The sequence below is a fragment of the Stenella coeruleoalba genome (genome assembly GCF_951394435.1).
Source record: "Stenella coeruleoalba genome assembly, chromosome: X".
Classification (NCBI taxonomy): Eukaryota; Metazoa; Chordata; class Mammalia; order Artiodactyla; family Delphinidae; genus Stenella; species Stenella coeruleoalba.
In genome coordinates, this window is record NC_137152.1 from 91,618,052 (window position 1) to 91,690,140 (window position 72,089).

The 72,089-nt window shown below is 41.9% G+C and overlaps 1 protein-coding gene across 1 annotated transcript; it reads right to left on the minus strand.

Annotated features, from left to right (window-relative positions):
• Positions 1 to 12,872: 12,872 nt before the first annotated feature.
• LHFPL1 (LHFPL tetraspan subfamily member 1) lies at positions 12,873 to 56,100 on the minus strand (the record flags this gene model as incomplete). The annotated part of the gene is made up of 3 exons (XM_079911759.1): positions 55,652 to 56,100; positions 44,358 to 44,456; positions 12,873 to 13,054 (listed from the first exon to the last, which is right to left on the minus strand). Exons 1-3 carry the CDS (start codon positions 56,031 to 56,033, stop codon positions 12,873 to 12,875), a joined length of 663 nt encoding a protein of 220 aa, XP_079767885.1. The 5' UTR covers positions 56,034 to 56,100.
• Positions 56,101 to 72,089: the final 15,989 nt, after the last annotated feature.

Genomic DNA, 72,089 nt, shown 5'->3' on the forward strand with positions numbered 1-72,089 from the left:
TGCCTACGATTGGCTGAAGAGTCAGGTAGACAACTAGTTCCTGAGCCCTGAAATAACATTGACAACAGAGATAAATCTCCTGCCTGGGTTAGAGGCTCATCAAAGCTGAAGGAAAAGATGTTCAATCATTCTGGCACTTTCTCAGCTGCACTCAGGATTTCTAGTATGGGCTTCAGATTTTGGACCTCCCCAGTTCAGATGGGTGGTGTGTGGATGTGAGTAGTGGAGGTTCGAACAGGGTGGGAGAGGTAATAGGCTTAGTGGCAGGGGAGAACCAGGAGGTCTGTGCCCATGAGCTCAGAGCTGCATTCTTGTACCCAGGTCCCTGGTCTCTGTGAATAGACCTATATTCAGGCTGTCTGAATGACAACTACAGCTAAGACATGCCTGGTTAGTGGGAAGCAAAGGTTGCTAAGGATGGGGGGCACCTCTCTGCCCATGAGAAGTCACACTACTCTATACCACCTCCTTCAGATCTGGGGGTACCTTTTCTAAGAGTGAACATAAAGCAGGAGGTGAAGGCTTTGGTGTTTCCTGAGTCCCACATATTGAACAATCTGACAGCTGAGAGCTCCCAGGGCCCTGACTCACCACTCTCATGGTTCCCCTCAACTTTCACCTCAGAAGAGGTATTTTCCTCTCTCGTAGCAGCTAATGGTGGTACCATAGGATGGATTAAGTACTTGACTCTACCCAGCTAAAAGGAAGCTGTTACTGGTTCTTCTAGGATTAGAAGACTTATCAATAACAAGAAGTAGGGATGTATGGGTAGGGATGTATGGGTAAGACAGCAGACCTTACTGACCTTAAATGACCTGTGATATCAAAACCAGGGATTCTCAATAGGAACAGGGAGCAAAGCAGTAGAGCATGAATATTATGAAAAATATGCCAAGGTTATTATGATGCTCACCTTTAACTTTATATCCATGCATTAGCAAGTTACTCTTATTAATTTCCTAATTCACTAAAGAGACAAAAATGGCCCAGATAAGTAACATGACCTACAAAAGGTCACCTAGCTAAGAGCCGTGCCAGAACCTGCCTGTATTCTCAAGTTCTTACGTACCTATCACTGTTGACCCACTTAAACCTTTGACCATGAGAATAAGTGACTTAGAGCAACCATCATCCAGCACTGAGAACCAGGGCTTGCAAGCAATCTTCCTTGACATGAGTATTAATCAGCTCAGGCTACCATAACAAAATACCACAGACTGGGTGGCTTAAACAATAGAAATTTATTTTCTCACAGTTATGGAGGTTAGAAGTCCAAGATTAAGGTGTCAGCAGGATTGATTTCTCCTGAGGCCCCTTTCCTTAGCTTGCAGATGACTACCTTCTTGCTCTGCTTATGTGGTCTATTCTTTTATGCACATGCCTCCTGGTGTCTCTTCCTTTTTTTTGTAAGGACACTAGTCCTATTGGATTAGGGCCCTACCCCATGATCTCATTTATCCTTAATTACCTCTCTTAAGGCCCTATCTCCAGATAGAGTCACATTGGGAGTTAGGGCTTAAACATATGAATTTTGGGGGGACACAAGGTCAGTCCAAAACAACATGAAAACTCTGTGACAACTGGGTACAAAGAATATTTATCCCCACTCACCCTGCATCTATGCAACTGCATTTCAATCTTCCTTCCTAACCGCATGCCACAAAGAACCTTCCTCCACACCTCTATAACCATCACTGCTGCTTCCACAAGTCACATTCCTTCCACTCTTCTCCAGCCCCAAAACACACTGTCCCCAGTTCTTCTGTCTGGTCCTGGAGCTATGTCTTCTGCATGTATTTTTCATATATGGGTTCTGTGCTCCCCAGAAACCCTATTAGCTCCTTAAGGGCATAGCCCAAATGTCCTGTTTCTTTTGGAGCCCAGGTAGCAAATATCTGGGCACACAGAGGGCACATGTACTAGAACCACGTTATGCCCTGTTTAATGACATTACATGAAATGACAGTAAATGTCACAGCACTCCAGAAATGTTGACTAAGTGACTGCCGAGGGACAGGAACAGGGTCACCTCATCCTCCTTTCTGCTCCCTTTTTTAGTCTTTTCCAAACACCATGGAAAAGGTCTTGCTCTCTGCTTCTGTTAGACAGTTCTATTTTCTGCCCTTACACTCTAGGCAGTGAGAAACTCAAATAAGAATAAAGGGCATTTATCTCACTCTGAGAGGCTGAGGGTTTTTTTTTTTTTTTTTTTTGCTGCTGCTGCTGCAGCTCTGGGGCTCTTACCCTCCCAAACCAAACAGCTAAATAACAAAAAATGAAATTAGGAATAGGAAGCAGGGGAAGGGAAGGAAGAAGGAAGGGAAGGAAGGAGTAAGAAAGGGAAGGAATGGAGGTAGAAGGGAAAGCCAAGCCAACATTACAGCGCCATGCTGCCCTGCCTGCTGAGAACAGGAAGGGAGCTACATTTTACAAAGCACCTGTAAATAGAGCCTTTGTCTGGACGAAGATCCTAATGAGACCTGAAAGAGGAGTGAGCCCTTTTCCATTCTCATGATCATGTTAAAAGTGTAACTTCATCATCTGACTTCTCATCAACCCAAGAATGAGGGCAGCAAGTGCCTAGTGGTTTATTTTTATCTCTGATATCACAGCCCAGATCCCAGAGGGAGCCCAGCCTGGCTTATTTAAGACCACACAATGTTGCTATTAAACTCGTGTGTGCCTGAGGGACCCTTCCTATCTGCTGTAGGGGAAGAGAGAACCAAAGCTGAACCTTGGCTGTCTGGCCCTTGTCTCCCAGCCAGTAGTTTAATAGTAGCACTGAACCAGAGAAGAGGCTCAGTGACACTCCGAGTCTGGTGAGCACATTGAGCAATTGCACCTGGCCCAGTGAGCTGATCTGTCACCAGTTAACAGGTCTGGAGTACTTACTAGACACGAGACTTTGCATTAGGGACAGTGGGTCTTTTCCACGGAGATGACATGATCTATGCCTTCAGGAGCTCCATGATCCTGGGACAAAATTAATTCATTAATATATTAGTTTTTATTGCTGCCTAACAAATTACCATTACTTTGTGGCTTAAAATAATACCCATTTATTAGTTCACAATTCTGCAGGTCAGAAGTGCAGCATGGTGTGACGGGAACCTCTGCTCAGGGTCTTACACGCTGTCAGCTGAGCTGCATTCTCAGCTGGAAGCCCCAGGCTCTCTTGCAGAGTTGAGTTCCTTGCAGTTGCAGGACTGAGGTCCCTGTCTCTGTGCCGACTGTCAGCCAGGGGGCCACTCTCTGCTCCCAGAGGCCCCTTCCATATTCAAACTGGCAACAGCATTTCACATCCTTCTCATGGATGTGAATATCTCTAACTTCCCCTTCTGCCTTTCCTTTCTGCCACCAGCTGAGAAAAGTTTTCTGCCTTTATGGGCTCATGTGAGTAGATGAGGCTCACCGGGCTAATCGCCCTAATTGAAGGTCAGCTGTGCCATATAATAATATAATCACAGGAGTGATATCTCATTATACTAGAAGCTCAAACTGGATGTATTTTTAGAATTCTTCCTACCACAAGTAATAAAAGGACACTTGTATATGTGTGTGCACCCACATACACTCTTTTCCCTTCCCTCTTCACCATTCACAGTCTTGCAGACCTGTGAGTCCATAAGTCAATACATTTCCAGGGTCTAGCAATAGTCAGAATTTTCCCCAACCTCTCCTTTCTTTTTGGTATGATTTTGGAAATAGATCCTACTGTTCCCATCACTTCAGATACTAGTGCAGTCCTTGACTTTAGACCACAAAAGGGTGAGTTTACAGTTATGGTAGAGCACTGCCTTGAGAGCAAATTCTCCCTCATGGTTGGTCAGAAGAATGGAAACTGTTTTGTTGTTGTTGGTTTTACAGAAGTGCTCAATGGTGTGTAGCAGTGGGTGGTGACCATTTACATTTCACAAGTTCCCTGAAACCCCAAATCTCTTTGAGCTGCTGATTTTGAAAGTACTTCCATTTATCTAAATGCTCATGATTTTTCTATTATTTAGAAATAAAATAGGTTTCTGGCTATTGTCACATTTGATAGTCTAAAATACAAATTCAAAGAGAAAACTGTGCACAAGTGAAGACGTGAAAGCAGGATATGTTAAAGTTATGGTGCAGCTGGGAATCAGGTTGAACAGAGGGCTACTGCCCATGCATTGCTGTGATTTCCAGAAGAAAAGGGACGTGCATTATTCTTCAGAACCCAACCCAATAGAAATATGATTATGTTTGAATGGTAGTATGCCAGCCCTGCAAATGATAATAGTCCTTGAAACTTAAGGTGTAAGAAGATTCTAGCCTAAAAGCAACCAGGGAAAGATCAATTACGGAGGATGGCCCTCATATATACCTTCAACCTATATCTGAGTTATTCTTTATACTTATGCATATATACCATGGATATTTACATGGATTCTTTTGAGCTTCCCAACTACCCTGTAAAAGGAATGGCTATGCAAAAAACGGGGGAAAAAAACCTCTTTCTAAATGTGCTAATTGAAAACAACCTTAGTCTGGCAAGAGTTTAGAGTTAGGAAAGGCAATTTTGTTGTTAATGAGTTAATGTTCTACACTACTGCTGACTCAGACCTAAAAGTATGGTGTGGAGATGTGCTCGTCCTGGCTGAGAGAGCAAAACTGTGAAAGAGCTTAGAGATCTGTGGGGAAGTATACTGTCAGAGAAAGGAAAGCTTGCATAACAATGAGATAGGTCCTTTTTCCTAGGTTTGTATTCCAAAGAGTTTAGAGTTTGGTTCAGAATCCTAGAATGCTACTGAGTCAGAATTTTGTATAAATAATGAGAGCGTGTCTGACCTAGAAAAGAGAGATGAAGTGTATAAAGTTCAGCCAAAAATAGCTTTGCATTTGGGCGCAGGGAGCAAGGAAGCTGAGACAAATGTGGCATTAGACTGGGGGAAATAGAGACTTTACTCTTAAATGGCGCACACAAAAACTCACATGTTCCAGGACCCAGGGCAAAAGCAGTAATTGGATAGGAACCTGGGTCAGACCTACCTGCTGGTCTTGGAGGGTCTCCCGGAGAGGTAGAAGGCAACTGCAGCTCACCCTGGGAACGTAGACACTGGCGGCAAACATTTTCGGGAGCTCCTTCTACCACGGGGATACTGGTGCTCCTCCCTCTAGCTTATTAGCCCCAGGACCAAGCCCTACCCTGGCCCAACAGCCTGCAGGCACCAGTTCTGTGATGCCTCAGGCCAACTAACTAGCTGGGCAGGGACACATCCCCAACCAGCAGCAGACAAGCTACCTAGACCTCCTGAGCCCACAGCCGCCAACTCTGGACGTGGCCCTGCCCACCAGAGGGCCCAGGACCCAGCTCCACCCACCAGGCCAGAATCCCCTGGGCCCCGGCCCCGCCCTCCAGGAAGCTTGTTCTAGCCTCTGGACCAGCCTCACCCACTAGGGGGCAGACACCAGACGCAAGAAAACCACAGTCCTACAGCCTGTGGACCCATCCTGCTTATCAGTAAGCCAGACCCTGCCCTTAGACCAGCTGGGCCCGGATACCTTTCATTTTGGACAACTAGCAGGCCAACTAGCAGGCCAATACAAGCTTCGGGACACTCCAGACCCCATACCCAACTGTGTCAAGAAGTTCCCCCTCCCCACCACCAGTGATCTGACACCTACTCTGGTTACCCCAGGCCCTGCAACCAGACTTTAGGACCCAATTCTGCCTGCCAGTAGTCCAGCACTAACCCCAGGACCTGGCTTCACCCACCAGCGGGTGGGCAACAGCCCCAGAGTCTTCTGAACACTGACTCTGCCCACTAGTAAGCCAGCACTAGCCTAGAGTTATTACTTTGGGAGTCATCAATATTTAAGTCAGTGGTTCTCAATCACAGCTGCACATAAAAATCACATAGTGACCTATAAAATTTATATATGTCCAGGCCTTACCCTAAACCAATTAAATTAGAACCTCTGAAAGTGGGCCTAGGCATTAGCAGTTTTAACTCTCCAGCTAATTCCAATTTGCAATCACCGTTCAGAACCACTGGCATAGATCAGTGCTTCTCAAACTTTAATGAATATGAATCACCTGGGGATTTTGCTAAAAGGCAGATTATGATTCAGTACACCTGGGGTAGGGCCCAATATTCTAAATCTCTAATGCACTCCCATGTTTTTGGACTATAGCTCACACTTTGAGTAGCAAGGGTATAGATAATATTTAAAGCCATGGAATTGCATGAACTCATCAAGGGAGTGGGTATAGACAGAGAAAATGCAAGAACAGTTATTGTTTTTCTTTGTCAACAGTTGGGACCAGGCAGATTATTAAATTTAACAAGGATTAATTAAGATTTTGTCAGACAGGGCTTCCCTGGTGTCGCAGTGGTTGAGAGTCCGCCTGCCGATGCAGGGGACGCAGGTTCGTGCCCCGGTCCAGGAAGATCCCACATGCCGCGGAGCAGCTGTGCCCGTGAGCCATGGTCGCTGTGCCTGCGCGTCCGGAGGCTCTGCTCCACAAAGGGAGAGGCCACAACAGTGAGAGGCCCGCGTACCACAAAAAAAAAAAAAAAAAGGTTTTGTCAGACAAATATATTACAGGGTGAGCAGGGGGCAAAAGAGTGGTACATTTATTCCAGAGGTGGTTACATTGATAAACTATGGACTTTGGATTGGGTAAGTAGGATGGGATCGAAGAGTTGATAGAGTGGGGATATTAAAAAACATGAGCTGAAAGAATAAGAAGTGTGGTCAGTAATGGGAGGCTGGAAATCTGGATTTTGGTGATGGTGCACTTATTGCCAATGTCAAAAGTGGGAGCAGCAGAGCTTGAATGGAAGAAAAATATCATCGGAGGTAAGGAAGTCAAAGAACTGAGAGTCCAAGAAGTTGGCAGAGTGGTTCATGTGGATGTTAAAGTTTCCAAAAGGATGACAGAAATAGGAATGAAAAACAAAAAGAAAATGAGCCAGGTGCTGAAGTCTTCAGTGAATGAGAGATGACAAGGGGGTCAGCAGATGATGTCAACAATGAAGATGGGATACTATGGTCTAGCAGCCCCCAGAGTCTGACTCAGTTGGACTGGGGTGGGACATAAGCATCAAACTTTAAAAAAAAATCTTCTCGGAGCAATCTAATGTGAACCAGGATTCAAAATTACTGTGTAAGAATAATCAGTGCGAAATGAAAGGTATTGGGCCACTGGATGGTACATGCCTTCTATAGATCCTGGGGTGTGCAAAGGTCAACAGCAGATAGGAGATGCTGTCTTAGAAAGTTTTGTAAACTCAGAGAAGTAACTTGCCCAAGGACACATAGCTTGGAAATGTCTGGGCTGGGATTCAAACTTTGATCTGACTGACTCCAAAACCAAACCTGAACTGTTTTCACTTTACCATGTTGTCTGGGGTGGGGAAGGGGGGGCAGTATTTTAGCTCGATATACGAAGAGATATCTCGGAAAAAAATTGCCAAGTTTCCCCAAGTGGGATTCTAATAGGCCACAGTGGAGGGAGGCAATGTGTCTCTGGAATGATTACCATGTTTACCTCTTCATCTACCCCTCTTTATTCCCCTGATCTTTCTACCAGCTTTGTTTCCTTTCTGTAGTTGCCACCACCTCTTCAGGAAGTAGAGGCACTACATGAAAAGGAGGCAACATCATGGGCTGCCCTCATGGATGCCAGGTGGCCTTGATGCCCTCCTCTCCCAAGTACTGTTCTCTGGAGCCTCCTTTCTGGAGAGGGAGGAAGAACCAGGATACAGTGCTGCAGTCAAAACCAAGCGTTTTGTCTCCCCCTACTACTGCCTCCTGACATATCGGCAGCCCTGTATAATGAAAATCTAAATCATTTGTGTGTACACATAGCAACTGTTTATTTGCTGTTAGCTTTGAAGACTCAGTGGGGGTTCGATGCCTTTAGAGAAGACATCAGCACTGGGAGAGTCTAATCTCATAAGTAGACGAAATGAAAATTGAAGCTGAAAATACATCTCTCTATGTCTGAAAGAGAGGCCAGTAATAAATATCCTTCAACTGCAGCCCCCCTCCAGATCAGAAAATGCTTTTAAACCAGGGACACAGAGCGGAGATGACTCCTTTTTAGGGTGCTGCCTTCTGTCTGCTAAGAAAGCTTTACTAGGTCTGGGTAGAGATTGATGGTGAGTTCTAGAAATAGCAGAACTTTCCCCTCAAGCCACAAAGTGTGTTGCTTGCCATCTTTTACAAAATGCATTCACTATTAGTTTTCTTGAAACTTCCATTTTTTTCTCACCGACAGACTGCCTTGGGACTAAATACAATCCTGAAGCTTCTCCACATTAGTATTTCTACCAAGAGTGAATGCCAGATTGAAGACAGTGTCCTTAGCACATTATGAAGGGGCCAGACCTCCCTCTTAGTCCAACTTGTTGGACAATTTATAAAGCCTCTGCTTGCCAGCAGCTTCTTCATCCCCTCATCCTCCTAGGGTTTCGCCTCATCCAATCTAAACCGCATATTACCACCGACTCTTGCAGAAGCTCAGAGGCCAGAGCCTGTCCATATTGGTTCAGGGCACACGTCCTTGCAAGGCGGGAACCCACTGCCTGGAAGGCATCAGCATGTGAAAATCAATGGCGGCAGCTACTGCTCTGGGAACAGGGATAATGAGAGGTGACATTAGGGAGAAGGCATCACTCAAGACAGACCTGGATGACTTGACACTTGCAGTATACCAAGGGCCACCCAAGGTGGAGAAATTGTAACCCTACAGACAGAGAGACATGCCAAATGGGTGAGTGCTGTCCATCTGACATTCTTTCCTGAAGGAATATCCTGCTAAATAGACTCTTAAGAAATAATCCGTTGGCTTTGAGCTAGCCTGGGTGAAAAGCCTCCCACCTCTCACCCCTCTACACACAAGATCTAAGTGGTTCCAAGAGTCAGAAAGGACCCATGGTTAAGCACTCGATCTGTGTGCACAGGCGGGGAGCAGACCAGCCAGCCTGGCATGGGACAGACCACCGTCTCTGAGATCCTCACTTTGCTCCTTCAGTCCTCCCCCGACCCATGGGCTCTCCTTCCTCTCTGCTTAACAGCAGCCAGAGGAGGCAGACTTAGCTTCCAAGAGTCTGCTCTAGGCCACAGGGGAAAAAAAATAGGCTAGTCAGACATCTATGCAAAAACATGCTTGGCAGGAAAGAAACCAGACACAGGCAGGGAGGAATTTAAATTCAAATTGAACAAGGGGCTGGATCCCTCTTTGAATATAAACCCCTGCAGGCCTGGTTTCTTCACAGGAAAAAAAAAATCCCTTTTAAATCCTCTCCCCTTTCCCTGGAAGAGGAGAGGAAACATGCCAACTAATACCTTATACAAGGTGACAGTCATTTAAAATGGTTCTTTTGAATTAACCCCTTCCTGCTCAGTCTCCTCTCTAGGGTATAACTACTTTACAGTGTGTTCAGGTATCTGGGCCATGGAGGGCAGCAAAGCATTGACTTCCCGGGAAGCAATGTGTAAGGGAATGGTAGCAACGGGAGCTGAGAAAACTCACTGAGCTGTTATTTTCCATTTGCCGCTCACACCCGCAAGGTCCATTCTCTGCCCTTCTGCTCCATGCTCTGTGACAAAGGAGGCTGACCTCAATGGACTGTAGCAACAGCCTTTTTTGCCAGCTGGCATCTGGCTGGGTCTGGCTAATGGTGAGCATTGGGAGGAGATCAGAGAGCGGGAAGAGAGGGAGATAAAGATTTTGTGCTCCTGTCTGCCTCCTAGCTGTGTGACATTTGGGCAGAGTTCACACTGTGCTACCTAAAGACACAGCTCCTATCAGGCAGCCCTTCTTGCATGGCTACAGTTCTTGTTGGGTTCCAATAACACAGTTACTTCCCCTTGTCCCTTCAGTCTTTGGGGTGATAACAGCTCCCCGCCATGCATCGCCTCTGTATGCCTCACCATCACTGTAGATGCCCTGAATTTTACCCACACCACCATAAATAGCCCCTTCATTAAGCTCAGCTAGGAAAACCCCTTGAGTATACCATCTCTTTCCTGCCAATACCCTGACTTAAACGCTTACATCACTTTCACAATCCTATCCCGCAGAATTCCAGAAGGTTCCCTACCCTGAGAAGAAAGAACACCTGATCCGATTGCCTTTTCGAAAGAGACTGATCTGCATTTCCTCAAACACCTGACATATTCTCCATACATTGAGCTCTCCTAATTTAAGGTTGCATTATTGTGCCTACACAATAAAAATGAAGTTTGAGCCAGTTGCATTTTTGTTTTACCTGTTCTTAGTCATCTGTCTTGGGGAGAGGGGATGCTGCAAACCTAATTACATTGCTTTCCTCCCAGTGAGATATGTTCAACTTGCTTTACCTTAAACACTTAATCCAGTTCCATGGGGAAGATGATACTTGACATGAATCCAATCATCAGTTCCTTACTATCTGTTATTCCTGCGGTATTCCCCATCTCGGTGATAGCCCACATCTCAGAGCGATCATGCCAAAATTTTCACTTGTCCTCACCTACCATATCCATTAGACATCAAGTACCATGGGATCTACTTCCTAGATATCTTTTTGAAATTTTAATATGCTCTATTTAACCCAATATACCCAAAATATTATCATTTCAACATTTACTCAGTATAAAATTATTAATAAGATATTTTAATTCTGGTAGGTAACAAAATATTCTAAATATCTTCTTTCAAATTCATCCATTTGCTCCAGCTCCACAGTCACTATCTTAATTCAGGACTTGATTTTCTTATACCTAGATTATTGAAATATCTATAGTCTCTCCCTATTTTCTTCCATTCTCCTCACATTAGTCAACTGATCTTTGAAAAACACAAATATGTTCACATCACTTCCCTTTCAATGGCCCTCCTTTAGGATAAAATCCAAACTCCTTACCCTAGTGTAGAAGATCCCATTGGTATTTCCCTTTTCAGCTTCAGCTTCTGCCTCCTCCCTTTTCACACCTCTGTTCATCATTCTTGTGATGGGGTCGTGTTTTCTCATGTCTCCATGCCCTGCTTTCCACATTCCCTTGTATGGTACACACTTAGCCTTTGCTGACTAACTCCCCCTATTCATCTCTCAGACTCATCTTAGGCATCATCTTTTCTAGAAATCTTTCCCATGAACCCCTTCACCCCAAGTTGGTTTAATAGCCAACTATGTGATCCTTTAGCCCCCAGCCCTTCACTTGGTAGCATGTAACACACTGTTTGGCAATATTTATCTACATGTCTGTCAATACCCTGTCACTTTTAGGGTGAGAAACTGTATCTTTTTTTCCCCCAGTGCTTAGCACAGAATGTGGCATACAGTAGGATATTCAAAAAGTGTGTCCTGAATGAGTGATTAAATGAATGAATGAGCTCATGAATGGAGTGTATGCTTGAATTCACTTACCTGCATAAGGCCGATATATGGACCCTGACCCTTCTTGGGATGGCATATAACTAATGAGAACATTTTTTGCCATTTCTCTCCTTCCAGGTAGGGCTGTATCGGGCTGTACCGAAACCACTCTGGAGTGATTAAGAATAGAAAGAGATGAGCTGGCCTTTTGTGTCACAGGCCTTCCCTACTCCCTAAAGCTATAGTTATGGAGCAATAGAGCTAGCCTGAATTAATTAGGGAGGAGTGGGGGAGACAAATTCTGTCCCTGAGAGACACCAAGTTCTTCTACACCATCCATCAGCCTTGAGCACAGATGGGATGGAGGCCAAGCCTAAAAATACATCAGCCTTAGGTGACATCAGGACTCTGTTCTTTTATGTCTAATTCACCCCAGATGGAAGGGAAAGCACTTGATGAATAGTCTTTGAAACAAGTAGAGAAATGTGTATCATGCTAGGGGCAAAAGGCCACTGTGGATTTCCTTGTCAATAAAAATGAACTCTAATAGGAATTTCAGTAAGGAACCAGCAGAAACATCCTTGTCATCATCATTCTGAATTTGTGTTTATTGAGCACACAACAAATGCTAGTCTCTGCTCAGAACATTTGATGAACACCATTTCTGTATCTATAAGGGACTAGGGAATACTTGCCACTATTTTGATGCCAGTCACCCAGCCAGAACACAAAATGAACTTTTATGAATATTCTAAAGCATTATGAGGAAGGGGTCTTAGACTATATGCAAGCATCCTTGATTAGTGTTTTCCCCATTGGGAGTCACCCTCCCCATAAGCTTGCTCACAACCGGCAAGGAAGAGAAACAGGAAAAAAGAGGACGAGTCAAGGTGTAGTCCTGAGAAAGTCACAAAAATTGGGGCAGTGGCACTCCGTAGATGTTTGGAGATGGCAATAAGTATCAGGGGATGACCAAAGGAATGGAGTGGTAGGAACCATCCCTGTCCATCTCATGGCCCCTTCATGCACAAGTGTTTTTACCCAAACTTTAAGCTTTGGGGTAAGTGATAGGAGCTGTAGAGCTCTGAAGAGCTGCTTGACTGTGCAGTTACCTCTCAACTGAGGATCTTTCTTATCATTTTGTATGAAGGAGCACTTTGGGAGTTGGGGGCTAGTGGGCACTCACCAGCTAGGTAAACATTAGAGAGAATTATTTTTCTTTTTTTTGGCCACACCGTAGGATCTTAGTTCCCCGACCAGGCATCGAACCCGCGCCCCCTGCATTGGAAGCACGAAGTCTTAACCACTGGACCGCCAGGGAAGTCTGAGAATTATTGTTCTTGATGAATTTTGTAAATAGCCACTGACCCACTGGTTTAAGGGAAACCGAAAATGAATGACTGGGGAGTTAAAAAGCATGCAAACACTGGGTTACACTACTGGCAAGTGGGTAGGAACTGGCCTCGTCTTAGTACCTCTTTTCAAGGCTCCCTTCCCTCCTCTTTCCCACCCTCTCCAATCTTCTGCTAAAGCTCAAGGTTTGAGGCAGTGGTCAAGCTCCATGGCATAAGAATTGGTGTTCCTCATGATGCTCTCCACCAACATGACAGGCTTGGGGTGTCTTCCAGCAAAGCAAGAGAGCCAGGTGCAGATCAACATGGCTGCAGCTGCGCCACCTCCAGCACAGTAGTATGCCCAGCCAAGCCGACAGGTACCTGTGGAAACAGGGACAGAGACATGAGGGTTAGAGTGTCTTCTCATACATTCTCTTTGAGACGTTAGGGTTAAAGTGAGAGTAGGAAACAGTGAATGCGGGTGGGCTTACTCTTTCCTCCCTTGCTGATGGCTGGTATTAGCTTCAGCAAGAGGTTATAAAATTTTATTCTGTTACAGTAGGAACCTGGGGGTGATGTTGGTGGTGGCAGTGGTGGTGATGCTAATGACAGTGATGACAAGAACAACTTGATCAAGTGTCAAGAACTATGCTAAGCTCTTTAGACATATATTTCATTGATCATTATAGTAACTATATGAGTTAGCTACTCTTATTATCCCTGTTTTAGACAAGATGAGGCAACCAAGGTACAGGTTAAGTTAATTGTGAAAAATCACACAGAAAGTGGTAGGGCCGGGATATAAACCCTGGCTCATCTTGACTCTGAAGCTCCACAGTTTTAACTACACTGATATATTACAGTTCATGGACTGTTTTCAGAGAACTATATCCTGTATCATCAGGAAATTTGCAGGCAAAATCAAATCCCTTGCTCCGTACCACGTGTCTCTATCCTAACCTAATTTTTCAACATCCAGGGAGGAAATATGCATGGGAATCAAGGCCAAGCTTCTAAGGGGTAGTTTCAGTTTGAAGGATAATGGGAAAGGTCACCTGCTCAAAAATATCCACCCCACAACTTATCATTCATTCTACCAGAGGTAGATTCTTTCCTTTGAAGTGTTTGAGTTTTTTCAGAGATCCGTCAGAAAAGGTCAATGCCCAAAGAAAGAAAGCTATTATATTACAAGGGATCAGAGTAATAAATAACTGCTAAAATCAAGTGCTTAAGCAAATAGGACTCCAGAAATTGGAGTAGATGTCCAGTGATACAAAATTGCAAAGGAATTCTGAGAAAAAATGGTGGGCAGTGACTTTCACCTACCTCACAGTCTTGCAGAAAGTGAGTCCTGACTATAGTCAGTCAGGTGGGGATGTCAAGACTGATCTTCATGACAATGTACTTTTTTTAATTGAAGTATAGTTGATTTCCAAGATTATATTAGTTTCAGGTGTACAACATAGTGACTCAGTATTTTTACAGATTATACTCCATTAAAAGTTATTATAAGATAATGGCTATAATCCCCTGTGCTATAGAATATATCCTGTTGCTTCTCTATTTTATACACAGTAGTGTGTATCTCTTAATCCCATACCCCTGTCTTGTCTCTCCCCCCTTTCCTCTCCCCACTGGTAACGAAGTTGGTATTCCATATCTGTGAGTCTGTTTCTGTTTTGCATGTACGTTCATTTGTATTATTATTTTAGATTCCACATATAAGTGATACCATACAGTATTTGTCTTTCTCTGTCTGACAAACCACTAAGCATAATATTCTCTAGGTCCATCCATGTATCTTCAAATGGCAGAATTTCATTCTTTTTTATGATGGAGTATAAATAGTGCTGCTATGAACATTGGGGTGCACGTATCTTTTTGAACTAGTGTTTTTGTTTTTTCCTGATATATACCCAGGAGTGGAATTGCCGGGTCATATAGTAGTTTTTTGAGGACTCTCCAAACTGTTTTCCATAGTGTCTACAGCAATTTATATTCCCACCAACAGAGTACAAGTGTTCCTTTTTCTCTATATCCTCACTAACATTTGTTATTTGTAGACTTTTTGATGATAGCCATTCTGACAGGTGTGAGGTGATGTCTCATTTTTTGTTTGACTTGAATTTCTCTGATAATTAGCAATATTGAGCATATTTTCATGTGCCTGTTGGCCATCTGTATGTCTTCTTTGGGAAAATGTCTATTCAGATCTTCTGTACAATTTTGACTGGGTTGTTCCTTTTTATGATATTAAGTTATATGAGCTATTTGTATATTTTGGATATTAACCACTTGCAGGCCATATCATTTGCAAATACTTTCCTCCATTTCATAGGTTGTCTTTTTATTTTGTTGATAGTTTCCTTTGCTGGGCAAAAGCTTTTAAATTTAATTAGGTCCCATTTGCTTAGTTTTGCTTTTTATTTCTTTTGCCTTGGGAGACAGATACAAAAAAGACATTGCTACAATTTATGTCAAGAGTGTTTTACCTATGTTCTCTCCTAGGAATTTTATGGTTTCAGGTCTTACATTTAGATTTTTATCCCATTTTGAGTTTATTTTTGTATATGGTATGAGGAAATCTTACTGTTTTACATGTAGCAGTCCAGTTTTCCCAGCACCAGTTTTTTTTTTTAACAGTTTACATCTCTTTATTCTCAAAACAAGATCACAAGACATTTGTTATAAGTTACTGGCTAGATTAGTTTTTTTTTTAACATCTTTATTGGAGTATAATTGCTTTACAATGGTGTGTTAGTTTCTGCTTTATAACAAAGTAACTCAGTTATACATGTACATATATCCCCATATCTCTTCCCTCTTTCATCTCCCTCCCTCCTACCCTCCCTATCCCATCCTGCTAGGTGGTCACAGAGCACCGAGCTGATCTCCCTGTGCTATGTGGCTGCTTCCCACTAGCTATCTATTTTACATTTGGTAGTGTATGTATGTCCATGCCACTCTCTCACTTTGTCCCAGCTTACCCTTCCCCCTTCCTGTATCCTCAACTCCATTCTCTAGTAGGTCTGTGTCTTTATTCCCGTATTGCCCCTAGGTTCCTCATGACCTTTTTTTTTTTCTTAGATTCCATATATATGTGTTAGCATATGGTATTTGTTTTTCTCTTTCTGACTTACTTCACTCTGTATGACAGACTCTAGGTCCATCCACCTCACTACAAATGACTCAATTTCGTTTCTTTTTATGGCTAATATTACATTGTATATATGTGCCACATCTTCTTTATCCACTCATCTGTTGATGGACACTTAGGTTGCTTCCATGTCCTGGCTATTGTAAATAGAGGCCAGCACCACTTATTAAAGAGACTGTTGTATATTATTGCCTCCTTTGTCATAAATTAATTGACCATAAGTGTGTGGGTTTATTTCTGGGCACTCTATTCTCTTCCATTAATCTATGTGTCTGTTTTTGTGCCAGTACCATGTTGTTTTGATTATTGTAGCTTTATAGTATAGCCTGAAATCTGGGAGGGTTATACCTCCAGGTTTGTTCTTTTTTCTGAAGATTGCTTTGGCAATTTGGAGTCTTTTGTAGTTCCATATGAATTTTAGGTTTATGTGTTCTAGCTCGGTGAAAAATATCATGGGTATTTTAATAGGGATTGCATTAAATCTGTAGATTTCTTTCTTTCTGTGGTATGGCCATTTTAGCAATATTAATTCTTCTAATTCAAGAGCATGAAATAGGTTTCCATTTCTTTGTTTCATCTTCTATTTCCTTCATCAATGTTTTATAGCTTTCAGAGTATAGGTCTTTAACCTCTTTGCTTAAGTCTATTCCTAAGTATTTTATTCTTTTTGATGCAATTTTAAAACTGATTTTTTTTTTACTTTCTTTTTCTGATAGTTCTTTAACAATGTATAGAAAAGCAACAGATTTCTGTATATTAATCTCATATCCTGCAACTTTATAGAATTCACTTATTAGTTCTAATTGTTTTCTGGTGGAGACTTTAGGGTTATCTCTACGTTGTATCATGTCATCTGTAAGTAGTGACAGTTTTAGTTCTTCGTTCCAATTTGGATGCTTTTAATTTCTTTTTCTTGTCTGATTGCTGTGGCTAGGACTTCCAATACTATGTTAAATAGAAGTGACAAGAGTGGGCATCCTTGGCTTGTTCCTGAATTTAAAGGAAAGGATTTCAGCTTTTCACTGTTGAGTATGATGTTAGTTGTGGGTTTGCTGTAAATGATCTTTATTATACTGAGATACGTTCACTCTATACCCACTTTGATGAGAATTTTTATCATGAATGGATATTGAATTTTGTCAAACTTTTTTCTGCATCTTTTGAGGTGATCATGTGATATTTATCCTTTCTTTTATTAATTCATGTATCACATTGAATGATTTGTGAATATTGTAGCGTTCTTGCATCCCTGGAATAAATCCCACTTGATCACAGTGTATGATACTTTTTATATATTGTTGAATTTGGTTTGCTGATATTTTGTTGAGGATTTTTGCATCTATGTTCATAAAGATATTGGTCTATAATTTTCTTTTTTTTTTAGTATCTTTGTTTGCTTTTGGTATCAGGGTAATGGTGACTTCATAGAACGAATCAGGGAGTGTTCCCTCCTCTTCAATTTTATGAATAGTTTGAGAAGGATAGGTATCATTTTACTTTATATGTTTGATACAATAGAATTCCTATGTGAAGCCATCAAGTCCTGGACTTTTGTTTGCAGGGAGTTTTTAAATTACAAATTCAATTTGACTACTGGTGATCAGTCTGTTCAAATTATCTGTTTTTTCTTGATTCAATCTTGGCAGGTTGTATGTTTCTAGAAATTTTCTTTCTTCTAGGCTGTCTAATTTGTTGGCATATAACTATTCATAATATTCTCATTATTTTTTGTATCTCTGTGGTATCAGTTGTTATTTCTCCTCTTTCATTTTTTATTTTGTTTACCTGGGCCTTCTCTCTTTTATTCTTGGTGAACAAATTTTATCAGTTTTGTTTATCTTTTCAAAAAATAGGTCTGGGTTTCATTGATCTTTTTTATTTTTTAATCTTTATTTAATTATTTCCTCTCTGATCTTTATTATTTCCTTCCTCTGCTGAATTTGGGCTTTTTTTTGTTTGTTTGTTCTTTTTCTAATTCCTTTAGTGGTAGGTTAGGTTGTTTAATTGAGATTTCTCTTTTTTCTTGAGGAAGGCCTTTGTTGCTATAAACTTCCCTCTTAGAACTGCTTTTGCTGCATCTCATAGATTTTGGAGTGTTGTGTTTCCACTTTCATTTGTCTCAAGGTGTTTTCTGATTTACTCTTTGATTTCTTCATTGACACTTTTTTTTTTTTTTTTTTTTGCTGAGCTGTGTGGCATGCGGGATCTTAGTTCCCTGACCACGGATCGAACCTGTGCCCCCTCCATTGGGAGTTCAGAGTCTTAACCACTGGACCACCAGGGAAGTCCCAACCCATTGTTTTTTAGTAGCATGTTGCTTCATCTCCGTGTGTTTGGGCTGGAGATGGAGGGGCTAGAGCTGGAGCCAGTGTGAGGTGGGACTTCCCCTCTGCTCAGTGGCTGTCACCACCCTATCAAGGGTGGGATCTGATCCCATGTTGCTGGAGCAGAAGCCCTGAAGTTTGAGCCCAAGCTGGCTCTGTTGCCTTTATGTGTGTCTTTTCCCCTCTCCCCAAACTAGGATCCTTGCCCCAGAGATGGGGAGTGCTGAAGCAAAGGGGCCCTGTGCAGGCTCTCTGCTCAAGTCAGCCACAGATAGAGATCCAAACTGTCTCCGATGTGCTGCCTGTACAGGCGCCTGCAATTGTTTCCTCTCTCTCCTCAGACACAGCCTCAGGTGCAAGTCCCCTTTGTCTCTCATAGCTGCCACCCATACCTTGTTGTGGAGCCACACCACAAGACAGGCAGGGCCCATGTGAACTGTCAGTGTATACTTGGGGGTGAGCTATAGTGGAATGGCCACCATCAGATGTCTAGGCTGCTTCTGATGCACTGCTTGAGTAAGCGCCAATGGTAGCCACTGCTGTTCCAGCCACTGCTGTTCCACCGAGGTTCTGCCCTGAGACCTGATCACCTCTGTATCCCATGGTCAATTCTTCTCCTCACTTGTGGCTGCCCCAGATCCAGTGCTGCACTATGATGTGGAGTGGGTGGGGCTGGAGTGTTTGCTTAGCTTGGGCTGGGAAGCAGTGGGGCAGTTGTGGGAAACTCGGCAGCCACCAGAGCAGACCTCTCTCTGCCCCGCTTAGGGGGCAAGCAAGCATGCATACACAAGCACATGCTCCTCAAGAACAGAGTCCAGGCTTCCCACTAGCCCTCCTGCTCCTCCTCCTTTTGGTTTTCCAACCAGCCAAGGTGGCTTGTCTCCTATGCATAAGACCCCGGGACTGGGGCACACAATCTGTGTCTCTCACTGGTCAATCCTCAAGGTGGATCTCCATCTTTGCATTCTCCCTTTTCCTCTGAGTCCCTTCCCAGGGATGTAGGTCCTGACCCGATCACTTTTCTTCCCTTCCTACCCAATTACATGTGTATCTTTTGTACAGACTTGGTTGTGCAGGAGTCCTTCTGCCAGTTTCCAGATGATTTTCAGCGAGAATTTTTCCCCATATGGATGCATTTTTGATGTTTGTATGGGGGGAGGTGAGCCTCATGTCCTCTCACTCCACCATCTTGATTGATCTCCCCTCATGACAATTTATTTTTCAATAACCAATTATTTCTCTTCACATGGTTCCTAGGGAACCTAATTTTCCTTCTTTTAATTGTCTGGTTGCCATGTTATATAAAGAGTCTAAGATGCCCCGAAGTCAGGCTGCTTTGCTTTTTCCTTAGGGCCAGGCTAATTTATCCCAAATTTCCTACCTCAGAAATAATCTTTCTACCACCAAGTCATCACTCATGCTGTCTCTCCTGACATAAACATCTTCTTTCCTCTTATTCACCAATTCATATCTTCCTCAGAATACTCTTCAGGACTCAGCACCTCCAGGAAGTCTTCCCTGACTAACCCCAGTGGGCTCGAGTCACCTCAACCAAGTAGCCCTCCAGGAATTCATCTATATACCCCTTATGTAGGTGTACTTGTTAGGCAAAATGTTGGAAGGAAGATTTTTATATCATGCAGTTTTCACCTACTCTTTACCCCCTTCCAGATTGTTGGCTCAACAGAGTGAATGTATTTGTTTCTTTCTTGATAACGCTCCCATGCTCTGTCAACACTGGGTGCTCAGTACGATTTAGCCTAACAATACTTCAAAGATAGAACCTAGGGGTAAAACAGGAATAAAGACACAGAACTAGAGAATGGACTTGAGGATATGGGGAGGGGGAAGGGTAAGCTGTGACAAAGCGAGAGAGAGGCACAGACATATATACACTACCAAATGTAAGGTAGATAGCTAGTGGGAAGCAGCCGCATAGCACAGGGAGATCAGCTTGGTGCTTTGTGACCGCCTGGAGGGATGGGATAGGGAGGGTGGGAGGGAGGGAGACGCAAGCGGGAAGAGATATGGGAACATATGTATATATATAACTGATTCATTTTGTTGTGAAGCAGAAACTAACACACCATTGTAAAGCAATTATACTCCAATAAAGATGTTTAAAAAAAAAAGATGGATACACTTGCATTTTTAACCCTTAACACCCAAACTTATGACTTAAATTTTGAATTAAAATTATAAAATCAGCTATTCTATTTGTTTCTGGAATGTGCTATAAGGCCTATGCACATTCTGTTCCCTTTGCCTAAAATGCTTAGTGCATGTACACATACACTTCCCACCACTCTCTTTGCCTAGTGAATGTTCAACCATTCTTCAGAGCTCAACTCAATCATTAATTCCTTAGTGAAGCCTTGCTTGACATCCCTAAGTCAAATTCCATCAAAAGCCCTCATTAGTACAGTGTACCTTTCCTTCTGTACCTGAATGAATTAATGAATTCCTTATACTCTCCCATGGCAAGTGTCAAATCTTAGTTCTTCAGAGGAGATGGTACTTTACCAATAGACTTAGGCAGTCATATGATTTCCTGAAGTCCCATAGCCTCACCCAAACTCATGGTGAGAGCAACAACAGTAGCTATTGAAACAATGCAACCTTCAGAGAGAGGGGGTAAATCCGAAAGAGAAGCCTTCTTAAAGAAAGGAATCCAACTATCTACAAAGTAACCTCAACGTGAATAATAATAGTGGAACTCTGGGAAGAGTGAACTGAAAAATAAGATGTTGAAGCAAGCAGCCAATAGATCTGGATTCCCCCCCTCCAACCTTGTCATACCTCCTTTTAGACACTGACTCACTCACTCAGTAAAAGTAGGAGGTTTTATATAATGCTTTGTGTATCACAGAGTGAAAATTCTAGAGATGGGCAAACCTTCAACTTTTACCATCCTTGGAAGGAAGGCTACAGGCTGTATTGCACCCACTTCACAGACAAGAATGTGAGGCTCAATCAAAAGCCCTAGGAACCCTCTCAGAAGCAGAGGTTAGAGGCAGGGATCCAGACCAAGTATCTTTACTTTCAATCTGGTTCTCTGCCCTCTACTGTTTTCCTCATACTCCCAAAAGCCATTTTCCTCTTATAGGACACTTAACCTGTAAGCTCTAAAGAGGGAGCTCCTAAATCAATTTGCAATAGGCTCACCTGAGCTTCTCTCCTAGCCTCCTCCAACAAAATTCTCCTGTGCTCACATAGCAGAGTAGACAGGCGCTAGCTCTTGGGGTGGGCCCACTGTTGGGAAGCTTCCTCCTCTCTCGCATGCTCCCAGTCTAGTCTAGAGAGGCATCAGAAGTCTCATTCTGTTTCTTCAGTTGCCTGTCAGTTCATCCCCCAACTGGAGTAGCAGGGCTTTTTCTATTAAGTACATGCACCCTGGGACCAGGGAAAGACTTGTTTCTGTAAATGAAAGGAATAAATGCATAGCATGCCATTACTCCAAAGCCCTGAGCAGGAAGAAAGCTGACACAGTGGGCAGCTCAAGAGTGAAGAGCTAGCTAGAAAGGCCTTAATAAACCTTACTGAAGTCAAGTCAGAACCAGGTATCACTGGGCTAGGAACCAACACCAAAGTGCCCCCTTTGCCACCCCAAGTGCAGAGTTTCCTCTCACAGAGATGCCTATTAGGCCACTGAAAAGCATCTAAGGCCAAGGCTGCTGCCACACAGGAAACCAAAGAGAAACAGAGGAAATATATCTTCTATCCAGTCCTCTCCCTACAACCCTACCTGTTATCTGCTTGAGGGAACAGAGATGTTACATGACTAGCATTGCAAAAGGGGAAAAAAAAGCAAACCTTTTAAGGACTACATTTCCAAGTTGAGAGCTGCTGTCATTACTCACCTACTCCACAGAAAGCTTGGACACTGGTCTGATGGCTTACAGAGGAACTCGTGTTTTCTATGGAAGGATGCAAATGTAGGGAGTAGTGGCAATGAACTACCACACTTTACCTCCAATCACCTTTTAGTGAAGTCCCATGGTCCATCACCAATCCCTAACTTCTATTCCTTGAAGTATAGTTGATCCTTCTATCCATCTGACAAATATTTATCAAGTACCTACTATGTGCCATACATTCTGAATACACCATCTCATTTGATTCTCACAACAGCCATAATTATTTCCATTCAGAGCTGAGGAAACCGACTCTCAGAAAGGTAAATTACTTTACCAACTTACGAATGTCAGAGTTGAGATTTGAATGCCAAGACTAAGTCCATGGTCATCCGTTTCAACCATGCCAGGAGAGTGGAGTCAAGGATACAAATTACTATGGTCCAAGTTTTATGAGACAGTATGATACCTTCAACTAATCACTCCACCTTTCTTGGTCTCAATTTCCTTTTCTTAAAGTGAAGGGAATTTTACTGGAGAGATTTCTAAAAGCAACTTTTAATTCAAATTTTCCATTCTACTATGAATGTGATAAATGCTTTAAGAGACATCTGAGTAAAATAGTCCAGTAACATCCAGGGAAAGAATTATTTGTAGCTAAGAGGATTCAGGCTCAGATAGGACTTTATAGAGGAGATAGCATTTCAACCAGACTTTAATAGTGGGACGTGGGCATTCTGTGCAGGGGGAGAGGTTGGTGTGAGCAAAGTTATATAAGCGAGAAAGCAGATCACATGTTTCAGAAAAGAAGCTGTAGATGGCAAATAATAAGTTGAATCTAGACCAGGAAGGACCATGAAATCTGTCATCTTTCCCACAAGGAGTGGAGAACAATGGAAAGTTTCTGATCAGAGAATGATATGATACAGCAAGGCTTCTCAACCTTGGCACTATTGACATTTTAGGCCAAAAAATTCTTTGTTGTAATGGGGAGGGAGTGTTGTTTTGTGCATTGTAACACCCTGACCTCCACCTACTAGATGTCTGCAAATTACCCCTCCACCACTGAACTGTGGAAACCAAAAATATTGACAGACATTGCCAAACAGATGTCCCTGGGGGTGGAGGTGTGGGGTCAGGGTAGGGGGTGGATTGCTTTCCATTAAGAACCGCTGAGTTGGACGTACAGTTTGGGAAGATTAACCTAAAAGCTCTGTGTAAAAGGGATTGGAGGTAGTTTTATGCTACAGGCAGGGACCGGTTAACCAGAGGCCAGGGATGCTGTTGACACATCCAACAATACACAAAGCAGCCTCCCACAACAAAAAATGATCTGGCCAAAAATGTTAATATTTTCAAGGTTTATCAACCATCATTTAGGCAAACACCACATGTTTATACTTTGAATTACCTCCAAAACGAATCTTAGTGACTGAAAGATTACCAGAGCAGAATGGATCCTTCTCCCTTAAGAACAGCTGTGCATGTTTCCTTACTGACCTGGGAAGCTGGCTGAAAGTAGGGCCTGGTCAACCTTGAGCGTTCTAGTGTGCTAGCCCAGGGAGGCTGGAGAAGGTCAAGGAGAGAGATCTCACAAGGTATTGAGAAGGACCTACAAATTCCCTGGGAGTCAAGAGATATATGACATTTCTTTCTTTGAAGAAATCTCTTAACCCTACTGGATCTCAGCTCTCTTGCCCTTAAAATGAGAGAAAATAATTAAGTACCTGTGTAAAGATAGAGCAATAGGACCAGATGAGGTTTTGAGATCCTCTTCAGAAATAGCCAGGCTCACTGCTGCCTTGCCTTTTAGATAGAATGCACTGAATGCAATTCCATGCTAGAATTGTTCAAGGACCTGTGTCCCCAGAAAATACTTCAGTGAGCTGACATCACACCTGGGGATTGTGTCTACACACATGCATATGTGTCTGTGAAGAGAAAGATTGGGTGGTAGGATAGGGGGAGAGAAAAGGTCCTAACTGCAGATTAGCTTTACGCAAAGCTTTTGGATAAGCCCTGAGATAAGCCTGTTCCTTTTTGTGCTCTTCTGTATCATTTCTAACACCCTATCTGTGAGTCATTCTATTCCAGTGTTGAATTTGCTGTGACAAGATCCCTCATAAAAGTTATTAAATCATCACTCAGCAGTGGGCCTGACATTTAAATCAAGACATGTTGCTTTTATTCCAAGTTGCAAATCAAATTGGCTTGGAGTTTGACTCTATTTCCTTTGATTTAGCATTAAGTTATCTTATTATATCTCTGCTGTTTAGGGAACAAATTATCACTGTCTGCTACTTAAACTGACCCTCCCCCTAGAGCCCCAGTCCTATGCTCTTCAGGGACTTGGTGTCTGGCCAGCTGTCAATGGTTCATTAGTGGGAAGGGTTAGCCACAAGCCAATGCTTTTTGTGGGGTCCAACACTGGTGTGGGTGTCAGAGTTGGGAATTAGAGTAAGAATGAGTCTGACAGAGAATATTTCTCTGCAGGAGGCATGGTCATAGTTCTAGCTCAGAAGCCATAAATGCCAGAGAAGTAATCCAAAGAAAAGAGTCCTCCTTGAAGGAAGAGGGGAAAGGCATAAAACGAGAGTGCGCCCATTTTGGAAGACAGTTTGACTGTTTCTTACAAAACTAAACATATTCATACCATATGATCCAGCAATCATGCTACTTGGTATTTACCCAAATGAGTTGAAAACTTATGCCCATACAAAAACCTGCACACAGATGTTTACAGCAACTTTATCCATCATTGCCAAAACTTGGAAGCAACCAAGATGTCCTTCATTAGGTAAATGGATACATAAACAGTGGTACATCCAGACAATGGAATATTATTCAGTGCTGAAATGAGCTCTCAAGCCATGAAAAGACATGGGGGAACCTTAAATGCATATTACTAAGTGAAAGAAGCCATTCCCAAAAGACTACATACTGTACAACTCCAACTATATGACATTCTGGAAAAGGAAAAACTATGGAGAGAGTGAAAGGATCAGTGGTTGGAGGTATGTAGGGAGGAATGAATAGGCAGAGCACAGAGGATTGTTAGAGCGGTGAAAATACTCTGTATGATAAATACTGTAATGATGGACGCATGTCATTATACATTTGCCCAAACCTATAGAATGTACAACACCAAGAATGAGCCATAATGTAAACTATTGACTTTGAATGATTATGATGTGTCAGTGTAGCTTCATCAGTTGTACCATTCTGGTGGGGGATGTCGATAATGTGAGAGATTGTGCATATGTGGGAGCAGGGGGCATATGGGAAATCTCTGTACTTTCCCCTCAATTTTGCTGTGAACCTTAAACTGTTTTATTCAAGTCTTAATTAAAAACAAGAGTGAGGTAAGTCTGTCTTTGGGGTTTCTCAGGTCTTACATTTTAGAGAATCATCTGATGGAATTCTAGGCTCCTGAAAGGTTGGAGGAGGAGACAGAGAAGCAGGGATATAGAAAGAATAATAACAACCACTAACACCTTGAAAACTGACTATGATTAGATGAAATGTAATGGAATTTTCAGATACATGAAGTTTTGATTTGATGCAAGAGTGGCCAAAAGTCAAGTTCTGAGAGCTAATACTCCAGAAAAAGGCTTACTTGTGACTTGGGATCAGTGGTAAAAGCCAAAGATATTAGTGTGGTAGGGGAGAGGCTGATAGAAGCAAGCCTTAGGGTAGGGCAAGAAGGAATAAAGCTGTTTTAAGGAGGTAAACAGCTCAAGGGTGTAGAGAGAAGACTGAATTCCTATACAAAGATGAGATACAAATTCTAGGAACTCATGGAGTCAGGATGTCGGGAGGTGGTTGAGGTAGAATGCAGAGAGTACCATATTAACATCTGTTCTTTTCATCTAAGATACTCCAATAATCAGGGAATTTGAGAGACACTACTCTAGCCTTAGAGAAGCAAGATAAGGGAAGGAGTGACTACATGGACAGAGGAGGACCTGCAGTGGGAACCAGCATATTGCCCTCGACCTCAGCACCCAGAGCAGAGGGACAGGATAGATACGAGATATGCCGGATGTCTGTCTGGGAGCCACCTGGGGGGCCTTCACAGCCTTCATCATATCAAATCAGGCTGATTGCACTGGCCCTGAGGGCAAGATACTCAGCTACAGAGAGACACCCAAGGTTCCTTTGGAATTCTACAGAGTAGATCGAGAGGGGAAGGACTAGAGAGAGATCAAAGGAGAGAAAGAGACTAAAGGAGGGTCAATGCAGTAGGTGGAAGAGGATGAGAATAAAGGCAGGGGGAGTTTGTGGAGATAATATTAGAAGATTAGAACACTCGAGAACACGAGACACACTGAGGAGTGAAGAGATTAAAGAGATTGAGCTCTTCAACAGACCTCTTCCTAATGAGAGTCCTATTTTTTCCGAAGCAGACCCAGCTCAGAAAAACCAGGTGCTGCTCCCATTACTGTGGCACCATCTAAGCTTATGAAACCAGAGCTCCAACCCACCACCGCTTGCTGTTTGGTGTGCATGGTTGGTGCGGGGAGGGGGGGGCGCGTGGTGAGGAAGAGGGCAGGTTGCTATTTGCTTATTCAACATATTTTTTGCCACAGGGACCTGAATTTAGTGCTAAGCAGACAGCAGGGTTTTGGAAGAGGCTGGTGGTCCCATCTGTTCCGAGAAATCCTGCTGACTTTAAGGTCTACATAGGTAGCAGCACAAAAACATTTTCAATGTAGCCAAGCCAAGGCCAAGTTAAATGAGCAGAGAACTTTCTCTGCTGGATTCAGTACAGATGAATAATCGTTAATGATAAAGCAAAGCCAATGAATTCAAAGGTAATTGCCGAATACCCTTCCCTCCACACCCACCACAGACCCCAGTAAAAAGATAGCCAAAGCCATGAGAATGGGCTCTCTTCTCACTCTCTAGGCTGGATATGAGTGTCAGGAAGAGCCCAGACTGGAGGCGCAGAACCTACTGAAGATTCCAGGAGCCTATCAGGCTCCCTTGCCAGAGAAGAAGGAAAAAAACAAACCACAGACCAAACAAACAAACAAACAAACTCCTCTGAAAACTTCAGTAGTTCAGGTAACCATATTATTGCTAGTAGCCACTATTTGGCTGGCTCAGTCAGGTCTGCTAGGGAGGCAGGACATTGTGAGTTGCCAACTCTGTCTTGGTCAAACCCAATGCTCTAAAGGGTAAGGGCAGACCAGGGCACTTGCTAGAAAGTCAGGGTAGCACTCACTCAGTAAAGTGTCAAATCCTCATGGTGACAGAGATGCCCTGATTTGATTGATTTTGTTCTCTCTCTTACACAAACTTCTGCTAAACAAATTGAATCCTTTTACTGAAATCTTCCTCACCACTACTGAGCATTTGTTTCTGACTTAACTTCATACTTTGCCAGCCTGCCTTTCCTACTTATATCATTTCTTGCATAACTAGCCTGAGGTTTAGCTACTCTGCTCATCTTTTTATTCCACTGGGGGTGAGGGGGAGGAATTATGTCTCAGGCCAATTTAAATTATGCTACTGGATCTTTTCCAAGATTGACTCCTACTTGCCCCTGAAGAAAACCTCCATGTCACTCTGTGTTGTCCTTCATACTGCCCATCAACTACCCTTGGAGCAGCTCCTCAGAAGATCTTTGGGAACTGCCATAGACTAAAAGTCCGCGTTCCCCCCATTCATATGTTAAATGCTAACGCCCAGTGTGATAGTATTTGGAGGTGGAGGCTTTGGGAGGTGATTAGGTCATGAGGGCAGAGCCTTAATGAATGGGATTAGTTCCCTTATAAAAGAGACCTCAGACAGCTCCCTTGCCCCCTTCTGCCATGTGAAGACACAGAGAGAAGATGGCCCTGTATGAAATCAGGAAGCATTTCCTTACCAGACACATTGATCTCGGACTGCCCAGCATCCAGAACTGTGAGATAAACATTCTGTTGTTTATAAGCTACCCAGTCTTTGGTGTCTCTATAGGAACCCAAACAGACTAACACATACTCTCCCCAAAGAGACAGGTTTAAAAAAAATATCTAATCAAGTATTGGACCTCTCTGACTCAGCATGAGTTCTCTAGGATACTTGACCTCTGAAAAACTGGCCCCTCTTCTCTAACATCTGCTCAATAGACCTCTTCTTGCATCCATTTGAATTTTCTCAGCTAATTAAGTCTGTAACTGGAATAGAAATAGCCAATATTGGTCAAATGCATCTATGTGCCAGGCACTGTGTTAAGTACTTTAAACATGTTGTTCTCAGATATGTAAGATCAACAAACCAGATGAGTGAAAGGGCACCAGAGACAGACGTGAAACAACTAAACAGAGTATTGGTGTGACAAGTGTTATAGCATAGAGTGATATAAGGATACAGATGAGGGGCATCAAATCCAGTTTCAAGGGAGCAGGGAGTTTTCAAGAAAAAGTAAAAAGTTAGGTAGGTGAGGAAGGGGAAAAAGGTATTTCTAACAAGGGAAGAATACATGAAAGGTTGCAAAAGTTTGAAGGAACATGGTATTTTCAGGGTGACTGGGCAAAAGCAGCTTGAGTGGTGATGGAAATGATGGCCAGGGTCCCCATAGACCATGCTAAGGAGTCTGGACTTTATCCTGAAGGCAATGGGGAACCATTGCTAAAAAATGAGAATGACATCAGATTTGCCCTTTTGAAAAGCCACTTAGGCCACAGAGCAAGGCAGCAGTGCGCAGTAACTTGAGGAACAGAGAGAGAGAGTCAGGAACTGTTGTCTGTTATCCAGATAACTGATACTAAGGGAAAGAAGACAGATTATAGAGTTCTCATTGTATGCCTTTGCTAGCAGTATTTATTCCTTCTGATGACTGACATCATTATGGTTTGGGATTGACATTATTATGGTTGTATTTGTTAGATGTCCGTTGTTTTATACATATATATACACATATATATATGTATGTATATGTATATATATATATCATGCCTCCTCAAATAAACTACAAGCTCCTTGAAGACTGTATTCTTGAATTCTATGAATTATGTACAGTTGTCCATTTAGCAGCTTGTATATAGTAAGTGTCCAGAATATGCTTATTGAGTGACTGTTATCTATTTTTGACATACTATTCAAAAACTTACGAGTGTTAAAAGGCCAGACCTGGCAAGCTAACCTACCTCAGAACTCAGGAATGAATGTACCCTCATTCCAGCCATTGACTTTACCCCGTATCAGCAACACCAGCATTGAACATCAGCTGTTTCTATCCATGCTCCATTGGTCAACAGATGTATCTACACTATAGAGACTTTCCTGGGACCCAAGTTCCCTGAGCAATAACCAATGCTACAAATAATACAATATGTGTATAGCACTTCACTATTTTACAAGGTAATTTTTCCATCCATTATTTCATTTAGTCCTTTTTCATTTATATTATTCATTTATCAACTCCCAGCCAGAGACAGAAATATTGTTATAAGGAAGCAAATGAGCAGCCAGATGAAGTGTTTGACCAAGGTTCCCACTTAGTCAGAGGGTAGAGACAGGACCAGGCACATGTGTGCTCGGTAAGTCATGTGGTGCAGGGAGAAGGGTCTGGGATGAGGGTTACAAGGAACTGCATTTGAAACCATGCCCTGTCATTTATAGACTAAACCTCCAGGCAAGTCATTTAACCTTTCTGAGTTTCAGGTCCCCCATGGGTAAAATAGAAGTGACACCACCTACCTCTCAGGGTAGCTGTGAAGATCAAATGAGATGACACATATAAAGCACTTAGCATGGCACCTAGAATGATCAGTACTTCTCAGCTCCTTTTTCTCTCAGCTAAACACTTTTCAACTAGTCCACCAGTTCCCAAAAATGTCTGGGGAGAACTTTACAATTCGGATTCCTAGGCCCTACTCCATGCCTACAGAATCACTGTCTCTGAGGAGAGGGCCCAAACGATTTTGATGCAGAGCACAGTGGGAAGCCACCTGAATCAGACCGTATCATGAGCCCAAACTGGTCTAGCTTTTAGATGAAAAGTAGAAGGGAATCAACATTTATTGGGACCTACCTAGCTCGATGCAGTGCTTGAAAGGTACGTCTGATGCAATTCTTCTCAATTCACCTGGATGGGGCTTGGTGAAGATGGTTTGAAAAAGTCATATGAAACAACACAGAGACCTATATTTTCACCCCTGTAACATTAATTTAGCCAGAGAATTGCTCCTAGGATGTGAAGGAGTTGTCCCTGGTTTTCTTTCTGGCTCCTGACTTTGAAACCCATTTCGTTTTACTTAAAAAAAGAAACTTCTGGGTCAGTCTAAACTATAAAAATAATAACAGTAATTATAATAGCAGTTATTGTTAACATTTATTGAGGACAGACCCTGTACTAAATGTTTTAGGTATATATCATTTCATTTTATCCTCACAAGAGCCCTGTGAAATGGTTGCTGCAGTATTAACACCTCCAATTAAAAAATGATTTCTGATTTTAAAACAGAGGCTTAGGAGATAGTATCATCCCAGAATAGACAGGGAAAGACACTCACTCACTAAAGGTGAGGGGAACAAAGAAAGCTGATGCTGAAGTTTATAGAAGGAAATTGTGTGGAGGAAATGGAAGCAAGGAAATTAAGCGTGAATCACGTTCTTTGACCTGAGGACCAGGCAGGACCGAGAAAGAAACAGAACAGAATGAATCTGCCTGACTTTACTGCCATCGCGTGGTAGTCTGATGTATAGACAACTGGTTCACAATTCTGCCTTCACTGTTTCAGTCAGTGAGCCCACTAGACCCTCTGCGGGACACTGGGTGGGGAAATAAGGCCAAGTAAAGCTGAGGACCTGCCCTTGAGGCCTTTTTAGAGCCTTGCCTCCCTCTGGAGTCACCAAGCTGGAAGTCACCTTAGGGATCCACTACTCCAGGGGTATGCACCCTCCTCTCATATGGGGAATTTCAGGAAAGACTGAAATGTTTATAAACACCATTATTTTTTCTATTCAAAATAAAAATAGTTTAGCATTCCATGTGATGTATAGAGTCTCATTACTTTAAGTTCTTCTCTATTTTTTTTTTTTTTTCGGTACGCGGGCCTCTCACTGCTGTGGCCTCTCCCGTTGCGGAGCACAGGCTCCGGACGCGCAGGCTCAGCGGCCATGGCTCACTGGCCCAGCTGCTTCGCGGCATGTGGGACCTTCCCGGACCGGGGCACGAACCCGTGTCACCCTGTATCGGTAGACGGACTCTTCAACCACTGCGCCACCAGGGAAGCCCTGAGTCCTTCTCTCTTTTTAACAGGAGATGGTCAGTGAGAAAACTAGCACTGAATTTTTAGCTACTGAAATGATAGGGAGGAGGAAGTTAATGGTAGATCAGCTTTCTCATTTTTTACCCCTTACACCTGTTGGGCCTTTTTTTCATCCAGCACGTTCATGTAAACTTTGTCATTTCATGGCCAAAACAATCTCTGAAGGTAGATAAAATCATCCTCACTTTAGTCATGGGGAAATAGGTCGAAAGAGCTGAAATCTGTATGTAGAATCTAAAAAAGCCAAACTCGTAAAAAACAGAGAATAAAATGGTGGTTATCAGGGGCTGCGGGGTGAGAGAATAAATGTTTAAGGATACAAACATTGCAACAAGTACTAGATAAGCCCTAGAGATCTAATGCACATTACAGTAAATATAGAAAACAATATTGTATGATAATCACCAAACTTGCTAAGAGACTAGAACATAATTATTCCAACCACTACAAAGAAATTATAATTACATAATGTAATATAGGTGCTAATGATCATATTACAATATATAAATGTATCAAACTAACATGTTGTACAGCTTATATTTATACAATGCTATATACCAAATGTATTTCAATTAAAACACACAAAAAATAAAGAACTGAAATGACTTGGCTATGGTCACACAGTAAGATGGCAACAGAGCCACCCCACAATTTGTTCATTCCACTCAATGCAACATTTAGAGAGTGCCAGAAGTGTGCCAGGCACCAGGGATCTGCAGTTGAATTAAGTTGCTCCCTCACCCACTGATTCCCTCCTCCAGCTTAGCCCAGCTTCTCCTCTGGGTGGAGACTTCTCTCTGTTTAGGCTAGGAAGGCAACTGAAAAACCTTAAGCAACACCTGAGCCGTAAGTTTTCCAGAAGGATTGGCTGCCCAGGGCATTCTAGCTGATGTTGCCCAACGAATGACTTGCTTCTGGCAAGCCCTTTGGCTAATCCCTAGCCCCACCGCATGGGTGAGTGATACTAAAAGGCTCCTATCCTCTAGGAGGGTTGCCTTAAGAAGACTGGTTTATTTCTTCACTATCCTTCTGGTTTTTAAGAACAAAATACATATGAAATTAGATCAAGGGCCTCACCACAAAGGTAGGTAGGTCACGACAGGGAGTTAGGTAGGTATCTGTGGCCTCTAGTTGTTCATCAGTCTAGTCCAATGCTCTCTATGTAAAAACGGGGGAACCAAGGCTCAGGGTGGGAAAGTGACATGCCCAAGCAAGCTTAGGAAAATTAAAACCCAGCTGTTCTGATACCCAGGCGAGGGCTGTTTCTACCACACTCTGCTGCCCCTCTGTGGACATGAGAATGTATTAAGCTGTTTTATTATGCTCTGGTGAGCACAAGAAAACGTCCATGAAGAAGGAAACTGACAGAGAGGAAAGGTAACAGGAAACGCCTGTAAACTGAACCCATAAAGGCCAAACCCCGAGTCACCATAAAAGGCTTTGAACTGGCAAGAATGAAAGGAAATGATGGGAGAAAAAAGGAAATGGGCCTCTGAGAGAGGAAACACAGGGCACATACACAAGGCCTTTAGGTAGCCTCTGTTGTGGGCCTTTGTCAAGTTGAGTGGGTCTCTCCCTCCCTCCCTCCCAGAAGTCAAGCCTGGGGCATCCTCTCCAAAGAGGCTCTTGAGAACTGGGCTGAGTACCTACTAACAACAGGTTACATTTAGTGCAACCTAGTGTGCTAAATATTTTTAGGTGTGTCTTACTTCACTTAATCTTCTCAATAACCTTAGGGAGAAAAATATTTTTATCCACCCCATTAACGGAAATGCAGAGAGGCTGAGTAGTGTGCCCGAAGAGGCACAAATAGTAAGTGGCTGGGCTCACATCTGAACCCAGGTTTTTCTACTATTAGCCTGTGTTGTTATTCATCATGCTATGTACAAGTGGTTCCTTGCTTTTTTCTGAAAGCTAAAGTACTGGGGACCTTTTCATTTCAACAATCGGTATCATTATAATGATGATAATACCAGACAACACATGTTGACTGGTTACTATATACCAAACCCTGGACTGGGGGTTTTGCATGTGTGATGTCATTTGATCCACACAACGACCCAGGAAGTAGCAATAAGCTCCAAATGCTGAAAAACTTGCCCAAGGTCACAGAACTAAGGGTGTAGCTATGATAAAGCCCACTCTTACCACTAGGCAATCCTCCCATGGGTTCTTCCCTGGCTCCCATTCTTGGTGAGGCCAATTAAAGGCTTGGTGAAGTAACTAGAATGTGGAGTTAAATGCATCCATTTAATGTTGAACCGAGATAGATTCATTTGTGTGGGATCAAGTCCATGAAATCTTCATTTGATGTCTAGAGTTCAATTAACAACCATCAACAAAACAACTTTCTCAGCTTAAATCTTTCATTTACTTAATCAAATTAAAGTGTGGGAAAGTTGGCACTTGGCTATTGCCGGGAGCCTTTGTCTGACTTTCCCCTTGTTACTGAATAGGTGATTCATTCAACAAACAGATATTGGATTGCCATTGAGCAACATCTCAGTGTGCGTGAGAGTCAGTGAGCTAGCCCCATGTCCCTAGTGGGGAATTGAGATAGTCACTGTGCTTATTGGGTCTCAGTAGCTATAAATGAGACCACTGATTGATCTACAAGGTCCCTCCCATTGTAGATTTCAGTTCAAGTTCATGATTATTGTTTATTTTTTCTCTTTAAAATATTTGTTAATTTCTTATTTTTATTGAGATATAATTGACATATGACATTATATTAATTTCAGGTGTACAATATGTATGATTCACTATATGCATATATTGTGAAATGATCATGACAATAAGTCTAGTTAATATCCATCACCACACATAGTTATACATTTTTTTCTTACGATGAGAACTTTTAAGATCTACTCTTTTAGTAACTTTCAAATATACAATAGAGTATTATTAACTATAGTCACCATGCTGTACATTACATCCCCAGTACTTATATATTTTATAACCAGAAGTTCGTGACTTTTGACTCCTTTTACCCATTTCACTTAATCCCCACTCTCTGCCTCTGGCAACCACCAACCTATTCTCTGTACCTGTGAGTTTGTTTTTTTCTTTTGTTGTTGGTTGTCTTTTTCAGACCATACAGTATTTGTCTTTGTCTGTCTGACTTATTTCACTTAGCATAATGCCCTCAAGGTCCATCCATGTTGTTGTAAATGGCAATATTTCCTTGTTTTCTGTGGATGAATAATGTTCCATTGTCTATATATCCACAGTTTCTTTATCCATTCATTCATCAATGGACATATAGGTTGTTTCCATGTCTTGGCTACTGAAAATAATTCTGCAGTGAATATAGGGGTGCATATATCTTTTCGAGTTAGTGCTTTTGTTTTCTTTGGATAAATACACAGAAGTGGAATTGCTAGATCATCTGGTAGTTCTATTTTTAATTTTTTGAGGAACCTCCATACTGTTTTCCATAGTGGCTGCACCAATTTACATTCCCACCAGCAATGTACAGGTGTCCTCTTTTCTTCACATCCTTGCCAACACTTCTTATTCCTTAAATATATATATATATATATATATATATATTTAAACATCTTTATTGGAGTATAATTGCTTTACAATGGTGTTTTAGTTTCTGCTTTATAACAAAACGAATCAGTTATACATAAACATATGTCCCCATATCTCTTCCCTCTTGCATCTCTCTCCCTCCCACCCTCCCTATCCCACCCCTCTAGGTGGTCACAAAGCACAGAGCTGAGCTCCCTGTGCTATGTGGCTGCTTCCCACTAGCTATCTATTTTACGTTTGGTAGTGTGTATATGTCCATGCCACTCTCTCACTTTGTCCCAGCTTACCCTTCCCCCTCCCTGTATCCTCAAGTCCATTCTCTAGTAGGTCTGTGTCTTTATTCCCGTATTGCCCCTAGGTTCTTCATGACCTTTTTTTTTTATATTCTATATATATGTGTTAGCATACAGTATTTGTTTTTCTCTTTCTGACTTACTTCACTCTGTATGACAGACTCTAGGTCCATCCACCTCACTACAGATAACTCAATTTCATTTCTTTTTATGGCTGAGTAATATTCCATTGTATATATGTGCCACATCTTCTTTATCCATTCATCTGTTGATGGACACTTAGGTTGCTTCCATGTCCTGGCTATTGTAAATAGACCTGCAGTGAACATTTTGGTACATGACTCTTTTTGAATTATGGTTTTCTCAGGGTATATGCCCAGTAGTGGGATTGCTGGGTCGTATGGTAGTTCTATTTTTAGTTTTTTAAGGAACATCCATATTGTTCTCCATAGTGGCTGTATCAATTTACATTCCCACCAACAGTGCAAGAAGGTTCCCTTTTCTCCACACCCTCTCCAACATTTATCGTTTGTAGTCTTTTTGATAATAGCCATTCTGACAGGTGTGAGGTGATATGTCACTATGGTTTTCATTTGCATTTCTTTGATACTTAGTGATGTTGAGCACCTTTTCATGTACCTGTTGGACATCTGTCATCTGTATGCCTTTTTTTGGAAAAAATGTCGGACATCTGTCATCTGTATGCCTTTTTTTGGAAAAAATGTCTATTTGGATCCTGTCACCATTTTTAAATCAGATTGTTTGATTTTTTGCTATGGATTTATATGACTTCTGTATATATTTTGGATATTAGCACCTTATCAGATATATGATTTGCATATATTTTCTTCCATTTGGTAGGTTGCCTTTTCATTTTGTTGATGGTTTCCTTTGTTATGCAAAAGCTGTTTAGTTTGATGTAGTTCCACTTGTTTATTTTTGCTTATGTTGCCTTTGTTTTTGGTGTAAAATCCAAAAAAATCATTGCCAAGATTCATGTCAGGGAGCTTACTGCCTATGTTTTCTGCTAGGAGTTTTATGGTTTCAGGTTTTATGTTAAAGTCTCTAACCCATTTTAATTTTTGTGTATGGTGTAAGATAGTGGTCCAGTTTCATTCTTTTGCATGGGGCCGTCAATTTTCCCCAATACCATTTATTGAAGAGACTATCATTTTCCCATTGTATATTCTTGTTTCCTTTGTCATAGATTAATTGACCATATTTGTGTGGGTTTATTTCTGAGCTCTGTATTCTCTTCCACTGATCTATGTGTCTGTTTTTAAGCCCAATACTATACTGTTTTGACTACTATAACTTTGTAATATGGTTTGAAATCAGGAAGTGTGATGTCTCTGGCTTTGTTCTTCATTCTCAAGATTACTTTGGTTATTTGGGGCCTTTTGTGGTTCCATACAAGTTAATTTCTTCTTTAAATGAAGAAAAAGAAGAAAGAGAGTCAATTACCTAAACTTAACTGATGAATCTTGTGGGTAAGAGCCAGGTAAGTGAATTTCTGGGGGGGGGGGGCAGGATGTAGAGCAGGCACTGGGGGAGGACTGGGATGGCAGGGAACCTGGAAGATGGACTGAGAGACAGGAGACGAGATCCTAGAAACAGGAGAGGCATTGGAAAGAAAGAGTTCAAACTTTTGGAGGGCAAGGGGTCTGAGATTCCTTTTGTAACTGTAAGTTTTTGTTTTGAGATCTGTATCTTCCCCACCCCCTTCAGATCATTTATCTGACACTCCCCCCAAAAAACACACACAGTCTCCTTATCTCAGGAAGAAAGACTGAGATAAGACACACATAAGGAGTAGATATCCCACAAGACCAGAGAGAGGCCCTAGGTAGACTGCATATGATCTTAGAACGTGGAACACAAAAACTTTTCTACACATCTTTATATCTTTCTTCTATGATCAAGTTTTGCTGGGCAATTTAGGTTCCTTTATTAGTGCAAGTCAAATCTAGAGGCACTTTAAAATTTCCCACACATATTCATTCCACTGAGGAACTTTTTGAGAATCCCATCACGTCCAGCCACTGCCTTATTTATTTGTACTCTGATTATACTAAAAGACTGACAGGGAACTCAGGCTGAGCGCAGGTGGTGAGGGTGGGGGAAGACAGGATGCAATACTGGGTACTTTCCATGATGTTTCAGACATTTGTTTCTGAAAACAATAGAGCTAAAGCATATCTTAAGGAAAAAAATTCTCAAATGACTCAAGATACACCCTCACCAATAGAGAGGAAAAAAGTCACTGTAGCACACATAAGACAGTGAATTAGGAGATAAGGCTCTACTCACAGTTCTGCCTTTAACTTGCTGTGTGACCTTACACAAATCGCTGTACCTCTCCATATTTCAGGGTTTCCTCATTATAAAATGGGCATACTACCATCTGCTATGCATGTACTTTCAAGGATCAGATTAGATCATATTCATGAGAACATGTTGCTAATGTGATCCATTGATAAGGTAGAGACCTTACCTTAGAATTATGTGCTCCTGAAAACACAATGGTTTTATAAGCTTGCTTGAAAACAGCTATGTGCCATTAGAAGTATTTAGCTTCTCTAAATTCTCAATGGGGCTCATTTGTGTGTCCGATGCTTATAGGTCTTTGGATATGAAGGAATGCTCTAATAGTTTTATAGATCTAAGAGAATTTTGAAAATCACAGTGAAGCTGAAATATGTGTATAGGAAATCAGTTGAAATCAACTGAAATCTCTGTTCACGGGTCCTGCTCATTACACCTTCACTTTGTCAAGGACCTTGCTATTCTGCATCAATCTCTCTCCACTACAGGATCATTACCATCATCATTCAACTATTTGGTCATCTTAGTAAAAGCCTCTCTTCATCCCACATTCTCCTTCAGTTACTACACAGTTTCTCTGCTCTCCTTCATAGCAAAACTTTTTGAAAGAATTGTCGGCACGTACTGCATTCATTTCCTCATCTCACAATACCTCTAATATCTATAAATCCAAAACTGCTCCTCTGGGTCCCTTCGTCTGACTGACTCCAATGGCCACTTCTCTATCCCCAACCAGCAACTTGCAGCAGCATTAAACACAATTGACCATGCCCCTTTCTTTTTTTGACATACTCTCTTTCTCTTGGCTTTTGTGACACCACACTCTTCATTTTCTTTACATCCCTCTGGCTACTCCTTCTGAGTCTCCTCAATAGGTTCTTTCTTCTCTACAGAGGAGCATAGTGGCTAAGAGCACAGACTCTCAAGCCCTGCTGTCCAAAATGGTAGCCACTGGTCACATTGTGACTATGACATTTAAATTAATAAAATAAAATAAATTACATTCATAAAATTAAATACATTAATATTTATTAAAATTTAGATTAATAAAATAAAATTAAAAATTCAGTCCCACAAACCTAACATTTCAACCACTCACCAACAACACGTGGCTTGTGGCTAACACATTGGACAGCAAGACACAGAATATTTCCATCACTGCAGAAACTTCTATTGGATGGTGTTACCTAGACCAGGTTTCTAGAATTTGAATCCCAGCTCTGCCACTCTACCAGCTGAGTGACCTTAGGCAAGTTACTTAATCTCACAGACAAATATCCCTGCCCTCGTGGAATTTATGCTATTCCTACAATGGAAAAATTAGGGTGTGTCTAAAACATAGGCTGGAGATCTATAAATGTTAACAGCTCTTCAAGAGATATTGGTTAGTGGAAAATGCAAAGTGCAGAACAGTATGGATAGCTAGATAGTTAGATAGATACATAATATGATTTTGGTTGGACAAAATAAAGATATGCATAGAAACACATATTTTTACATTTATGAAAAATTCTGGAGAGATACAAAAGGAATGTAATGGTCTCTTTGGGGAATGGTATTGGTGTCAGGAAAAAGACTTACTTTGCATGTTCAACCTTTGTGTACTGTTTTATTTTGTCACATACATAAATTACTTTTGATTAAAAATAATAATCTTAAATTTGTATGTATATGAATTGGCATTTTTCTGGTTGTCTATTATTGTATAACAAACCACTCCCAGAACATAGCAGCTTAAAACAACAATCATTTTATTATATTTCATAAATCTGTCAGTCACAATTTGGTCAGGGCTCAGCTAAGCAATACTTCTAGTGCAATTGGCATCAAAAAGGGTCATTCAGTGGTATTCATATGGCTAGTGTGGAGGGTCCAGGACTGCTTCACTCATATGTCTGGTGCCTTGGCTGGAAGTTTGGACTCAACTGGGCCTCTCTGTCTCCAATTATCTCCAGGACTTTCCATGTGGTCTCCAGCAGAGTAGTCAGATTTTTTTTTGTATGATGGCTCAGAGCTCCAAGAAACCAACATGGAAACTACAGGTTCTTTAGATGTTAGGCCTAGAATAAACTTGATGATACTTCTGCCATACTGTATTGATTAAAGCAGTTGTAGGTAGGCCAGCCCAGATTCGGAGGATAGAGGGTAGAGATTGACTTGGCCTCTATATGAGAAGAGTATCAAAGCATTTGTGGCTATCTCTAATGCAACACAGATATCAAGATTGCTGTCTTAATACAAGTCATATCTTTGATAATTCAGGCTAGGACTAAAAATCATAACTGTGGATGGTTTAGGATAACTTGACTGGGAAACTTAGGGAAAGAGGAGTTGAAGACATGAGGGTTACCCTTTCATACTGGAGGCTGCAGGATGCCATTCAAAGTATCAGAGTGAGAAATCTACTTACTCTAAGAATCAACTTCCCTGACTGGCAATGCCTGCTTCTATTGTCCTCCCTATCCCCTTCACCTCTCTCAAGCCACTCAGGGTACGAAGCTCAGGTAGGGTCCATGTCTTTCTTGGCTCTGTGTCTCTCCCTTCCCAAAATACAGAGCACACAGGAGGGTACAGAGCCTACAGCAGAATCAAAGTAATGCCATCATTTGACAGTCTACCCCCCAGCACATTCTACTCTGCTGTCTATTAAGGAAGCCCATCATCTATTTTAAGTCAAACCCTGTGTTAGATACTTCAATATACTTTTTCTTATTTCACCGTAACAACAGAACTGATATGGGTATTATTAGCATCCCCCATGTTACAGAGAAGGAAACTGAGACATAGATATCTTTACCCCATACAACTACAAAGATGGCAGAGCCTGGATACCAACCGAGATCTTTGACTCCAAACTCTATGATCTTTCAGTATACCATGCTGCCTCTCAAGGAAAAGGGAACAAAGACCTATACACCGGACACTCAGTACTTTTCTCCTATTTCATTCATATATCCTCTTAATATCTAAGGTGTGTGAGGATGCTTCCACACTGCCAGAATCTCCAGGGTATTAAAGAAAGGTCTAAGGAGAAAGGCTATACTTCTAGCATTGGCATTCCCAAATCTTGGTATTCACAAGCTTGGCATTCCCATCACATCATGAAAGATTTCTTTTTAATTCTACTACAAGTTTTACTGCTGCTCCTAGCACCTCTACACTGCAAGGGAACAACTGTTAATAGAGTTGTCATTGCCCTGTATGTTTGGGCAGCTGACTAGAAATGGGTCAGGAATGGCACAGGTTATCTCATTTTTTCAGTACTAACCAGAAAGGTGCTAATATACAGGCATGCAATTGGAGAATATGGGCAGCAAATGTGGGCTTCAGAGGAATAAGAGACACAGGGAGTTGGAAGGATGTGACAGTGATTCAAAAAAGGAACTAGGAGGGCTTCACTCAAGCAGGATTCTTCAATTCCTTCACCTCTACAGATTCACAGAACAACACAGTGTCCAGTGCACTAAGGAGAGGGGAGCTAGAGCCCTTAGGCAAATATACGATGTAGGAGAGAAGGGTAAATAAAGGAGAAGAATGCAGTGGAGAGGGAAACAGTAACCAAAGGAAAAAAAAAAAAACCTGAGTAAATGAAGGAAGAGAAAAGTAATGATCCTGTGGTAAACACAATTGAAGCCCATCAACTCGGGACAGAGGCAGCCAAACACAAAATTGCCCATTTGGGAACTAGGTCCTTGGAGGTGGTGATTGGTGCAGAAAACTGCCATACGACTACATGCAAATGACATCTCCAGTTTTTCACTCTGGCATTTTACATTAATAAAAGTAGCCACTCATTTTATTAGAAAAATATTATCCTCATACCAAAATCCAATCAACACATCACAAGAAAGAAATCTACAGACTAATATTCCTAATAAATATAGATGCAAAAATCTTCAACAAAATATGGCAAACCGAATCCAGCAACATATAAAATGGATTATACACCATGACCAGCTGTGATTTATCCCAAAAATTCAAGGTTGGTTTAACATATGAAAATCAATAAAATACATATGATCATCTCAGTAGGTGTAGAAAAAGCATTTGACAAAATCCAGCACCTTTTCATGATGAATACACTTACACTAGGAATAGATAGAAAGGAACTTTCTCAAACCTAATAAAAGCCATCTATGAAAATAGCCTAGCCAACTTCTTACTTAGTGGTGAAAAACTGAATGCTTTACCCCTAAGATCAGGGATAAGACAAGGGTGTTGAATAGAAAACTCTGACGAGTTCTATTCAACATTGTCCTAGAGGTTCTAGCCAGGGCTATTACACAAGGAAAAGATTGGAAAGGAAGACGTAAAACTATTTCTCTTCTCAGATCATGTGATCTTGTATATAATAAATCCTAAGTAATCTACTAAAAGTTCATTAGAATTAGTAAAGGAGTTCAGCAAGTTTGCAGGATATAAGGTCAATGCAGAAAAATTATTTGTATTTCTATACACTAACAATGAGTGATCCAAAAATAAAATTAAGAAAGCAATTCCATTTACAGTATAATCAAAACAATACTTAGGGATATATGTCACCCAACAAATTGCAAGGCTTATATAATGAAAACTACAAAATATCATCAAACGAGGTTAAAGATAACTTAACTCACTGGAACATCATCTTGTGTTCAATGAGCTGGAAAACTTAATATTGCTAAAGAGGCAATACACTCCAAACTGATCCAACCTCTATCAAAATCCCAACTGATTTTTTGCAGAAATTGACAAGCTGAACCTAAAATCCACATGCAAATGCAAGGGACCCAGAGTAGCCAAAACAGTCTTCATGACTTTAGATTTGACAATACTGTATTCCTAGATCTGATACCAACAGCACAAGCAACAAGAGAAAAAATAGATAAAAGTGGATTTCATCAAAATTAAATAATTTTGTATTTCAAAAGATGTCATCAAGAAAGTGAAAATACAACCCACAGAATGAGAAAAAGTACTTGCAAATCATATAACTGAAAGGGGTCTAGTGTCCAGAATACATTAAGAACTCTTACAACTCAACAAAAAAGGGCAAATAGCCCAGTTAAAAATCAGCAAAAGATTTGAATAGATATTTCTTCAAAGAATATATAGAAATGGCCAATAAGTAAATGAAAAGATGCTCAACAAAATCAATCATCAGGGAAACACAAATTAAAATCACAATGAGATATCATTTCACACACATAGGGATGGCTATAATTTAATAAATGTAAAATAAGTATTGGTGAAGATTTTGGAAAATGGGAACCCTTATACATTGCTGATGGAAATGTAAAATGATGCAGTTTCCAAAGTGATGTTTTCACTTTGGAAAACAGCCTGAAGGGTCCTCAGAAGTCTTAAATCTAGTGTCCCCATTTGTCCCAGCAATTCCACACCTACCTAGATACATACCCAAGAGAAATAAAAATATATTTTCATACAAAAATGTATACACAAATTTTTATAGCAGTATTATTCATAATATCCCCAAAGTAGAAAAACCCAAGTATCCATCAACTGATGAGTGGATAAAATATGTTATATCTATACAATGGAGAATTATTCAGCCATGAAAGGCAGAAGTACTGATACGTGCTACAACATGGATGAACTTTGAAAACATCATGCTAAGTAAAAGGAGGCAGACACAAAAAGCCACATGTTATAATATGATTGCATTTATCTGAAATGTCCAGAACAGGCAAATCTAAATTGATGGTGGTTTCTGGGGTCTGGGTACAGGGAGGAATGAGGAGTGGCTGCTAATGGGTAAGGGGTTTCATTTTGGGGTGATGAAAATATTCTGCAATTGGATAGTGGTGATGATTGCACAACCTTGTGAATATACTAAAACCCACTAATTGTACACTTTAAAAGGGCAAATTTTATGGCATGTGAATTATATATCAATAAAGCTGTTATTTTAGAAAAGTAGAATTATAGGACTAACAACCCAGTACCTGCCAAGTATTTATTCATTCCTTCACCTATGGCAGAATTATATTTACCAGTCAGCCCTGCCCTGAGCCAGGAACACTGAACATGCCGGGGTCTACATTTGTCATGTCTTCTATATAGCCCTTCCGTTCTGTTATGTTTGTAGAGTAAACAGCTCCTTCCTCCAAAAATGAGTCAGGTGAGACTCAAAAAACAATCTAAGGCCACAGAGAAAAAAGGGAAGTATTGGAGCATAAGCTATAGGGAATGGGTGGCCTCATTGTTCCAAAATCCTGTCCTTCAACTGAGGATACTCAAGGAGACCTGGACATTTCTCCTCCTATTCTCTTCCATCATGGTAGGTTGGACAAATATTTTGAAATCTTCCAGGGAGAGTCCAGTCTATTCCCAATTCACAATAATGAACTTAAGCCATTCTCAGTGAAGTTGGTAACCACAGAAGAGCCCAGAGCTACTTCTGTCACCCATTTTAATATTTAACACCTCGTCATTAACATGCCAGTAACAATGTAAAAATGCCAGTAACAGTTCCCAGTGTTTAACCTAGGTTCCTAATGCATGATGTAAAGCAAATTACCTCTTGTTATAACCTCAGTGGGGAGCGAGAAGAGATACTATTGATTTGTATTTGGAAAATAGTGCCTAGAAGGATATACAACAGGGACTAGTATTTATTCAGAGGATGACGGATTAGCAGTCTCCAAGCATTAGGAATCCCTCTGTAGATAGGGTTGTCCCAAATCGGTCGCAGGACTCTGGGTAAAATTACATAAAGAGTGTGGAGAGATATGGTTAAAGAAGTAGAATTTATGTTCAACCCTTGTAAATTAGCAAGGCCACATAAGTCTGACCAATCCACCACTTCCCACAAGCTAACATAGTGAGAGACTCAGGCAAGCACCACGAGCAAGCACAGGCACCTCCAAGAGCGCTTTGAAAAACAGATTCCCGCTGAGCCATCACCACCATCCTGCACAGGGCACCTTACCTAACTGAAATTGATTGGAGACATTCCCACATGTTTGCATTATCTCTGGGCTATTCCATCCCAAGGGGTATAATGCACAGCCTGAGCTTATCAGCAGTCCTGGAAAAAAAAATAAAAGCATACACACAGGTAGAAAAAATATAACAGGTCTTCTATCATCCCAACATTCCCTCTGAATTAGCTCAGCTCAAATTCTCCCTCCTCCACTCAGAGCTTACCTTTCCCCTTTTACCCTAAATGTCTATGACACTACCAACTCAACAGGATTTCTTTGCTGTGCCATAGGTGGTGAGTTGCAGTAGATAGTAGAGGGGACAACTCACAAAGAAAGGACAGTATTGGGGATTGAGACAGGCCAGTATGCTTTTCATAGCCAAAATGTTTTTGCCAATGACTTACAAAGCTGAATTGGCCTCTCCAACCAGACTCCTCTTCTATCTTGGTCTGATTTACAAAGAATAAAAAGGTAGGGGCTGCTACTCTTTCCTACAATTCATCCTTTTCTAAGAGTCAAGTCAGTCCTTACTAGTCAAAGGTAGGTCATGACTTCTGTAGCTTGAATTCAGCTGCCAGACTGGGATCTACAGAAAGCATCCACGTTATCTAGGCTTCTCCCGGTGAGCAGGGCACCAGACTCCCTCTTCCAGAAACACTTCCTTCTTCTGAGAAACCATCCCAGCTTCATGCTAAGCATTCCTACTTTCTTTGGCTTCCAAAACCTTCCACTGTGCCCCTTGCCTTCACCTCCATTTTGTTTAGGTCATTTGGTTACTACAGGGAAAATCTATGTGATCTTAGTGATAACCTTACTCTTCTGACCAGAGATACAAATCTGGGCCTGCTTGCTGACACTGTCTTTTAAGGACAACTGCCTCATCCACAGCTCTTGTTTACTGCCTAGGTTTACATTTTATAACCTATGATCACCTCTCCGTTGCCTTTGGCGACCATGGATTGAACTAAGCATTGGCATCTGACACAAAAGCAACCAAATTCATTGGCTGGCCAGTAATGGATGACATCATATCATGCTCTGAAGAGAAGAGCTGGGCCAGATTTTTGTTTCTGGAAATTTTAATCAAGAAACACAGATGCTGGACTTCCCTGGTGGCACAGTGGTTAAGACTCCACACTCCCAATGCAGGGGGCTCAGTTTCGATCCCTGATCAGGGAACTATATCCCACATGCGTGCCGCAACTGAGAATCAGCACGCCACAACTAAGGAGTCAGCCTGCCGCAACTAAGACCCAGTGCAACCAAATAAATAATAAATATTTTCTAAAAAGAAAAGAAACATAGAGAAGCTGAGCTAGTTAGCAGATGGAGCAGAAGTTAGGAAAAAACACCAGGAGGTAAAATCAAGTGTGTGTCAAGCTAAAGCCAAGTTCAGTCCAAACTTATGAATAGACATCAATTCTGGGTAAGCTGAGGAAACCGATTGGTAAAATAAGAGAATAGAGAGGCAGGAAGCAGATACATCATGAGGGGAAAACTCCATACTGCTCCTGAAAGAGCTAGAGAATCTAGTCCTTCCCAATGGCTTTCCAATTCCATTTTTCTTATGTTATAATAAGTCCCCTTTTCATTGGAGAACTCAAGCAAGTCTCTGCTGCTTACAGCCAAGAGAGCCTAACTACAAGAACGCTATACTTGAGTACTACACCATAGTTCATAGGAAGGTCACCCGCCCTGAGTGTGGATGCAGAACCTAACACAACACAGAGCCTCCACAAAGCAGGTATCTGATTAATGATGACTGGGTGGCATAGTTAGAGGTTACAGAAAGGTTTCAGACCGTGAAAAGCAAGCTGCCCCAGGGACTGCCAGCCTCACCTTCGTTTCTCTTTCCTCACCAAGGAAGACTCCATATACACCCTCAGAAGCTAATAAGCCCACTTTGCCTTCAGCTGCAGCCTTTTGGAAGATCTCAAAGTACTCGCTAAGCTTGTCAGCAACATGGCAACCAGCTGTTCTCAATACTCAGTGAGGCCAGAGAAAAAGACAAGGACCTAAAGAAAAATCAAGAAAAGTTTAAATAGGAAAACAGAGAGAACTTTCTGATGGTGAGAGAGGGTTTAGAAACCAAAAGAATGACTAATTAAGGTTAGAAATTCCCTTCAGTGGAATGCTTAAAATTAGAAGACACTCTTATCTGTCTGATAGTCTTAAAGGAAATGAAACTGGTCACTCAAAAGACTTTTCTAGGCTCTGGAATTTATCCAGTGGCAATGGAACAACACTCCTATTTTTTCTCACCACAGATAAACTGAAATCATAGGATATGAGGAGGTATGAGCCAGAGTATGTAAGCCCAGAGTATGTACAATGGGTTAAGGACAAAATTGGAAACAAAACCTCAGCCTTTTCCTGCTTTCAGTGTGTACCCTTTGAGAGAAGAGTTAATAAAAGGTGAGCTTTCCCACACAGACTAGGAAGAAAAGAACACAAGTTCGTAAAAGAACAGCAGTTCTGTATTCTAACCTCCACATTCAGATCCCTGGGACTGGCATGAGCTCTGACTTCTCAAGCAGGAGCTTGTGCTGGCTAAGTGCCTTTCCTGACACGGCAGGAGGAACCTTTCACCTTTTTCAGCCCCCCTAAAGACAGGGCTTGACTTAAAAGTTGCCTGCTTGGAGTTGTTACCTTGCAATTTTTCACAGGCACCAGGCCAGAGACCAGGAATCTCTGCCCAGGTATGTGTTTTGCCCCAGCGCATGTGGCTCCGTGCTCTGCCCAACCTGCCCTACCACACCTCCCATCCCCTATCCTCCCTCCTGCCTTTTAGACAGGTGAGCACAGTAGGTTGTAAACATACTTCATGGAGACATTGGACCTGTAACTGACAGAAGATTCATTACATTTGATCATAGATGGAGAAAGATGTCCTAGAAGATGTGTTATTTTAAAATGAAGTCACAGGATAATTTATTCTCAATTATATTTGTCCCCAACAGTTCTAATGAATTTGGGATATGAAGATGGGCTTCAAATAGCAACATAGAAGTCATTTTCCGTTGACAGGCTCTGCCACCTTCTGGAAGACTGGGGGCTTATTTAAAATGTAGACTCTTGAACTTCACCCACAGATATTTGATTCAGTAATTGTAGCCCAGGAATATGCCTTTCAAAAGCACCCTAGTGATGCTGATGCTTCAGGTTCTGGTACCAACACTTATGAAAAACACCACTAAAAATATTAAAAGCAGGAGCTCTGGTGGCAGAGAAAATTGGTTGAAATCCCAGCCCTGCCATGTATGAGCTGTAGCCCTGGCTTCTACTTTTCTACATGCCATTCCTAACTACAGGTTTTACTGCCCCTCCAGACACATACGCCCCATGGAGAAGTCTGTCCCAACTGCACCTGCCTCTAGAAAGGGAAAGCCCTTTAGAGTGTGTTACCACCCTTACTCCACCACTGAACATGTGCAGGTGACCAGTGGGCTGCCATCTTCCTTCCCTTCCTCAACTGCTCCTTCCACAAGAATCCCCTATCACAAAACGTACCAAGCGTCCTCCTGAAACACGGTTGCTATAGTTTTCATTCATTGCTCTGACCAAACAGAGGCCTAGAGTTGGACACTTTGCTCGGGTTCAGCCCTTGTGGCAACCTCAACGCCAGTACAAACCTTTGGGCGCACAATCTCGGACAGACCACAGAACCCTCTCTGCTGCTACACTCCAGCTGCCCTCAATCTTCCCCTGCTGCCAGAATGACTACTTCCCCATATCGCAACAGCTGTATAACCATCTCCCACATTCTCAATTAGGTAGATGCCTAGTTTTTGTCTCCGGGCAGGGAAAGTCTCCTCAGCTGGGTGTTATCAACCTCCTTTGTCCACCACAACCTCCCATTCACAAGTGCAACTGTTGGGTGGGCAGCCATCTTGTTACACTTCACATCCCACTCCCAAATATCTGTCCAAGTATGGCTGTTTGGTAGTTTGAATTTACTACCCTGAGCAGAAGTCTAGTATGGGTTAATTTGTTATTAATTTGTTCAATTTATTGCTCTTATAGCAACTTCAACTCAAACATAGTGGAAAATTTATGTCTGCCGTCCAGCTATAGCTCAGCTTTCCCTTCCCAGGGAACACTCCCACTCAACTCTGCTATTCATTTCACTGCATATTCTCTCTCAGAGTTATAAAACAGTTCACCTCTGCTAGAGATTTCTGAAGTACATCAGGAGAGGCTTCACAGAGAGGCTGCATTTGACCTGGCCTTTGAGAGAGAGAGATTTACAGGCAGAGATGGAAGAAAACAGAATTTCAGAAAAAAGCAACACTATGAACAAAACTGAGCAGAGGTTTTCAAATGTTAGTGTGTACTGGAATCATGTTGGGAAATGATAAATAACAAATCCAAGACAGTAGTTAACTTTGCTGTGGGAACAAGAGAATACTATCCGGGTATGAAGGAGATTTCAACAACATTGGTAATATTCTATTTCTTAAGCTGTATAGTGCACATATCTGAAATATTTCATACTATGCTTTCAAAAATAAATCAGCATGAGAGGCCGTGTAACATGCAGAGTGCCAGGCATCAGTTCTGATTGGGTAGGCTTAGAAAGGCACTAAGGTATCTGTATTTAACAAGCACCCCAGGAAATTTCTTATACAAGGGCTTCATGGACCACTCTGAAAAACATTGTGATAGAATTTCTTCTCCAAACGGAAAAAGAAAAATCAATGACATCAGTGCATAAAGCCCAGGGCTGAGAGTCAGAAACCCTGGACCACAGTCTCTGTTCTGCTTCAAATTTGCTACATGAGTTTTTGTTAGTAGGTTAACTTCTTTAAATACCATTTCCAAAACAGAAAGCCACTTTTATAATCCTTGTTCAGCATGGTAAGGCTAAGTTAAATTATGCCTGATGAAACTTTGGAAGACTTTCCAGGAAATGCTTGGTTTCCAGAGAAGATAATGGTTTTTAGAAAACAGCACTCTTTCCTTGAATCAAGTTCTCAGTGATCCATCTCCAGTGGCAACTTTCATTCAGCTTGAAGCATGTAGCATTAGGACCTTCCATGGAGAAAATCATTAGTGCCTGTCTGGGTGTGTTGAATTCCATCTGCTTAACCAAAAAAAAAAAAAAAAAAAAGTCCAGAGTGGTAGTTCTCACTTGGGTTGGGGAAAGGGAACACATCAGAGTCACTGGAGAGATCTTCCAAAACATGCAGCCTTCCACCTGTTGCTGTGTGTATCAGTATGGGAAAGAGGACTGGAGAGTTGGGTCCACATTTTTTAAGCACTCCATTTGATTCTGATACATTCCCTGATCTAGAAAGATTCTTGGCCTCCCTCAAGGAACCTGATCCAAGATCTTACACTTTTTCTTGCCAAGAGTTCCTTATATTTACTTCTCACTTATTTCTTCTTTGGTTAGCTCTCACTGAAGGTAGAGGATAATTCACAAGCATCTTGCATATGTATACACAGGGGAATGTAAATAATGACCTTGTTCTCAGGGACTGGGGGCCAGCTGGTTAGAAACCTCAGCATCCCCAGGGTTGAAATAATCTCCTGGCCAGATGTTTCCTTCACCGGTTAGAGGAGGGCATGAAGGTCCCAGTGGAAGGCTCTCTGGACCTACACTTGTCCAGCTGGATCAGCTGCAGGTGGAGCAAATGGGACCCAAGGGTCCCATCAGGTCACCTTGCTGAGTATGACTCAGGCCAGCAGCTCTTTATTTCTTCCTGTCTCTCCCACTTCCCACCACTCATCTCTGTGGGCAGCCGCCAAACGGGGGAACAAAAGTCAGGCAGGGGGAGGAAGTAGTTCTTAATGGATCCTCCATCTCTTCAGTGGTTTGGGGTCTGGCAGAGATAAACCAGACCTGAAAAAAAATGGCTCTTCCCCCTGATGTATTTTGGTTAATGCGCTAGCTGCCGAGAAGCAGCCAGGCCTGGAGCAACAAAATCAATTTCCCTCTGCTGAACAACAAGCTTAAACTTAACCCTCACAGCTCTTTCTCTTATGTCTTTTATCCACGGAGCTCAAAATGCTGTTCAGGCTTGGCTTTCTGCCACAAGCAAAGCCCATCTCTGAGGAGTGAGACACCAAGATCTCTGAAGAACCTTGGATAATGATTGTATGCCAAGGGGTGCCTAGAAAATATGATACATTCAAGCAGCCTTCACCATTCCTTCACATCTGATGCAACTTTGACAGGCACCAGTTTCTAAAAAGGAAATGAGAATGACACTTAGTTGGCTGGTATTACAGGCGGGGAAGCTGTATAAATTTAGCAATCTGTCCAATATCCCCAGGGATAACCCTTGTAGCACACCTTGGATCTTGATTCTTTCCATGAGTACTGTCAAATGGCATTTTATTCTTGAACTTTAATGACCCCCATCTAAGTGTAAACACTGTGACTATGTTCCTATGAGCAATGGTTGATGGGGAATATAAAATAGCAGAATCATATGAGATTAACATGATACTGATGTTTCTATTGCCACTGTATTATATCTGCTGCTCAATTAAAGCTCTCCCCCACTCAGTCCATGAGTGTCTAAATCTCCATTACCTACCCACATCTCCCTTCAACAATTTCCTTTGAGTTTCTGGGCCTAGAAAGTGAGATCAACCAAAATGTATTATATGGAGAACCATAAACATTTTGTGAAAGTCTCACCACTCAAGCCTAAGATAGGAGGCAAGGTGGGTGTAGGAGCCAGTGTTAATGCTTGGAGTCAGATGGAGGCTATTGCTACTGACGTTCTGATTCCTAACAGTTAGTCCCTGTTCACCCTCTGCTGGAAATTCTTAGAAAAGCAAGTGAAGCTAAGTTATCACTCTCAAGTCAGAAGAGAAGAGAACTCAGGGTGCTAATGCCTTTGAATGGAAGCCTGGAAAAAAAGCAAAGGATGTGAATGAACCCAGCTTTCACATGACCAACTTATCCCAAAATACACTAACATTGCCTTAACCATATGTTCATTCTTTCTACCATTACTGAATACCTGCTCTGTGCCAGGCACTGAACTGGGCTCTGGGGCTATAAATATGAGTTGTAAGGAGCACCCCTTTCACCTGCCAGCTAAGTGTCACTTCCTGAAATAATGTGCCCGTAGAAGTACCAAGCTAGCCATAGTAAGCCCAAGAATGCAGGTGAAAGGTGAGCCGACTTAAGGTTCATTTGTAATATCTGTGGAGCCTCCAAAGGGAGATAAAGTCATAGGCTTAAACCAGCCTTAATAACTGGTTCTGTACCATGGTTTTGAAGCGGAAGAGAGAAATTAATCCAATGACTTTCCAATGTGGCCAGAAAATCATTAGTAGCTAAAGAGTGGGATTATTCAGAGATAAGGGAGGTTAGAATGTGAATTCAAATAGGAGAAAAACCATATGATCATCTCAATAGATGTAGAGAAAGCTTTCAACAAAATTCAACACCCATTTATGATAAAAACCCTGCAGAAAGTAGGCATAGAGGGAGCTTTCCTCAACATAATAAAGGCCATATATGACAAACCCACAGCCAGCATCATCCTCAATGGTGAAAAACTGAAACCATTTCCACTAAGATCAGGAACAAGACAAGGTTGCCCACTCTCAACACTCCTATTCAACATAGTTTTGGAAGTTTTAGCCACAGCAATCAGAGAAGAAAAGGAAATAAAAGGAATCCAAATCGGAAAAGAAGAAGTAAAGCTGTCACTGTTTGCAGATGACATGATACTATACTATACATAGAGAATCCTAAGGATGCTACCAGAAAACTACTAGAGCTAATCAATGAATTTGGTAAAATAGCAGGATACAAAATTAATGCATAGAAATTTCTGGCATTCCTATACACTAATGATGAAAAATCTGAAAGTGAAATTAAGGAAACACTCCCATTTACCACTGCAACAAAAAGAATAAAATATCTAGGAATAAACCTACCTAGGGAGACAAAAGACCTGTATGCAGAAAACTATAAGACACTGATGAAAGAAATTAAAGATGATACAAATAGATGGAGAGATATACCATGTTCTTGGATTGGAAGAATCAACATTGTGAAAATGACTCTACTACCCAAAGCAATCTACAGATTCAATGCAATCCCTATCAAACTACCACTGGCATTTTTCACAGAACTAGAACAAAAAATTTCACAGTTTGTATAGAAACACAAAAGACCCTGAATAGCCAAAGCAATCTTGAGAACAAAAAATGGAGCTGGAGGAATCAGGTTCCCTGACTTTGGACTATACTACAAAGCTACAGTAATCAAGACAGTATGGCACTGGCACAAAAACAGAAAGATAGATCAATGGAACAGGATCGAAAGCCCAGAGATAAACCCATGCACATATGGTCACCTTATCTTTGATAAAGGAGGCAGGAATGTACAGTAGAGAAAGGACAGCCTCTTCAGTAAGTGGTGCTGGGAAAACTGGACAGGTACATTTAAAAGTATGAGGTTAGAACACTCCCTAACACCATACACAAAAATAAGCTCAAAATGTATTAAAGACCTAAATGTAAGGCCAGAAACTCTCAAACTCTTAGAGGAAAACAGAGGCAGAACACTCTATGACATAAATCACAGCAAGATCCTTTTTGACCCACCTCCTAGAGAAATGGAAATAAAACCAAAAATAAACAAATGGGACCTAATGCAACTTAGAAGCTTTTGCACAGCAAAGGAAACCATAAACAAGACGAAAAGACAACCCTCAGAATGGGAGAAAATATTTGCAAATGAAGCAACTGACAAAGGATTGATCTCCAAAATTTACAAGCAGCTCATGTGGCTCAATAACAAAAAAACAAACAACCCAATCCAAAAATGGGCAGAAGACCTAAATAGACACTTCTCCAAAGAAGATATGCAGATTGCCAACAAACACATGAAAAAATGGTCAACATCATTAATCATTAGAGAAATGCAAATCAAAACTACAGTGAGATATCATCTCACACCGGTAGAATGGCCATCATCAAAAAAACTAGACAAAATAAATGCTGGAGAGGATGTGGAGAAAAGGGAACACTCTTGTACTGCTGGTGGGAATGTGAATTGGTACAGCCACTATGGAGAACAGTATGGAGGTTCCTTAAAAAACTACAAATAGAACTACCATATGAGCCAGCAATCCCACTACTGGGCATATACCCTGAGAAAACCATAATTCAAAAAAAAGTCATGTACCAAAATGTTCATTGCAGCTCTATTTACAATAGCCAGGAGCTGGAAGCAACCTAAGTGTCCATCATTGGATGAATGGATAAAGAAGATGTGGCACATATATACAATGGAGTATTACTCAGCCATAAAAAGAAACAAAATTGAGTTATTTGTAGTGAGGTGGATGGACATAGAGTCTGTCATACAGAGTGAAGTAAGTCAGAAAGAGAAAGACAAATACCGTATGCTAACACACATATATGGAATCTAAGAAAAAAAATTGTCATGAATAACCTAGGGGTAAGATGGGAATAAAGACACAGACCTACTAGAGACTGGACTTGAGGATATGGGGAGGGGGAAGGGTAAGCTGGGACGAAGTGAGAGAGTGGCATGGACATATATACACTACCAAACGTAAAATAGATAGCTAGTGGGAAGCAGCCGCATAGTACAGGGAGATCAGCTCAGTGCTTTGTGACCACCTAGAGGGCTGGGATAGGGAGGGTGGGAGGGAGGGAGATGCAAGAGGGAAGAGATATGGGGACATCTGTATATGTATAATTGAGTCACTTTGTTATAAAGCAGAAACTAACACACCATTGTAAAGCAATTTTACTCCAATAAAGAGGTAAAAAACAAAAAACAAAAGAAAACAAACTTTGCATAATGAGTCTAAGGAAAGAGGGAAGCAGAAAACATCACCTTAACTGGCACAGCAAAGAGAATCTGGTGCTTTTCCTAAGAAGGCCAGGAAATCATGATACCTTAGCTCAGTGTTTCTCAACCTTGGCACCACTGACATTTGGGACCAGATACTTCTTTGTTTTGGGGAGTGGTCAGCTGTCTTGTTCTTGTGCATTGTGGGATATTTAACAGCAACCCTCACCTTTATCCACTGATTGTCAGTAGCACCCTCCCCAATTTTTGATAACCAAAAACATGTCAAAGACCTTACCAAATGTCCCCTGGTGGGGGATGAGGTATGTAAGAAATCAGCCCCTGTTGAGAAGCACTGTCTTAGCTCATCACTAACGTCTCATCCCAAGGCCACATAAATGCAGTCATTGGAGAGAAGAAAGAAAATTAGGATCTGGGTTATCTTGCCAATGAACAAATTTAAGGAAAGAAAGGAAGTGAACAAGAGAGAGGTCACTGTCATTTGCTTACAGCCACAGGGCAACTTAGTGAAAGAGCCAGAAGTGGGATCCAAGTTTCCTGGCTCCAGGCACCCACACTGTGCTGCTAATGGAGATGACAGTGATAATGAATAGTGATTCTACGACTTTAGGAACAACAGCAACAAACTTCAGCAATAGGTTCTACCAGCGCTTTTTTCCACTGCCCCAACTAGGTGTAAAACATAGCTCACATGTTCACACACACATTTGCCTGTCTGTCTTAAACTTGCTTTTTCTTCTCCGTTCAGATTAAACTGCTCCCCTTGCTTTCCTACAGTCTGCCATTTTTGCATTTTGCTCCTTCCTAGCCCATCCACACACTGCCAGCATCCAGGTCTCCTGCATTAAATTTAGAGGGAGGCTGAATGAGGGAAAAGCTAAGTAGGGTGCGTCAGGGCCATAGGAAACCTGGATAGTCTGTTAATGGCTACTAGACAGGGCTAGCCTTAAATGCTGTCAAATAAGCAGTCACCTGAAGTCTGCCTGGTACCTAGCATTTCACTATTAGAGATGTATTTTTTGGTGAGGACTGTACATTAAATTCTTATTAGTAATTAACACCTGGGTGTATGTGTCTATCAGATCACTGTCCTCTGAGATAACTACCAGAGATCAGGGCTCTTAGAGGTCAAGTTTATTTTGGAGCAGTAATACTAGAGTATAAGTTGCTGCCCCTGGAAAGCAGACCTGGATAATATTCTTCAATGGGCACTCTGCAGGGAGAAGAAGGTGATGAAAATCAGGGCTAAAAAAACCAGATATCAACTCTGCCTACTAGCCAATCTTGCTGAGAATAAAACCCTGATGTAGATCGCACTTTGGGGAGTCCCAGGCTAGGTGTTTCAAACGAGTCCCCATTCATAGCCCTAGAGATGGACAAAGGGGAGAAGCTGAGAGTGGATTTCCCCATGAGACAACATCCCCACTACCCACACCCCTGCAAAGCTCCCCAACCTACCCAATCCCAGCAACACCGTCTTACCTCCCACGAACTGTGCGGCTCCCATGCAACGTCCCATCATTCTGGAGATGAGTTCCTCCATGCAGCAGCCTAGGACAGCAGCCAGTGCCACCAGGAGCAGCAGAGCACAGCCGGCACCTGTCACTACTGTGCACATCTGCCAGGCCAGGCTTGGGATGGCATTGAAGCTGGCATAGCGCCCACACTCTTCCACCATGATCAGACTCTGCCCCTCTCCCCTCACAGGGTAGTTGCACCTCCGGAATGTGCTGAATGACACTGGCTTCCCCAGCTGGGATCCAAAGAGCCAGTAAGGCAGGAAGTAACTGGTAGAACTGGCCACAGCGGTAACAAGGGACAGGAAGGCCCAGAGGGTCCCCGCCAGGGTCAGGCTGCTCCGCATGGTCCCAGGTTTCTCTGCGGGGATGGGGAGATGAGTTGGGTCACAGCACCAAATGTAGAAAGTTATCATGTAGGCTCCATTGGCCTAGTTTTCATCTGCCTGGCCAGTCCTGGGGCTCAGTCATGTGCTTCTTGGCCCTTACTTCTGGATAAGATTATTGTCTCAAGGACCATTTGGGTCCCTATGGGATTCTGCTCTCCAGCACTTTTCCCATCTTCCCTTCCTTCCGCCTGATTCAGAGTTCTATGGTCTCTAGGCTGCCATGGAAGAAGCGTAGAACTGAATTAGTGACTGTTCTGCCCACTCCAATGCAGCCTGAGCAGACAGCTTTTAGCTCTTGACATCCAGCATGGAACAAGTGACAGGAGGGAAGTCTGAATCAAACCAAGGCTCTCTGGAGAGCCCCCAGCTTCTGGTGTAATGGCCTTGTTGACCTGAAGGCCTGGAAGGAGGCAATATCTCAAGAAGGCCAGGAACCAAGTTGTTTTCAGAGAGTTAAGAAAGAAGGAAGATAACTCACAGGGCCTGCCTCTACTCCAAGGGAGAAGAGGGAAGGAGAGCTCACCATGGAGTTAGAGGATGTGCCCATTTGACCTTGGTAGGATGTCCAGGAGAGCATTAATGTGGGCTTTCACAGTACTACATCAGCTAGGTTAAAATGGGTAAATAAAATAAGGGGTGCCTAGTCTCATACACTTTGCTTATCACTGAGCGAGCACTGTTCAGTCACTTTTTCCCAAAATCAAAATGGGAGGCACCTTTCCAACCAGTGAGGGTTGTCTAACACTAGGCTATCTACTAAGAAAACCTGCCTGGTCCTTTGCTGAATGAAGTTAAGAAAGCATCTCATCTCTCTGAAATGGATCAGGTACCCCCTGCCTGGCATCAGGAACATAGATCTATAGCTGTAAGGGCCTTTCAAGGTGCCTTTTGGAACAAGTCATCTCAGATTCAAGACAGTGAGAGTCTTTTTAGATCTAATCTCCTCAGCCCAGCTCACAGATGGTTTTCACAGACCCCTCTGTCAAAATCCACCACTTCCCTCCCAACTCCATTAATCTGCCATTGCTTTCTGGCCTGTTTCTCAATGAGGGCAGCCAGAGACCACACTGAAGCTTGCTGACAGCACTGTGAACATCTCCAGCAAGCAGACGGTGGAGTTTGTTTCAGACACTTCTCCATGATTCATCACCACTGCGTAAAGTTACAGGTGGTGGGAGAGGGGTTCAGCAGTGGGGGACTGAATGCACGGGAATTATAGGAACTGGCTATATTGCCAGTTTGGGACATTGTCAGGAGGAAGCAGCAGTTGTACTCAGGGTCTCAAGGACCTTGTCCAGCCATGAGCTCTGTCATAACCATCATCAAACAGTACCTGGCACAGAGCGGGCACTGCAATCCATATTTGTTTAATGAAACCCATTTTATAGAAGCATCCAATTTCCAGGCTGGCAGGGATCTTAATGAATCACCTAATTCAACCTTCTTGTTTTACGTATGGGGGAATACACCCTTGTAAAGGGGGAAATAATTTTCCCCAAGTCGCAGAGTAAGTTAGCAAGCAGCCACACTGGAATAAGAAACCCAATGTGCAAATTCCTAGGTCAGTACTTTTGTACTACACAGAGCTAATCACCCCCCTGCCCTATCACTTTACAGATGGAAATACGGAGAGGAAATGATTTACTCAAGGGTAAAGAACTAGTGAAGTACACTGGCCGGACTAGAGCCCAGTTATTTGATTCTTAGTATAATGCTCTTTTTTCACTCCACCACAATTCCTCTCCTGATACATACGTATTGTGTGCTATGTGTTTCGTGCAGGAAGGGAGCAGAGATCATAAATTGCAGGTGCTTACTTTGGAATGTTAGGGCTTTGGGAAGAGAGTGCCCTGAGCTGGGCCTCAGGGAATGAGGCTTTATGCCTGGGAGTGGAGGGAATGAGAGAAAGATGTGATGAGGGATTGAAAGCCAACAGGAGGAGAAGTGGAACTAGTTTTGAGTAATTGCTGTTAGAAAGCAGGTACGCTTGGACGCAATGAGGCAATGCCTCCGCTTGCTATATTAGAGCATGTAAGATTATGGAAAATGCAAGCAGCCCTCTTTTATGAACTTACTTCTTCGTGAAGAAGCCCAGGCCAGAGGATGAGAGGAAACAAGCTGATGAACAGCTGCTGGCTGTAGCATCATATTCCCTTCCAAGTCCATTATTTCATGTGCTCTGCCCAACAATCTTCTTAGGTTGGTAAGAAAGGTATGAATAGTACCCCCAGTTTACAAATGAGCAAATTGAGGGTCAGAAAGCTAAGTGACTTGCCCAAGGTTACACAGTGATTCAATGGCAGAGTCATAATTTCCCACTTCTCCTTCATCTGCAATTTTCCCCCATATTCTTCCTCATCACCCCAAAACTGTTTCAATGAAAAGCCTCCGTGGTTTCCCACCCATGATGCCAAAACTGTTTAAGGATGGCAAAAGAATTAGAGGGGAAGGACAGGGAAGGTAGGAGGAAGGCCACTTTCTCTAAGCAGCATGTAACCGTTAGGACCCGGGTATTCACTGTTTCAAGTTTGTAGTCAGAACTAACCCCATATGTCCCCCACAAATGTCATCACCTTGAGATCAGAAGTACCAGTATGACAGCCAGTAGAAGGGCAGAGAGCTTAAGGCAGAGAAAGGGACCATATCAGTGAGTGGTACCTACAACTATACTAAAATAGGAGGGGGGCTTCTGACATAAGGTTATCACCATCTGTGACAAAGCAGGATGTTTAAAAAACTACAAGACTGCCAACCACTGTTACTATAATTTCATTAAAAAAAAAATGGCATTTCGAAGCCAAGAGGTAGGAAGTCAGGATTACAAAATTCCTTTTAAATAAAATAGGTTTAGCTTTAGAAAAACTCATTGGCCTTCAGAATTTAAATACTTTCAACTTCAGGAAAAACTCATTGTCTTTATTTCATTTAGAATGAGGGTGTCCAACCATGCTAGTTCACTTGGGACTGAAGGATGTGGGACTGTCAAGGATGAAACTAGGAAAGTCCCAAACTTGGATGGGTTAGTCATTCTCTTTAGGACTAGAAGTGTGGAGAGTCAGCACTGTCCATGGACAGCATGTTGAGAATCACTGCCACAGATAATTTTCTCATGTTATCTCTCCAGGACCTAAACAATATAAAGTTAAAAGTGACCATGGAATTAAATAATGGAGAGATGAAATCTTTATATTTTGAAGGTAAACCTTTCTGAATCATAGGCTTGACTTCATGTAGACAAGAGAGGTCAGGAATCCAGTTGCTCAATATTTTCTGTTCACAAAATAAGCCCCGGCCCAGCTTCACCTGTGGCCAGATAACGAGGCAATGGGCCATGCGGAGTCTGCATGTACATTGCTACATGTTCACATGTACAGACAGGGAAGTGCATTCACGCAAATGCTTTGAGTTACTGCACCACCTGCAATGGAGCAACCTCCCTTCATGACAGCCCTCCAAAGCAATCCAAGTTCATTCCCAGGGGCTATCCAAGTCTCTTTACATTTACATTAATAAAAGTCACACACAATGCTATACTTCACTCTATCTTTATTCCTCTTGTGTATTTCATGTAGCAATCGCTTTTTTTCCCTGTCCTGGAATGCCTAGCCACAGAGCCACACTGGATTTCAGGAACCAAGAACTCACCCTGGTGCTCCTGCTAAGTGGTCCAGTAACCAGGTATTGATAGGATTGCTATTGACCCCCTCTCTTTGGTTACATGGTCCCTCACCCTTAGTTGCTCTATCTCATAAATGGGTCACATGCCTGTTTCTGAGAGCAGTTGTATGAGATGCAGTGAGTCTGGCTAGAAAGTTATAATGACCAGGGTAGAAGTATGAGGTCTGTTCTAAATTTGTTGTTTTTACTAAAGACTAGTGGTAAAGATACAGTGGTCATTCTAACACAGACTCATGGATAGAGGTCATTTCAACCTGTAAGATGCAGGAAACCCACCTAAGCCATACATGTCAAACAGTTATCTATATTGCTTTCAAAGAACTCTAGAGAAGAGAACTCTACAATTTTTCTCAGTAGCTTGATAATTCTCACTGTCAATAAATCATTTGTTACATCTCATTTTAAACCGTTTTCTGGTGCAACTTAAGGCCAATTCCTTTGGTCGGGGCCTCAGAGGGAATAGAGAACAGCTTGGCCACTGTCCTCCAGACGAGAGCCCTTCATCAACACAGATTAATTCAGATTGCTGGTAGCTTACCTTTAGACTTTTTCTCCCCAAATGAGCACTCCACCTCTCCCTGTGGTGTCTCGTTGCCAAGACTGTAATCATTTGTTCTCACCTTTTCACTCCCATGTGTACCTACTCATATGTGGGCACGCACTTAGTTAGTATCAGTGAAACTGGAAACATTGCTCTTATATTTTTCTTGGTGGAGAAAAACAAACCAAATTCTTCTAATACCTTACCTCCTCCCCAGTCCCCACAGAAAAAGACTCAAATCCTTTTGTTCCCACTCAAGCTTGTCATACAATTTCTGGGTTAAGGACAGTGCTATCTTGGCTAACAGGGTCCAGGTAAAGAAGCCAACGAGTTAATGACCAGAATATGAAGCGGTCAGAAAGGGAGTCTCTGACTTGCATCTGCTGAGGAAAATGTGACTGCAACACTACCGGTTTTGGACTGCTTTGTGAAGAGCAGCTCTGTTGGCAAAGGAATATGAACGGACTTTTGCCTCATGCCCCTAGACTGTGCGCATAGCCTACCTGCCAACTCTTTTACAGATACATCATGCTCAGTGTTGAGACTTTAGGAAATAAGCAGGCATATGGTTCCAATGGGTAAATAGAGTCCTACTCCAGAGAAATGTCTTGCCATTGTATCAAATTGGATATATAAGCAACCTGACCATTCTAGATCTTTCTGCTTCAGACACAGCCTCAAAAAGAATCTACGACCACTTCCCAAACATTTCTCTCTTTATTTTCTGCCACCTGAGTTCCCCAGAAGTTTCTCCTCCTCTGTACATCTCCACAATGGGAGTGTCTCCAGGTTCTTCTGTGCCTGAAATCATCTCATGATTTATCTACTCCCAGAACTTTGTTTCCCATTTGCATCCCGGTGACTTGAAGAAGACCTCACTTTTTGTAAGCTTTATTGAGGTATAATTGATATATGAAAACTTGTACATATTCAATGTATACATCTCTCTGAGTTTGGACATATGCCTACATCTGTAACACCATCACCACAGTCAAGGTATTAAATATATTCATAAACTTCAAAAAGTTCCTTGTATTGTTTTGTGGGTTTGTGTGTGTGCTAAGAACACTTAACATGAGATCTATCCTCATAATGAATTTTGAAGTGCATATTGTTAACTCTAGGTACAAAGCTGTACAGAAGATCTCTAGAAGTTATTCGTGTAGCATAATTGAAATGTAAACCTATTGAGAAACAACTCCTCGTTCCCCCTCCCTCCAGCCCCTGGCACCCACCATTCTACTCTATGCTTAAGAAGACCTTGCTTTCAGTCTAAGTCTTGTCTGTCAAATCCTCAGCTTTCTTGCTCGCTGATTGTCTTTCTAAGCCTTCTCCCTCCTTCCATCCTCTTTTAGTCTGGGGTAGAAAGACTAGCAAAACTAGCTGTGTTGGGTTTGTTTATTTATTTATTTGCATTGCTCCATCCTGAGGTGAAGATGTCCACAAGCAGGTAAGGCACGAGGAGGCAGGAAGCCAGGGAGTGAGTGCAGAGACAGGACCAACCAAGTCATCAACAACCTAGAAGGCCAATTCTAAATAATCAAGTTGGCCAGGCAGAGACAGAGAGAGCCCATAAAAAGAACCTCCATGTCAAGTCCTGGGCTATTCCCCTTCTCCTGGGTCTGAGGTTAGAAAGGTGGGAATTGGAATGATTTCCCTAAATTTCATATGAGCTTCTCCCTTCTTTGTAAATTAAAAAAAAAAAATACTGCTCACTGAGCTCTCTGTCTTGTCTTCTGCTTTGGAAAGTGGCATATCAATTAGAGATCTTCACCCCAGTTCTTATTCTGGCTGGAACGATGCCACCACCTTTAGTGAGCAATTGATTGGCTAGGAGTCCTATCTCACTACTCCAACCAGCCTGCTCTGGCAAGACACTGTTAAGTCCTATCAACAATGGACTAACCGGTAAAGCATTTCCTCACACGCTTAGGTTCATAGCCCAGGCCTGCTATTGTTGCCCAGGAGTCCCTCTACCCATGGCCTCAATAGTGAATAAAATGCCACCATAGCCAACCTCCCCCATTCAGTGAATCTGGCCAGTGTAGGAAGAAGGTGGGCTGAAGGCTTCTCCTCTCACTTCAGCAGACATGAGAGGCAGCCTGGCATATGAAGGGTGTTTTTCAAAATGGGGTCCCTAACGCCTCTGCATCAGAATCACCTTCGATGCTTGTCCAAAATGCAGGCTGTGACATCCTTTTAGGGTTCACTGAATTAAATTTTATGAGATTTGCATTTTTCAAAAATCCTCAATTGATTCTGATGGAAATTAATGATTGAGAAATACTCTTTTAATGGACAAGAGTCCAGATTTTAGAATCCAGATCTGGGATAGGGTCCTAAGGTCTGCCCCTTGCAGGTTATATGAACTTGAAAGGATCAATTAAAACCTCTGAGTTTTAGTTTCATCTATAAAATGGAGATGATGGAACATAAAGTTCAAGTGAAGTAACATCTGTGCTATGTATACCTAACACCAGGATAGGTGCTCATTCCCCCACCTATCAGAGAAGACTCCATTCTCCCATAAGTAATAGAGAAGACTCAAAGTCACCCAAGAAGTAGAATATCATACCTCTCCCCTTTCTCTGCTAACCAGTCTTTCAGTGATTTCTCCTCACCCCTAGACTTCTTTCTGTTTTCTGTTTCCCACCACAAAACAGAATCATTTGGCCCAGTGTTCCTTTCAAGAATGGATTTATAGTTAAACTATTTCAGGTTTTTCTGGAAATCGTCATGCTTTGGCACACAGTAGGAACTCAAATATTTACTGAGCTAATGCAATCTTTTATTTCCAGCCCAACTCACTTTAACATCTGCATTTCAGTTTAACCCCAGCACCCCATTTTAGTACCATAACCCCAATTTAGGCAAGTCTAAGAGATCAACCCAGCATATCAGCAAACCCAATCCACTTTTATTTCAATAGATAGGTCAGAACAAAATCCTTCCCTCCACTCCCAGAGACATGGACTTCCTCTCCTCAAATTACCAACTCTCCTGGGGAAACCAACTAGCATTTAACCCTTAGGTCTTCACACCATGTCAGTATGAAATAGGAATTCAGCCCTGATTCCTCTTAGCCTCTGTGCAAACAACAGACTTGAGGAAGTAAAAATGCACCAGGCTGCCTTTGGGAAGAAAACAGATTCTCTGAGCTGTGAGATGAAAGGACAGGAAGCCTGAGAAAGGAAGGGGAGAAGGGGGGGTTGAGCAAGGGGAGAGCAAACAGTTTCTTATCCAGCTGTTTCAATTGCATTTGGCCCAAGTTGCAAATTTACCTTCTGACCACGAAGGCTGATTGACTTGTTTCCTCTCTTCGGACTCAAATCTGAGAAACAACTTCTCCTTACAGCTTGTCAGAAGGGGATGGGAATCCCAGCTGCTCTTTGCAGTGATGCCTGAAAATCTTGCTTTACCTTTGGGAGAGAGGGGCGGAGTCCAACCTAATGGGAATTAACTCCAAACACGCTGGAGGCTTCAAAGTCAGCCTCAGACATGCAGGTACTTGAAGTAGCTTAGCGGCACTGAGTCCTCCACCTCCATCCTCACAGCTGCCAAGTTAGCTGTGTGTGAGTGTGTGAGTATGTGTGTGTGTGCCTGCCCACACTTGAACCGCATATCTATCTCACTTCCTCACCTGTTACCCAAATGCCTGCTGAGGAATAGAGGTTCTCCCTAACTTCCAAAGCCCTAAATAATCTCACCATGTATATTAGGTAGCACCTAATGTGGCTGGAAACAACTCAGAAGACACATGCCTGAAGGGAGTAAGACAGAATAACCTCTTTTTCCCAAACTGATTTCCACTATGTGATAGGGAAGGTGCTCCCACAGAGCAACCTATGGCTCAAAGATATGACAAGTTTACATTTCAGAAACTTAAAATCACACATTGAAAAAGCTTAACAATACCTTTAAAAAAATAACAGTACTACCAAAAGTCAGTGTCTAACTTATCCCAAAGCACCAATAACTGTTTTTGTGTTTGAGAAAAGAGCTGAGAAGACTGGAGATTAATGGAGCTTTGCCTAACACTCTGCTCCAACCTGATGTCATCTCTCCCACCTATAATGTCCCTGGCACTCCATATTTATTTTGGTAAACGTATTACCTTCTACCTTGTATTAGTTTTTTGCATATATGTCTCATTTTGCCTCTGAGTTGCCTTGTGAACAGGGAACTTTGCTGAACAAAATGAGTTAGAAGAAGGAATGGTAGTTAACTTAACTTAATAGAGCATACTAGACTGATCCAAAACATCTTCGCTTCCATAATGGTCCACTTGCCTTCTCAGAATGCAATGAAGGTTATCAGGCTTGTTATCTAGCATTTAGTGGTAACAATTCAAAATATGAGAGTAAATGAACCAGCAGTTTAGCACATTCATTGTACCCTGATAATTTAATACAGTTGCTGAAGTTTTTTCCTGCGGGCATCCTCTCTTTTATCAGTGATAAAGCCTTATATTCTTCTATGCCTACTTTCCATCAGTAGTTTCTAACCATTTTTTTCTGCCCCAACACACTGATAAACCACATTCCCAACTGTAATAATGGCTTACTATGTCCGTTTCCGGGGGAGGAAGAGATGACCCCATAGGTGGAATGTCAGACGTTCAGCAATATAATCTCCCTGATCGTGTCCCCTTAAGAACGACGGCTTCAGATATAGGGCTATATAAAAAGAAATGCTACGGGCTTCCCTGGTGGCGCAGTGGTTGAGAGTCCGCCTGCCGATGCAGGGGACACGGGTTCATGCCCCGGACCGCGAAGATCCCACATGCCCCAGAGCGGCTGGGCCCGTGAACCGTGGCCGCCGAGCCTGAGCGTCCGGAACCTGAGCGCCGCAGCGAGAGAGGCCACAACAGTGAAAGGCCCGCGTACCGCAAAAGAAAAAAAAAAAAAGTAGAAATGCTAGACCCTCTCTCATTAAAAATAAGTCAGTATTAACAGACACATAATAACTGTGTGTGAAACATGGATGAAAATTTTGTCATCAGAAAGATAGTGATTCCACTCTATGCACTGATAAATGTTGCCTTTTGCTTAGTGGCTACACCTGACATTTGGGTAACTGACCCCTATTTGCAACACTAAGAGCTCATTTTTACTTACCTCTTTTTATCCTCTTTTCCCTGTGCCTCCAGTTTCCTTAAGTAAATACTATGGAAACTTAAATGTATGCTAAATAATGATCAAATTTATTGGATAAAGATTTGCTTTCTGTTAATTTAACAGTTGATAGTGGTCTCAGAAAAAAAAATTGCTGGTATCTTGTGGCTCTTGATATATTTTCATCTAAAAATGCTTTTCAGCCCTGCTTCCAGAAGATCATATGGGAAGGATTGAGAAGGGAACACTTCTTGTTATTTATTTAGGGGATAGGATGATATATAATATTTTAATAATGCTAAAATAGGCATTGGTCAAGGACCCAGGGAATACCTACATTCTGCCTTTGATCAGTATGGAACAAGAGATCCTGCAAACACAAGATATGGTGATAGGTGATTCTGATACATATCCCCACCCCCCACTCCTAGTTCGCAAACACTGCTCTATACAGTAGAATTTCCCAAGCAAAATCAACACTCCCACGACATTTTGCAGTCTAGACAAGGGGTCAGCAAGCCAGAGCCTGTGCTATGCACCAAATCCAATAGGCTGCCTGTTTTTATAGTTTTATTGGCATAGAGCCACAACTTATTCATTTATGTATCATCTATGGCTGTTTTCATGCTACAACTGCAAAGTTGAAGAGTTGTGACAAAGATCTTATGCTCCACAAAGCCTAAAATATTTACTCTAGCTATTTACACACACACAAAAAAAATGCTGACCACTGGTTTAGACCCACACCGATAGATTATAGTAGAGACATTAAGTTAATTGTTATGAGAAAGGCATTGAAAAAGGAGGAAGGGAAAGTGAAATAAAGAAAAGTGCTGTTTGCTTTCAGCTTTGTTAAGGTGCCAGTCAACCCTTGCCAGTCCTTTAGAATCTGTGAAGTTAACAACGCACTAGAGATCAGTATAAACCAAATATTCGGTAAGCTTGTGAAAATGTATTTCTCTGTTAACTGACTATCCTTTGAACCTGTGTTTATGTGTTTCTCCAATATGCCTTAAGTTTTTTTAACTGACCATTTTATTGAGATATAAGTCACATACCATGAGGTTCACCCTTTTGAAGTATAGAATATGGTTTTCTTAGTATATTCACAAAGTTGTACACTCCATCACCACTATCTAATTCCAGAACATTCTCATCACCCCCAAAACAAACCTCATACTTATTAGCATATAACTTAACTTATTTATTCCTCTTTTGTCAGAGCTGCTTCTTCTTTGGGGGCTCCTTGTTTTTGTTTTTTTTTTAACTTTCTTATTAATATGGCTCTATGTTTTGTTCTAGTCTTACAGGAAGGGACCGTTTATTTCCAGAGTCCCATTGCCCTTGAACTTTGGAGAATTTGCACTATGTGCTTACAAATTTAAAACCACATAGACTCCATGACCTGTCACCCATGCAGGTTGAATATGGAATGTACACCTTGCTTATACTATAGTTTCAGTTCTAGACTGAAAACCTAGAGATGAAACTTATATATTTCTTTTTTGTATAAAACTTAGAACTGACAACTCTTTTGGTAAATGTCCTTATTCAGCTCAGAGGATGACCTTATTAGTGTGATGTGGTGTGCAGGTAAATATTTAATAACTGGCTTCACATGGTAGGGGAGCAAGAGAGCCCTGATTGGTGGCATTTGCTGATCGCTGTGTTGTAAATACTCCCACCATGGCCAATTTCAAGCTACCAACTTGAAGTCAATGAAAGTGGAGTTGGGAAGACATACACACAGTCTACCCTCGTGAGCTTGTACAATCCAATTTCAGCACACTACTGGAACTCAGATTCAAGGAATTACTTCAGTCTTGGTTTGTGTAGATTTATAAGCTATAAACAATACTAACCAAAATACTATAGCTATTATAGTTGTTTATGTGTTGCACACAGACTTCTCCCCACTCTCTATACACTATGTTAGCTGGCACTGAAACATTTCAAAAATATTTTGTTGCCCCAACTTAAAGCCTTTAGAGTGCAATGTGTGTATTATTAAGAAGTAAAGCAAAGATAAATTGTTCATAGATCTTGTTGCCTGCTTTAACAACTTTTGAGATAGTATCTTTATTATATTTATAATAGATTAAAAAAAACAGATCACAATCCCTTTTTAAAGAAAAACTTTAAAATGTAACATACTTTTAGTCCAAATTGTGCAGTGTAAATTAAACTAAATTACACTATATTAACCACTATGAGCATCTTTCTGTAAGCATATTTATATTGGAATTAACTTTCAAAAAGAAAAAATATGGGGCTTCCCTGGTGGCGCAGTGGTTGAGAGTCCGCCTGCCGATGCAGGGGACACGGGTTCGTGCCCCAGTCCGGGAAGATCCCACATGCTGCGGAGCAGCTAGACCTGTGAGCCATGGCCGCTGAGCCTGCGCGTCCGGAGCCTGTGCTCCGCAGCGGGAGAGGCCGCAACAGTGAGAGACCCGTGTACCGCAAAAAAAAAAAAAAAAAAAAAGGAGAAAATTTGTCAACATATTAAATGAAATTCTTTTGAGTCTTACTTTTATCTTCAAAAGTCCTATATATTAGGTGGGGAGGATCCATCACCCATGCTGATTGTTTCCCTCTTGGAGAAGGGCAACCTGCCAACAATTACTTATTAATTGCTAACATGTGCCAGGCTCTGTGTTAGGTGCTGGAAACACAAGAGTTAAGAAGATAGACAGGATCCCTTACGATTTTTACATTCTACTCAAAGAGATGCAAAAGATTAAACGAACAAACAAACATGATAATAATGGACAGTGATGAATATTGAGTAATTAAAAAAATAGTGATATTGATAGAGTAATGAGGTTGAGGGAGACCTACCTTAAATAGAGGAATTAGGGAAAGCTTCTCTGGTGAGGCTTGGAGCTTAAAAGTTGAAGGATGAGAAGCAAGAGAAGAGCTGGAAGAAGTTGGGTGAAAACTGTAAATTCAAAGGCTCTGAGGAGGGGAGGATCTTGGCATGTTAAGGAACAGAAAGGCCAATGGGGCTGGAACATGGTGAACCAAGAAAGAGTGGTACCAGGTAAGGCTGGAGAGGTAAGCAGAGGGCAGATCATGCAGGGATTTATAGGATTTCTTTTTAAGTACCATGGCTAAGACCACACAACTTCATACGTACTTCTATGAAAACAGGAGCAGCTACAAGGAAACAGTGACCATCATCTCCTATTTTTATCTCAGGGTTTCTGATGTACTATTGTTCACAGATTTGTTAGTAGTAAACTGAGGTTTATTACTTAGGCCTGAGATTTACTACTTTATCACTTAAGCTGCCTTGACCTAGTCTAAGTCATTATCCTCACCAGTCTTTGACCCTTGACCCGCCTTTCTGATCTGCCCAGCTCAGAGCAATGGGAAGACACTGTGTGGTTTAAAGGATTATCTGATTTATATTTGGAAACTGTCTTCTTTTAAAGTATAAAAATTTGTAATATTAGCATTTCCAGGCCCCAGGTCTTCCTCAAAAGCTTTCATCTTCTCTCGGAGATCATCTTGCATTTACAACAGCCAAACTTCACTTTTCATTTCCCTTTTGGCCCCTGCAGTCAAGGTACCCCACTGCTGACTAATTATGAGATTGATTTGCCTAGGAACAGAAGGTCCACTTTCTCATGCTCCAGTTAATCAAAGTTTGACTAGAATTCTATTCCTAGGGCAATGTCCTAAATGATGGTCCACACAGCTGAAAGAACAAACGGTCTCCTCCCAAGTCTCTCAACAGTATTTCCTCTGTCCTTCTCCACCTCACCTCTCTTACCACAAAGCCATCAGTGTCTTTTGAAGCCTTCCTAGCACTAAGACCCCTATCTTCACAGTTGGCCAAACCATGTGGGAGAGTGGCCTCTGGTAGCATAACTGATTTTCTAAACCACCCTGATTCATTTCCCAAAGGATACTCTAACTGGGTTATGAGTTTCAGTGAAACAAGAAGCAGCATTCCAGAACCAAGAAATCCTTGCTATCCTTGCCTCTGATTCCTGAAGCAAGTCACAGAGTTTTGTCAGTTTGGGGACCTCACTCACAAAGATTTGTTTCTGGGCATTTAATTGGTTATCACAGCATTACTACCCTTTCCTGGCTTTGCTGAATGGTGTAGCCAGCCAGGCTGCCCCAAAACACCTGAGCAATCACACTACAGAAGGACATTAAAAGAGCTGAAAGGATAAGTGTACCTCCTGCCAGTTCAGTGCTGGCTTAGAGGCTGAAGGAAAACTGAGGGTTACAGGATAACCAAAAAATGCTCAGGAAATGAGATGTAGAGCTCAGGAAATACACAACAGCCTTTTCCACAGGGGTAATCTGATAGGGCTAGTGGCTGGCCAGTGGAGACAGTGCTACGGGCCAGACTACTTGCCCACAAAATCCCATAAAGCAACAGCTGCAGGAAGGAAGGACCACACAATAAGAAAGGCCCTTCTCTATGAACCTTGGCTTTGTTCTCTGGGTAAGTATTTGGGTACTGGGGTAAAATCACCCCAGGGCATATCTGAGCATTTGCCTAGTGACCTGTACTATATACCATGTTTTCTTGTTAGCTGTGGATAAAATACAACTGGCAGCCAAAAAAACTTTGTTCATTCTCTTCCTGGGATGTAATTCTGCTTTCTGGGGACATCATAGGCACATCTGTGATTCTAAAATGACTTCTATCTAGAACTGCCCATAAGGCTGTCGTCATGGATATTTGCTGGGCATTTGGAGCAAACATTGCCTAATCTTTGCAAGCAGGGCTTGCCTTTTACTTAGTACCTGACCCTTAAATTTGAATAGTAAAGTTGATCCTCACAACAGCCTTATGAAGTAGACATTATCTCCATTTTCAGGGCAGAAAACTGGGGCTTAGAAATGTTAAACGATTTTCCCAAAGCCACAGAACTCTAAGATGACATATTCAGGAAAACACTTGGAGACAGAAGACAGGTTGCATGGGAAAAGAGGGGTGGGGCCAAAACTGGTATGAGGGAAAGGAAGAAATATGGCATGAACCCTACATTTCTACTTTGAGAAACCAGGTACATGCAGATAGCCTTTATTAAAATAAGAATAAAGGCAAATTGCAGTGTGACCTCCCTACACCCCTTCTCTTTGGTGATGGACAGTGAAGAGCAGGGAATAATTGAGTTCAGCTTGGCTATTAGGTTAGAAGCATCTCTGGAACATCCTAGTACATAGTAAATAGTTATATGGGTCTGGTGCTCAGAGGGAAGTTCTGGACTGAGAGTTCAAGTGTGGGAGACACAAGCCCTAAGAGTGGATTACAAGACCAAGATGTTTGTCAAACATTATGGCCAAGGACATGAATAACCCTGATAAAGGTTATCCCCACATTTAAAGGATGGGTAAAGAGACAAGGACCTATGAAGGAGACACAAATTGCTCAGTCCTTCCCTTACCATCCTGTTTCCCACACACCACAACCTCTCAAGAACAAGAGCTGGCTCAGGAAGAACTGGCTCAGGAAGGATGTGGGGATATGGAGGTTGAGGCAGACAGCGGTTAAAAATCCTTCAGTGTTAAGTGCTTTATCGACCAACCATTGTCTGGAGGTAACCAGGGATGAGCTGTGAGAAGCCAATCTCACTCAAATGCGACAGTATTTCCAGCTTGTTTAACAAGTCTCTTTCATTTTTAATGAGTTTTAAGGGGCCACTCAGTAGCTGATGCTTGCTGTGCTTGGCAAAGAGCCATCAACTCTGGTACCACCTGGTTTTCTTTTTTGAGTTTAGAGAAATTTCGAGGAATGGCAGGGAGGCTGAAAGCAGGTTCAAGCACCTTGGATTTGACCTTGAACAGTCTCCTGTGCCTTTTTCCTTTACTCTTGTGGGATACCACAAGCTAAATTAATGCTGTGGGAATCACTCCACAAATAAAAGACTCTCTGTTTGATCGTGGGGAGTCACTTATATCCTTCCCAGAACTTAATTTTCCTATCTAGGGAAATATTTTAGAAAATTAAAAACCAGCCTCATCCACAGTGGAAACAGATCACTTATTAAGTTCCAAAATGACTTGGAGGACATTGTTGTCAGTATTATACTACTGATGGAACCATTCTGTTCATTCTACAATGAATTGTTGACCATTTGTTATGTATAAGGCACTGGAAATACAGTGATAAATTGTATCAGACAGAGAAGGCCCTTGCTCTCACCAAGCTCACATTCTAGTGAGGAAGATATTTTTTAAAAAGTGAACAATTAATGAAGTAGAATGATAAGGTCTAAAGCAAAAATAAAATTTGATCATAAGAAAGGGTGTTGGGGTGGGAATAAGGGCAACTTTAGTTTAGATGAAGTAGTTGGGAGAGGCTCCGAGCTGGTATTTGTCAAGACATGAAAGATCAGAAGGAGCCAGGCATGCAAAGAGCCAAGGTAAGAATCTTCCCCAGAGGGAAAGTAGAGGCAGAGGACACAGAAAATTAAGAGGTTTTAAGTCATAAAAATGCTCGGAGTATTTAAGGAATTGAAAGCAGGTTAAGGACAACTGGATGTCCATATGCAAAAGACAGAAGTTGAACCCCTACTTCACGTCATACCATAAACAAAAATGAACCCAAAATGGATTAAATATCTAAATATAAGAGCAAAGAACATAAAATTCATAGAAGAATACTTAAACATAAACCTTCTTGACCTTGGATTATGCACTGTGTCTTAGATATGG